Raw genomic sequence first — 72,089 nt, forward strand, 5'->3', positions numbered from 1 at the left:
AGAGGGACTCAGAATGTGGTAGTGGATGAATTGTCACATAGACCACATCTCAGTGCATTGATTGAAATATCAGAGGATTGGAGACATATGATAGTGGCAGAGTATGCTAGAGACCCGGTATACACTTGTAGATGATTTGATTATCTACAAGAGAAGGATATTTCTAGTCCCAGGATCGAAGGTGAAGCAATCTATATTGAGGGCTCTTCATGATTCACTTATAGTTGGTCACCTCGAGTACTTCAAGACATATAGACAGGTTTGGGAGTGGTTCACTTGGAAAGGGCTTAAGTTAGATGTTTTGCAGTATGTTCGTGAGTGCCCTGTTTGTCAACAGAACAAACAAGAGCACACCTTTCCAGCTGGGCTCCTACAGCCACTTCCCATTCCAGATCAGAAGTGGGAATGCATATCTATGGACTTCATTATGGGCTTGCCCAAGGCTCAAGGGCATGATTGCATCTACGTAGTAGTGGATAGACTGACGAAGTATGCACACTTCTTTCCCATCACTACTACTTACACAGCAGTACAGGTAGCTAAGGTCTTCTTTAGAGAGGTCTTCAGATTGCATGGGATACCTCGCAGCATAGTGAGTGACAGGGACAGTATATTTTTGAGTCACTTTTGGCAGGAGGTATTCAGACTTTGTGGCACTGAGCTTACACCTAGCACTAGTTATCACCCACAGACGGATGGATAGACGGATATAGTGAACAAGTGGGTGGAAGGTTATTTGAGGAATTACGTGGTTGGTCAGCAGAGGGCATGGGTGAGATGGATTCATTTGTGTGAGTATTGTTAAAATACCACATTCCACATGTCGATTCAGATGACACCTTTCAGAGCTCTATATGGGTATGATGCGCCTAACTTCATTGATTTGCTGATGACTGATGTTAGAGTTCCACATGCCGGGGATTTGCTTCAAGAGAGAAAGGACATTGTTGATGCTCTCAAGGATAATATGGCCAGGGCATAGAATCAGTACAAGCAGTACGCAGATCAGAAGCGGATTGAGAGGATTTTTGAGGTTGGTGATATGGTTTACCTCATGCTTCAGCCCTACAGACAGTCTACTCTTAAGAAGAGTGGGTCAGAAAAGCTTAAGCCGCGCTATTATGGGCTTTTCAGGATTATCAAGCAGGTAGGAGAGTTGGCTTATGAGCTTGAGCTTCCAGCAGATAGCAGATAGCAGGGTGCACAATGTGTTCCATGTGTCGCGCCTCAAGAAGGCATTAGGACAGCATGTTGTGCCTTCCACAGTGCTACCACCCTTGGATGATGAGGGGAAGTTGATATTGGTGCCAGAGTCTATTTTGGATAGTAGGGAGAAACAGCTCCGCAGGAGAGTTATCAGGGAGTATTTGGTGAAGTGGAGAGATCTTCCTATTGAGGATGCCACTTGGGAGACTGAAGCCATTCTGCAGCATCCTTCATTGAGATTGCTTGAGGCCAAGCAATTTTAGGAAGGGCGGACTGTCATGTCCCCTCTTTAGTATGACATGACACTTTACGTGGATTTGCCTATTCCAGACTCTCGTAGGCAGATGGTTGTGATGAGAGGGTCATTTTGGCATTTATTTGGTGATTGGATGGCTAATTATGCTCTTGGAGACATTATATTTATTATTACTTTTTATTTGGGGCCAAAATGTTATTGAGGTGCACTTTTTATTTTATGAAGTAACTTTTTATCTAAAAAGTGCAATGAGGCTTCTAGAAGATTCTATTATGGATACTTCTAGAAAGTCATGGATACTTCTAGAAAGACTAAGAGGCTTCTAGAAGATTCTATTATGGATACTTCTAGAAAGTTATGGATACTTCTAGAAAGACTAAGAGGCTTCTAGAAGATTCTATTATGTGTATAAATAGACCCCATGGGTCTCTCATTTGGCATGGAAGTCTATTTTCTCTAGTGCATCTACTTAAGCATTTGTGGAGCTTGAAGGTCTGCAAATATCATTGATCTTTGGGAACGATAACTCCCTTAGATTAGCATAACTGAGGAAGTGAAATATCTTCTGAAGGGTTGCGTTATTGGAGATGGTACTCAGCCATTTCATGTTGGATTTAAATTGAAGGTTGATTTGAGGGCTTTTATTTGGTGAATAAGGGTTTTGAATTCATCCCAGCTCAAAATTTGGTACTGCAACCGCACAGTACGACCCAGGTACGGCCTGCAGCAGGGACAGTACGGTAGTGACAGTAGGGCATTCTTGGGACAGTCCAGTCCTCCTTTCATCAGCATTTCATAATCAGAGTTCAAGGAGCGATTTCTAGGTTCCATTGCATGATTTTTGTTGTCAATTTTTATGATAGAAGTGCACAGTTGTAATAGTCATATATGTATTCAGAAAACAATCCATTATAATCAGACATTGCTATCTTGTAGTTGGATTGTTATAGTAGAGAAGGTTCATTGCAAGGTCATTGTTCATGTGTGATAGTTTATACATTCTCTAGTCATAAATTCAATGCTCATGTGTAAGAGTTTGTAACAGTCATACATTTTTAGAAAATTAGTCTACTGAACAATGCAATCAGAATTTGGGAAATTCATGATATATTAGCATTGAAGTCCTTGCATGAATATTTAGAGTTTCATTATTGTTTATTGTGTTACATTTCAATATTGGTATTGTTATCTCAATTGTACTTGATTCTCAAAACAACTATCATATTGAAACACTACATCGCAAATAAAACAATTCAGTGCATGCCAAGTGTTTGACAAATTGTCTCAGTTCAGATTTGGGGTTTATTAGTGGCCTTTATAGTAAGGGTCATTACAGTTTGGAAGTTTAATTTCCCTCCATTTCTCTCATTTTTGACGTGTTTTATTTTATCAACTTGGTTTATCAACTTTGTCATCATCAGGTTTACACTTCATCAAGTGGGTATTTCTAAAATTGCCACCATATTTTCACCCATCTTCTGAGCTTTCTAACCATGTAATTTTTTTTCAATTTGAACAACAATAACATTATTATTGAATTTCTTTTACCAGTGTCTCCATAGTTCTCACAGACATAGGTGCACCATTTTTTGAATAACTTTTGATATACTTATCCAAATTTAAAAAACTTTATATATTATTGTAGTTGTAGCGTCCTAAAATTGCGACACTTGCAATTTCGACTGCATTTGGGTCTTCACAATGGCGACGCAACACTGAACCTGAATGGAGACCTCGAAACCTATTTATGACACCAAAAACTACATTTTTCAGCACCCTGGCCTGATCCTCCTTGCACCCTGCTATCCCTGGAGGTGGGACCATGGCGCCCAGTGCCCTGGTCCCTGAACCTATTTTGGGCCCAGTCTCTTTTGGGCCTCGGGTCTTTAAGTTTGCAAATTGGAAAATAAGGTTGCTATGTAGGCCCAAGGTCAGAAAAATCAGTCTATTAACCCTAATTGACAAGTATATAAACTACATTTCCTCTCCCATTTTGGGGAGGAAGGACATATGTGTACAAGACGCGGAAACGATATTCAAACATTCAAGCATTCAAGCATTCAAGCATTCCTTCAAGCAATTGATCATTCTAAGTCTCCATTCAAGGCTAAGTGTTGCATTCAAGACAAGGATTCAACCATTGAAGAGGAGATCACATGCCACATACAACATACAACATACAACAACATTTACACCTTCGCATGTAAGAATACAAACATTCTTACAACAAGGTACTAGTACTTGTTTACATTACAATCATTTACATTTACAGCATTCTCATTTCTTGGTTAATTCCAAAACTGGGGTTTGACCTAAGGGCAAACCCCTAATCCCTAACCCCCCAATCGTCCTCTCTTTTCTATGTGTAGGTTGCAGGTACGCGGCTGTAATTGAAGATTTGGAATCCTTGTGCAGAGACGAACAGATCCCCCTTCGTTTCGTGGATTTTTTGAAGGACCGTGTGCACGTTGGGCGCCATCGTCCTATCAACTTTTGCTCAAATTTGCAAGACAGCATCGTCTCGACATTTTACTGCTAATTCCAGGTCCGCAGCTTCATCCTATATTCCTATCTCTGTTTATAAGTGAATCTTTCTCACTTTACATGCATTCCTAGCTCAATCCTTCTATCTACATTCTTTACAAAAGAGGGTAGCCTTGCTGTCTTAACCCTTGAAACTCATTTAGAATCCAATCTTGCATTGTGTAGGATTGGATCTTGTGGGTTTCAACCCCTCTTTTGAATGTAAAGTCTCCCCTAAGTGAAAACCGTCAACCCTAGTGACCTCCTTTCTTTCTCCTTGGAGTGGTGGGGGGAACACTTAGGGTTCGATCACGATTTTCCGCTTTACAGTAGTGCACTTGATTCTTTACAAAAAAAAAAATTAAATTGTATTTTCAATCTGTTTAGTGCAACTTATGCTTCACGCACGAACATATACCTAATTTTCAGGATGTGCTCAATTGGAAAAATCATTAAAAAAATTACTCAACAAAAAATTACAAAAAAATACACATCTTCTAGTGCTCACTCTTAACTATCTTTCTCCCAAAGGATTTGTCAAAATACTAAATATAACTATGACTTTTTTTATGTGCATGTCAGACACTATGTTATGTTTTTCAAAAAAAAATCAGGGTCAGTTTTTCGTGCGCGAATGATTTGACCCCCTTAATCTTATCCAATTTTGAAAAAGTTTAGTAGTTTGGAAACTAGATTTAGAGTACTACAATATTTGTTCTTTGAATATCTTCATATCTTGAGTGGATGACTTTCAAATTTTGCCTCGAAGTTTAGGTTCCCCTGATTTCAGAAATAAAGTGTCCACTTATACCCCCCTTTTTGACCTCCATCTTTGTGCACTTACCCGCAAGAAGGGAAAAACCTAGGTTACAAGTTTGGAAAAATTTCTCGACTTGCACATAGGCAAACTTGCAAGTCAAGAAAAATTCCCCAACCTGCACTTAGACGTACAGGTCAGGGAAAATTCCCTACCCTGCACATAGACTTGCAGGTCGAGAAAAATTCCCCGACCTGCACATAGGCAAACTTGCAAGTCAGGAAAAATTCCCCGACTTGCACATGACCAGACTTGCAGGTCAAGAAAAATTTCCCGACCTACACTTAGACCTACAGGTCACGAAAAATTCCCCAACCTGCACATGAGCAGACTTACAGGTTGGGAAAAATTCCTCGACCTGCACATAGACCTGTAGGTTGGGAAAAATTCCTCGACCTGCACATAGGCAGACTTGCAGGTCGGGTTTTAAAACCCGACCTGCATTACTTGGTAGACCAAAACTGCACTTCGGGCTTTAAAACCCGATGTGTAGGAACACACGAGAAACACTGCATTTTGGGTTTTAAAACCCGAAGTGCAGACAAAAGATAAAATAAAAGATGAAGGCAAAAACATGAAAATGACAAAAACGAAGATGCAAACCGGCACGACTTATGAGGAAAGTCAATCGACCTTGGAGGACGTAGGCTACGAAATGGACAAGTTTCATAGGGGTTGGACCATGATTAAGGTTAGCCGAAATCAGTGACAATAATTGGCTCTGATTGGGGAACAACCTTCACTAATGAAGGTTGTAGAATCTAGGACTCCAAGTGCTTGTATCCATTAGGCTATAGAGTCAAGCAACAAAGACACAAACTATAAGACTAACGCAAAGCAACCAATTGAAAACAAGACCTAAACTTATGCAACTGCACTTATTGAAAAAGGAAACTAACCCAACCTAAACTAACTAGCCATGGAAACCTTCCTAAATGAAACCATTCATAGGTTCACCAAAGTAGTTGCCTTTCTTTAGAAACTTGCATTTCCTTTCATGATCATTAGAAGCCACAACCAATAGAAGCACAAACAATTGTACCAGGACTTGATACAACACTCCTTGGAAAAGATGAAAAAATTCACTTTCCTCTTGAAATGAGTCATATGTACCGTTGCTCCAAAGTAGATTTTTGAAACCAGACTGCTCTTGCTTAGCTGAAAATGCTTGTTTGGCTTCTTTCTCAAGTATATCCTCAAGCTCATGTACAAGAGGGACCTTTGGCTTTCCATTAGCCTCCAACCAAGGAAGATGTCTAATTGGCCATCCTCTTGATCGTACAAAGACTGGATCATTCTTACTAGAGCTACAACTTGAACAATTGGTTTTTCAACCATAACAACCTCATGTTGAATAGAATGATCTTCTTCATGTGATTTAGAAGAAAACATGATTGCATTGTAATCCTTAGTAATTTGTTCACAAACTTCTAATTGGAGAGAATCGTCAACAAGACTTGAAAAAAACTCTTCTATAGTGCTCATGAAAAGATCTTCATCAAGTTATGGGGTAGGTCTCTTATGCAAGATACGTCCAAGTTCATGACCTTGGAGCATGAAAGCATTCATTTCAACTTGAATGGGATCGTCATGCATATTCACCTTTTCACATCTCATGATGTGATTGTCCTCCTCCATGGTACCTATCATGGTCTTTTCTTTTTATTCAATAGCTTTCTGGAACTACATAAACCATATTTGAGAGTCGTCAACTATGTCTAGTTCCTCCTCTTGGAATAGACCAGCAAGATCACTTTGTTCAGATTCAGGTTCGTCCACTACTGCATTTGTTGGTAGTGCCTCAAGTGCAAGTCCTTTTGGTGGCGAAGGAAGCTTGTCTTGATTTCTAGCTACATAACTAAGAGCAATATTTGGATATGGCCTCCCAGGAGTGTCTTCATAAGGGGAAGAAAATACACCTTAAGATATTTTCCTTTTGAGGGCAACCAACTCATTAGCCAACCTTTGCACCTTGGGATCTGTTCTCTTGGTAGACCATGATCCCAAAGAAGAGTTTTATTTGGACCCATTTGGCTCTATCTTTATCTTACCTGCAAGGATAATATCATCTTCAACCTCCACCGCTAAGGTTTGTGCAGCTGCAAGGTCTCTTGGAACTGCTCTTCTCAATAAGAAACTCACTTCAAGTGACTGAGCATTGATGAAGAAGCACTTCAAATTTGCAGCAGTAGGTTGAGAAGCAACCAGGATGCAGTTATGCAGCTTGTTAAATTTAGCAACAAATTCATGCATGGGCTCTTGCAGTTCCTTCTTTATTTGAGTCAATTGCACCAAGAGCGCATGCTCATCTTCTGCAGGTTTAAACCTTGCCTAAAACCTTATTTTGAGGCTAGCCCAATCTATGATAGAATTATTTGGAAAATGGTAAAACCAACTAGCAGGTACACTTTGTAAGGTTTCAATAAATAACCTTACAGATATATCTTCATGTTCAACTCCCAAAACACCACATGCAATATAAAATGCAACGATATGTTCATCAGAATGCTGAGCACCATCACCTAAAAACTTGGGAAATTTCTTCCGCAAACCATCACGAAGAACATGTAAGGGTAGAGTCAGGTTCAACGAACCAAAAGGACCTTGAGATACCATTTTACATATCCTTGGTGAAAGTTTGATAAATTATAAGAAAAGGAATTACAATGAATAGGATATTGGTATACTTCAACCAAAAGCATGAGGCTTTTGGATGTGTATCGTACCCCTAGCAGAGTTGCCAAAAAACTGTTGGGTGAATATTTTGTCACTAGCATACCAATGACAAAATATATAATTCACACACAACTATGTTGAGAAATTAATCCCTCCTCTGAGCAAGGGGAGGTTCCCTTTGAAATTTCTTCTCTAATTAACAAGACACTAAAATTTGTGGGTAAGTTTCGGGCATATAACTCTCTTTTTTCAGAGTTTATGTATTTTCCCTCCACTTGTTACGATTCCCTATATGATACATAAAATACATAAACTCAAAAAAAGAGAGTTATATGCCTGAAACTTACCCATGAATTTTAGTTTCTTGTTAATTAGAGAAGAAATTTCAAAGGGAACCTCCCCTTGAGCTGAGAGGAGGGATTAATTTCTCAACATAGCTATGTGTGAATTATATATTTTGTCATTGGTACGCTAGTGACAAAATATTCACCCAACATATCCATCAGTCTTTCAATTCAATCAAGTTTCGTGCGAACAACCTTGGAATTCTTTCAAGAAGATCGAAGACCATTGAGTTCACTATGAGTTCGTCATGTATCATGCCCTTAGGGACTACTCGCTCCCAAGCTTCCCTCTACATGTATTACATGACCAAAAATTCCCATAGGTTTACCAAGTCTTCTATCAATCAATCTTCTTGTACTTATTGTGTTACCACTTATTCAATGTCACTTTCATTTACACGTACTTGTTGTTGGAATGATTGACCCATTAAATGTGTACATATCACTTGCCATCATATTGATCTTCGAGTTTGTATCAACAATGATGCCAAAACATATACTTTTGAATGAGGTAGTTTTCTAGAACAACAAAATAGTAGAGTAACAACAAATAAATATTTAACACAACATATGGCAAAATGATGTTTCTTTATTATTATGTGTAATTCCATACATCAACAACATGAACTATTCCCCAGACAATAACAACATAAATAGTGTCAAATGGTTGGTTAAGATTGTCAACCGTCAGCAACCAACCCAACTCTTGGGAGCTAATTACACTGCCCTTATTAACAAAACATAACAAGTCACATGTATTTATAAAAGACATATTTGTCATGTACACTAATAACATATTTGTGGTTGTAACGTTTTGGGTCTTTGATCTCTAGAGTGGATGATATTTGGATTTCTTAATGTTAATGAATGATTTTATTCTATCTTTGGTGTGCTTGCACGTTCTATGTTTACCAGGCTAAGGGTGTTGTGATGTATCCTTCCCCTTTCTTTTGTGAACCTTGGGTGAAAGAGAAATCATAACATGTTGATTCTCATTGAATAAGATGAAATGTTGATGCCATTTCATGACATGACAAGGCATAAAAGAATCAATCATAAAATCATGCTTGCATGAATATTGTTGCAACTTATTGTTCCATATTTCTTAGATCTAAATAAATTTGCTAATAATACTTGATCTCAATAATGTTAAATGTTATAGGATGCTTAGGATATGACATGAGATGAAAATGAATTAGAAAGATGCTCTTATATAGGGTTCCCAAGGTATTTCATAAATTAGGTCGACCTCCAACGATCATATAAAAAATATTGAGACCGAGAATTAATTGGTAGGAACCAATAAACCAAAACATTTAAAAATGGGCTCAAACTGAGGGGACTATGTCGCCTAGAACCCTAGTCCACCCAAAAAGGGGTGAATCAAAGGTAGGCTTAGTATACACAGATTTAAGACAAAGACCCAAATCACCACATGACATCAGTTTTGTAAACAAAAGATAGAAATATGCTTGGAAAAGAGTTAGGAGGAGACACACTAAGGAAAGGGCACAAAAAAAGGAGTGTAAAATTGTAAAAGGTTACAATTTATGACACTACAATTCCCAAATATCTAATTGTTATTGAAACTCAACTTCATAAACTTGAAATACATAAAGGACAAGTGGCCAAAATTAGAGCTAGATTACAATGAATTAAGGAAATGAATAAAGAAACAAAATACTTCTTCATTTCCTAAATTGCATACATAAGAATAAATTTATTGGAGTTGTATAAGATGATTCCATTCAAGCTTTTACAAATCCAAAAAATATCAAAGACTTGTTCTTATAATTTTTACAAAAACCTCTTTAGGAGGATTCACATTAGCAAGATGTTCAATCTACTTTGGGGGATATTATCCCTAGAAAGGTGGATGTTGAATATAGTATTCTAGATCTCTCTAAAGAGGATTTGGAACATGTTGTTTTTTCAATGGCTCCTAACAAAAGTGTTGGGATGGATGGATTTTGTATTTAATTCTAGCGAATCATGTGGCAACATATTAAGGAAGACTTTTACCTTGTTTATTTAGAAGCTTTGAGACAAACTTTCTTAGGTCCTAAAATCAACAAAGGCCTAATTAAACTTCTTCCCAAAGACAAAAATGAAAATTCTATCTCTAGATGGCATCCAATCACTTTATTGGATACTTATTAAATTATTGCTAAAGATTTATCTTCAAGAATTTAACTAGTGATTAAAGAGATAGTTAGAATTGAACAAACTAGGTTTCTTGGTGGACAATTCATTCTTGATAATGCAATTATTTCTTGGGAAACTTGTGAATGAGCTCTACAAATAGATTAGAATGTTTTACTTGTGAAGCTTGATTTTGATAAGGCATATGATAGAATGAGGTGGAGGTTTATCATTTAAATGTTGCAAGGGTTGGGATTTGGTCCCAAAATTTGAAAATATGTTCAAATATTTTTTCAAGATGCTAATGGTCATTTAGTAATAAAAAATTATCTAACTGTTTCCTTCCTCTTACAACATTCTATCATACAAGGCTACCCGTTATCTCCATTTCTCCATGCGCCTATTGCTAATGCCCTTGGGTTATTTACTTTTAAATTTTTATCAAATGAATTTAATTAAGGGCATTCACATTTGAAACAATGAAACTATTATTAATTCCAATCCTGTTGATGGCAATTTAGTTTTCATCAAAAATTCTAAAACTTAAATTAATAATGTTCCAAAAGTTTTAAATTTGTATCACTTAGTTTCAAGATCAAAATTATCTCATCACAATATTGAATTTCTCATGATTAATTCCGATCCAGCTCCCACTAGATACCTAAAGAAAGAAAATAATTAAACATGGTTAGATTACTAGATATTTTGACATTGCATTTTTCTTGGGGGTCTCTCTTTCTGATATGTGTAATTGGTTCTTAGCTAAATTTAAATTTTAGATTTTTAGCTGGGAGAACAAATTCCTATCTCGTGTTGGCAAAATTCAAGTGGTTAATCATATTTTTGTAGCTTCTCATGTGTACAATTCCTCTTGTTGGATTCCCTTGGAAAAAAGGTTACGATGATTTAAACAAAATAGTTCAACAATTATTGTGGTCTAATTGAGAATAAAAGTCAAGTTTCAAAGTCTCCTCTTGGTTACATTACATACAACCTATATTTAGAGGTTGGTTAGGGTTGTTGGATACTAAGATTCAAGGAGCCTATTTATTAGCAAAATAAATAGTTAGAGTTGTGAGTAGGGAGAAGCTATGAAAAATATTGGTCCACCATCATATTTCTCATGCTGCTAGTAACGATAAATGACATGTAGTTGGATGGTTTGATAAATTTTTGATGGTTTATTTCTTTCATGTGATCACTTCATCTCTTTTATAGTCTATTTGGAAGGATTGACAATAAGTTTTTGATTTTTTAACTTGGAATGTATCTCTTCAACATGGTTTTAGTTTCACCTCTTCCTCCATTTGGTGGAATAAACAAGTTCAGTATTATGGGTAACCTCTTGTAATCAGTTTTACAAAATAAGCTCTCTACTTTATTAGGAAAGGAGTGCAACAACATAGTGATATTTGGGATTTCAACTCATTGGACTAGGTTGATTGGCTCAATATCAAAAAAATTTCTATTTAAAAAAGAGTTCAAAAGGATTCTTTACTTTTATAAAGTATTTGATTTTGAACCTTCTTATGAAATTATGTACTCCCCCTCAATATAGTGTTTCCAAAGATTGGGTTTGGTTTGGGAAAATTCCTTCTTTTTTTTGGTATTTTGTTGAAGAAGATTTATTTGTTGCTTGTGCCCAATTTGAAGTTGAATCATAGACTTAAAATCAAATGGGGTGTCAAATTTAAAGAAATGAGGTGGAGGAGTTTAAGCACACAAATATGGAGGTCAAGAGTTGAGGCTAATACTCAACTCCTAGCTTGGAAGATCTAACACTTTAAACTACCTAATGGGGATAAGTTAAAATTTATTATAAAGATCTAGTCAATTAAGTGTCCTTTTTGTCGACATACTAAAAGCATAAAACATACCTTTTGTGGTTGCTTTTGGGCTAAAATGAAATGGAAGACAATATTTGACTATTTTCCTACTATTTTTTATTATGCTTTGACCCAAAAAGTTGTTTTGGGTATTGGTATGTATAAGAATGTGATTATTTATTCTATATGACAAACTATTTTGCTACATATTTGGAAAAGTAGATGTTTAACTATGTTTTCTAGTCACATTTTTCATCAAAAAGTTTAAATGTTGCAATTTTTTAGTAACATTATGTTACAACAGGCCTCTTTGTGTTTCTAACTAAAGGATGCTACTTACAATAAGATTTTGGAAGAAATTAAGTACTCACTTCTTCATTTAAATGAAAAGGATGTTAGTTGTTCCAAACAACTTCAAAAGTGCTAAACTTCAAATGTAACTCTGTTTCAAACTTCATTGTTCAATATTTGTTTCATTATATAGTCTTTTTTATAAACATATTTGAATTTATAGTTTTGTTCTATTTCTTATTCCAATAATCTTACTATAGTCACATAAATTTGTCCATTTTAATTAAATGAATATTTGCTATTTATTTGATTAAAAATCCACTAGCCATCAGTTAATTAAATTAATATTTAATTAATTCATCTTCAAAATATTCTCCTATTAATTAAATAAATTTATTTTGATTAATTCAAATTCACAATCAATTAAATGAATAAATCCTATTTATTCAATTTAATCCCCTTTTTCCTCTTTTAAATAAATTAAATAAAATATTTATTTAAATCATTAAATCCCCCCACTTGCATTCTCCTAAAAATGCAACTTGCACCTATTTATTGAAATAAACGAATTTTATTTTAATAAAATCCTATTTTCTCTCACCCACCAAACCCACTTGCAATCCTAACCCCCTTCTAGATTCTTCTAACCCCTTCCTAATTAGCCTAATCCATCCCCTAAATATTGTCACATTCCTAAGCAACTTGGAGTCACTTCTCAAAGACTCCAAAGTCTTTGAAAATCATTAATTGCTTTGTGTGTTCAACAATTTAACCTCTAAAGTCTTCCAAATCACTAATGGCTCTTACATGACCATTTATGGTTAAATCCACTTGCACCCATGGTTAGAGACTTTGACCCCTAAATCAACTCTCATGTAACCCATGTGTCTCCTCAAGCATTTATTTCTTTGACCATGGTTATCCTCACTAGCTCTTGCACAAGAGTTTATCCTTTGGATAAAAGCATTATTGTTTGGATAATGAATTTATTCACTCAACCCAACCTTAACCTTAAGTAACTCCCAAGTTAACTCTTAAGTCATGTCAAGCATTAAATGCTTCTTCCCTCTCCTCTCAACCCATCTCATGTTGACACTTGTCATCCTAGGATTGGGTTGAAAGTCCTCACATGGATTTGATATCATTCAATCCCGACCCTTGTTGAGATTACTCAATCTCAACCATCCATTGCTCCATTTTTCCTATAAATAGAGCCCATTTCTTCATAATCTAGATCCTGAAGTGAATTTTAGAGAAAGAGCATTTAGCATAAATAACATATATTGTCATTTTGGACTAAAATAAATCTTAGTTCATTTCATAGCATGTCTAATTAGTTTATTTTACATTTGCATATCATAGCTAAACATTTCAATCTTGAATCTCCATAAGGCATCCATAGTGCAAAAAGCTGCTGAGAGCTACACTAATTTGGAACTTGGACAGGAGAGGAACAAGGGAGGAGGAGCTACAAGCATGGTAGAAGGCATTTGGAGATGCCTTCTTGTATTTATATTCATTGTTAAATGCTTTACTTTGTTTTTAGTGTCTCTCTTGGTATGCTTGCTTAGACTTGTTTTTGGTTGATTAACTGACATTTATCTTTGTTTCTTGTATTTTTGTGTGTCATACGACCACATGTTTTAGTCCAAACATAACCGCTTTTTGTAGAGCATCACTTACTATTATTTTTTATTGTAATTCAGCTTTGATCAACATGAAGGAAAGTTGGGGAAACAAAGAGAAGGAACAACAAGAACGTAGGGCAGGAACAACAAGAATAGAGAGCAAGAACAAAAATAATGGAGAGCAGGAACAACAACAGTGAGTAGAAGATCAGGAACACAAACACAAAATAGCAGAGTAGGAATAGAGGGCCCGCATCAGATCTGAGGGTTTTAGAGAGTTGGGTCAGTGTAACTTTTGTGGAGATCTGAGGGCAGGACCTTGTCATGACATTATGGGGCTCCACATTTGAGGCAGCAATTATAGGCACAGTGGGTCCTAGTCCCTTTTTGTTTCTTTTTAGCGGATATCAGGTAATCACTTGTATGTTCCCTTGTCTGCTTATCTTTTACTTTTTTATTGTGGTTATGGCGGGTCAATTATTTTATTACCTATTTGTCTGCATGAAAGATTCATGCTTTTACATTCAAAACATTTAAAAAATGCAATACGTGTTATAACATGGTTCAACTTTAAAATATTTTTAAAAATACATTGACCTGGATAACCCAACATCACATGGCAGATAAAACAATGATATCACATGAATGTTGTTTTCCTCATTTGCCAAGGTTAGCAAATTTGACAACATGTTACTTTGAACCCGTAAATGCTTCCCAAAATCTGGTAACTAGCCCTCTATTCAAAAGAACCTATCATGGAGGTTTCAACAACATTGGTAGCCAAAATATTCAACTAGCAAAAGAGGAGACAAGCTCCTTTTCTCAAAAGAGCTTTTTCGAATCTTGGAATCATTTATTCGCAAAATATCAAATAGATGGTAGGGATACAAGCAAGAAGTTGATTTTTGTGAATGAAAAACAAAATAGGGGAATATTAAGGCGTAGACATTTTTGAAAGTTGGGACAGTCACAAAGAAGAAATCTTGTCATGATATTACCAAAAACAAAAAAATATGACACAAAAGTGACTAGTAAAATGCCATATTTGGTGGAAAAGGAGTCCTAATAGAGAAATGATAAAGATAAAACATACTGAAGTTCTCTCAACTTTTGGATCCTCTAAAAATATGGAAGGTAATATCAAGACAATGACAACAGATAAAGAGGAAAAAGATGAGTGGTTTATAGACAATAAAGAGATCTACAGTCCCACCACTATGCCTTTGTTATGGTCTTTCCGAATTGTATGCAAATGAGCTTTTGATTATGAATTAAGTAAATTGATGATATAGAAGCAAAAGGAAAACATGAAGAAAACAAACTACAACAAGTTGTAGAAACCAATGAGAATCTCGACAAAGAAAACAAGTTGCTCAAAGAGCAACTAAGAAACTTACAAGTTAGCATGGAGAGGACAAGCATAGTTGAACATTATAAAGGTAGAGTTAGAACAAGTTAAAGTAGCAGGAAAAAAGAAAGCAGAAACACTGAATGGAAGTAGCATAATGCAATTGGAAAATATCCAAACAATAATTTCAATCTTGGAGGAAAGGGAGACCAAGATATGAGACCAATTGGAAGAGGCCAAATTTTGGGTGCAAGTTATAAATGGGCTCTCAACAGATTAAAAGGAGATCATTGAAAAACAGATCAAGAGGCAAATGAAAGAGGAAAAAGACAAGCAAGACAAAGCTATGAACATCATCATTAAATGTTTGAAAGACTTTGGTGAGAAGGAGATGACTGATATTTTAACAAGAGACTTTTTCAAAGACCAATTGAAATGGGTAGGTTGTATCGAACAAGAAAACATGTTTGGAAAGAGGATAGAAGGAGGAAGGAATAGGCACATTAGAGTTGCCTTGAGAAGCATGGTAGACAAGAATGTGATTCTAAAGAATAGAGGGATGCATAAAGGTACACATATTTAGTTTGATAAAGATTTGACTCTTTCCCAATAAGATGAAACAAGGAAGGAGTGAGAAAAGGTGAAAACAGCAAGAGTAGCAGGAAAGTGGGCATGACTGAAAAATGGAAAGGTTCAAATCAATGAGTGTCTTCCAAACAACAAATAGGAATTCAGGGCCCCTCTGGAATATCTCTCCACATGGTAAGTGGGAACTGCAGATGCTTTTCGCAGAGGAGAGGACTGGGCCTAGGGCCCATAGCTGAGGGGAAGGACATTATCATTCTCACATAAACACATGAACACAATGGTTGTAGAGTGCTGGACTTTGTGGGATTCAATAAAATTTCAGTTTGGAATGAAGGGATGGAAACTGGTAAAGGACATGGAGGGATCACAATTTTAATTAGAGAAACATGGGATGGAGTAGTAAAAGTTGAGAAAGAAGACCCAAATAAACAATATATATGGATGAAAATAGTCAATAATGAGGTTACAATCAAAGTGGCAGCATGTTACTTTGCTCCAAAAAGTTCCTGAATTTACAAGAAGAAAAAACTAGATAGTGAAGACCCTTTTGTAGTGTTAGCAAAGGACATTTTTGAATTCAACACTTTGGGTGATATAGTTCTTTTAGGGGACTTCAATGCTAGGACTGCCAATAATCACTCTATTCAGTTGGGTAGAGAAGAAAGGGAGAACAACAACCCTTTATGGTTGGAAGAAAATGAGGATCAATCTCTAAGGAGGACTTCACAAGATGGTAATGGGAATATCTCGCATTTTGGGGTGGAGCTGTTGGGTCTATGTAGTCTGTATGGTATGGTTATCTAGAATGGTATGAAACATTGGCCAAATTTCGGAGGTATCACCTGCAAAACTTACAATGGACAAAGTGTGGTCGATTATGGTATTTTCTCGCAATTCTCTATCCATAGGTTGCTAGAGTTTAATATTGGGTTTTGCCCTATTGAGTTGAATTTAGACCATTTGCCTCTTCTTATCAATATTCCCATCCATACTAATAACCAGCAGATTGGGTAGAACATACACAAGCATAGAAAGGTGTAGATGCAAGGTAAAATCCTTGTGAATCATAAAAATCAAGAGCTTTTTATTGCAACTCTTAAACAACTTCAAACCAAAAAGTACAAAATAACTCACAGAGAAATCAACAAAGAAAAGGAGTACATTAGCAACAATGAATTGATCCCAATAATTCATAAGGCACTAAAGATGTGCAAAGATCTCAACCTAAGAAGGGTGTCTTAAACTCTTTTCTAGTTAATCCTTGGTTTGATGAAGTGTGCAAGGTGGCAAGATAATATTTCAAAGATAATGAATCAAGCAAAGAAGGCAAACTAAAGTATAAGAATTTGATAAAATTGAAAAAAGAAAACTATGTGATAGCTAGAAGGAAGGAGTTAATTTTAATGGGTAAGCACAATCCCAAAGGCTTTTGGAGGGAGCTAAATCAAGAGAGAAAACAAGTTGAAAACAACAACATTGATGCTCATTAGTTATCCTAGCTAAGCTCCTCTATAAGTGCTCTCACGATAGAGACAAATCTCCTTTAATTAGTGAATCAAAAGAGCTCTTCTCGGACGGAGATGTCAAGCATGATATTAGGAACTTTGCAAGTGGTAATGCACAAGACATTGATGGATTGGAAGCTGATTTTTTTAAATGGGGAATTGAGCTCCTTGCTCCTCACATCAAGAATATTTTTAACAAAGTCACTCAATGCGGCTTCTCGATTAAATGGACAACAAGTGTTGTGATTCCTCAACGCAAAAGTGGAGACATTAATAATCCCTCTAACTATCGTTCAATTATGATCAATCCACTTCTTGGGAGAATTTTCAAGAGCATGATTGAGCGTAGAATCAACAATTGGCCAGAAAAAGAAGGAAAAAGAGCAAAAGGGCGGTCATATTTTAGACCAAAGCATTCCACCATTGACCATTGCATTACTCTTAGACATTTTATTGAGAAAGTTTGGGACTCCCAAGAGAAAGAGGCATTTTGTTGCTTTGTTGATTTCAAGAGGGCCTTTGACACTGTACCTAGGGACAAACTGTGGACAAGAATGGAGGAACTCAAGCTTCCTAATGAGCTTAGAGATGTTGTGCATAAAATTTATGATCAAGCTAGAGCTAAAATAAGAACAAAAGAAGGAATGTCTGAATGCTTTAGCAGTGATATTGGAGTAAAACAGGGTTGTCCTCTTTCCCCAACCTTATTTGGCTTATATATTGATAAACTTGAAGAGTGGCTAAACAAGACTTCTGGGGAAGGCATCCAACTTGCAAGGTATGTTGTGAAGTTGCTTCTTTACGCAGATGATCTCATCCTAATTGCTAAAACTGCAAATGACTTGAAGGATCATTTGAAGGCACTTGAATGTTTTTGCCTAGAAGTCGGAATGCAAGTTAATACCAACAAGACTAAAGTAATGATCTTCTCTTTGAAAAGAAAAAGACAACAAATCTCCTTTATGTTTGAAGGCTTCCCTTTGGAAATAGTAGATGAATACAAATACTTGGGAATTGATTTCCATAATAAGCTTAGCTGGGAGACTTATAGATCAAAAAGGATTCAAGGAGGTTGGAAGGCCTCTTACCTCCTCCAAAATAGATGTAGGAAGGTGAAATTATGGGACTGGAAAACCATGAAAACTCTCATTGGTTTGTTGGTTACACCGGTTGTTCTCTATGGTTGTGAAATTTGGGGAAGTAGCATGTCAAACCACAAATTGAGACAACTTGAAAGAATCCAAAAATACTTAATCATCAACAATCTCAAGGTCAAATCAACAATCCCCTATGAGATTCTTCTTGTTGAAGCAGGAATGTTCCCTCTAGAAGCCTCAACTATAGTTCGTTTGATAAGTTATTTAAAAAAAGTTAAAAATGTGGATGAGCAATGTTGGCCCAAAATGGTGGTCGGAGAGGAATTAAAATAGAGGAAGAAAACTTGGATGAAGCAGAATATTAAATGGACCAGTAAGTGGGACATCAATCTGAACAATTGCCCAAATAATAATGAGGAGATTAAAAGGTTCATGTTTGAAAAATTTAGAACAACCATGTGGACAAAGCAGGTTGGTCGAAAAAAAACCACATTATATCAAAGAGTTTAACCCGTTGGGTGAACATGTGAATAAAGACTATCTAAGGGTGCTAATTAAAGGAAAGACTAGATTGCTTGTCGCTCAGATCAAAACTGGGTCCCACCATCTAAGATGCGAGATGGGCAGATAGATGGTTCCAAAGGAGGATTGGGAGGAAAGAATTTGTCTTTTTTGCAATAAAGGTGTAGTCCAAACTGAATGGCACTTCATCTTTGAGTGTGTGACTTATGAGGATATTTGTATGCAGTACGAGGAAATTTTGAAGAGGTCCAGTCTGAAAAAGATTTTCGAAGAGGCAAAACTTCACAAGACTGTTGGCTTATTGATCAAGATCCACAAAAGAAAGACTGACAAGGAAAATAACTTAAAAATTACTAATACTGCTACTCTAGGTCCCATAGACTAATGATCTTGTGGACGTCATTAAAACTCACTCATTCATTCATTCATCACTATTTAAAAAAAAACAAATAAAAACAAACAAACAAACAAAAACTACTTTGACTTTGAAAGAGTTTTTAAAAAATGGAGGCCGCTACCGTGCAACGAGGTCGTCTCCCTAACAGCAACGAAACCCAACAGGTTTAGAGATAGATTCCCTTCTAATCGCGGACAGCTCACTAGCTGGAGGAAAAATAATTTCCATATCCATATTTCTTCATATTCGAACTCTAGCAAAAATGGCGTCCTACGGAATGTCGTCTCAGGCACTATACCCTCTTCCTGGAAACCCACCTCCGAGACTCATTTCTCCCCCAGTTGCAGTCTCCTCATTCCGACCCGAGGTGGACAAAAATTCCACTTGGGTTTGTGCAAGGATTCCGATTTCTGGCCTTCCTTATACATATCATCAACATAATTCATTGTCACTTCGCGACTTCCACTGTACTGCTAGAAATTTTGCTCCGCTTCAAGAAAATTATAAAGTTAAATCTGCGAATCCCTGCAATCCGACATTAACAAGGGCTTCAATGGACAGTAAGAAAGCAGAGACAATTGGGCATTCTCAGGCAGAACCCCAATCCATGAAGGTTCTATTTGTCGAGATGGGTGTTGGTTATGATCAGCACGGGTAGGTCTTTAATTCTCCATTTCGTGTAGTTCTTTTATGTACAGCGTGTGTGTGTGTGTGAGTGTATAGGATGGTCATTTGTGTGTATTTTATATTCTTATTTGATAAAGAGATCGTAGTTACTAAGTTTTAAAACAAATGCTCTTAAGTTACATCGACTGTCTTGCTATAAGATTCCATGTACCAGGTTATGGTTGTAAATGTCGATACAATTTTCCCTAAAAGGCAATTCAGAAGTAAAAGTATTTCAACTCCTCCTTTATTTAAGTTAGCTACAGTAAGGATGCTCTGTAAACAAGCTGGTCTTTAGACTGGCATACGTACAGGTCACAAATACTGAAGTTTTCTCGTCTTTAATTTTGTAGTTGCTCCTAATGCTGACCGTGATTTTGATTTGGAATTTTACTTTCAGGTTGTCCACGTTTGTCAATGTCAAATCTTCATAGATATACAATTTGTGTAACAATTGACAAATCTTCATAGATATCCTAATTGTGTAACAATTGACAAATCTTCATAAATATCCTAATTGTGTAACAATTTTCCTTATAGAGATGAATATTGCACACGTATTTTGATTTTCTGTTAACGAGTATATTATTTCATGATTAGATATCCACTTTATTTGTATCTCAGAAATTACAATATTTAACAATTAGATTCCATATTGGATTAAGGCCTCTTTGAAGATTAGAATATACTGAATATTTGTTTTCAAAGAAGCTTTTAAATTCTTAACAGGAATTTGTTTCTGTCGATAAAGAATGAATCTTTAAATGCTTACAATTATGTATGTTATTTTTCTCTCTGATTATGAAAGATGTTTGTATTTTCCTTTCTTGGGGGCTGTACTATATATTTTCTAGGTGAAGTTTAGTATAAGCATTGTAACAGTTATGTGCAGACAAGATATTACTGCAGCAGCTATGCGTGCATGCAGAGATGCAATCAGCTCTAACTCAATCCCAGCATTTCGGACAGGTATGTCTGGCAAATTTAGCCTCTCTAAATACATCAGATTATCTGTATTCTTAATATCACAAGAAAGATGTCCTAGATTTAGAAATTTAGATGTTAAGATTATAATGCATGTTCATGCTCCCACATATTCATGCAAACCAGACAAATAACTTGCATATGATTTTAAACATTGATATCCACGAGCTTTAGTTTGACTACGGTTCTTAGCTATGATTACAATAGCTAAAGATGCACATCACACTTTGAACTTTAGAAATGTTTTTTCGGCCACTTTAACAACCAACAAATGGACAGTGAGATACTGTACTAAAAAAGTACACTATAGTGATCTTTTACAGACAACATTCGCCAGTTCTGTTTAAAGCATTCCAACACTTCATTATCATGCTAATGTAGAACATTTTTTGTGGCAGACAACACTGTGCAGTAGCATCTCCAACATTTTCAGGAAGAAAGGAGTGATCTGATTCTGCATCTCAAATTTTGCAGCAGCAGTAGGAATCTTTCATAGTGTTTTTAATACTTGTTAGTGAGTGTAAATTGGGTCATCATCAACATAGCTAGCATATCACTCTTTCTAGGTTGACCATTTACACTTGTTAAGTCTTCACTAAAGGACTTTTTTGTTTTTGTTTCACTTCATGTGGTTGAGACATGTGTACTCACCTCTTGTGACACCTATCTCATGCACACTTAACACATGCTCTCACATTTGTTATATGAATGGACATGTGTTGTACATTTGGAGGGATAGTTAGATGTTTAGTTTTATCTTCTTACCTTCTCTTCTTTGCCTTTATATGCAAGGCACTCATTGTACATTTGGAGGGATAGTTAGATGTTTAGTTTTATCTTCTTACCTTCTCTTCGTTGCCTTTATATGCAAGGCACTCATTGTCCATTTTACATTCTCATTTTTTATTTGATATACATGCTTTTTGTGTGCATCATTTACTTGTGGAAGATAACATTTTTTTTCCTTTCAGATCTTGGTTGCTCAACATATATTAGAGCCATGGATAGCAAGCTCCTTTCCAAATTTCGATGAATGCAGCACTTAGCCCTATCAATAGAGTGTCCTGGAGCCAAATAAACATCGCCATTTAGTAACTTTTATATTTTGCAATCTTTTTTACTCTTGTATCCTATGATACTATACAGATCCGTATTTGTACAAAAGTTTTTGTAAAAAAGAAGGAAAAATAGTAGAGAGGGCTTGCTTCAGTTGCCCTAAGCCAAACTTTGGGCAATTTTTTTTTTTGGGTCAAACTTTTGTGAGATTTCAAGTTTTTTTGCCTGTTTTATGGCCACAATATCCCCTGCAGCTCTAGTTTTTGGTGATAAGGTTACTTGTGACTGCAGGGGTTTGGAATGCTTGTGAGTTGTGGGTGTTGTAGGTTTTATCACAAGTAACTTTCACTACTACCAACTTGACTTGGCCCACCCACACGATTGCTGAACTCCAATATCTTGCGACTCATTCTCTAGAATTAGCCGCTTCTTGGGAAGCAATTTGCAACATCAGGAGAAAGAAAAAAATGATCGCACCCAATTTCTTTTTTAAAAGAAAAAGTGTTTGGTAAACTTTTTAACATGGTCGGTGACGCTAGCACGACACACCCTGTGGCTCCATGTGAAACACTTTTGGCCCGTGTTGATGGTGTTTTGATGCACTATCGAACACAGAATAAAGTATTGAATACTCTATCCTCTTTGATTAAAGACTCTCAAATGCTGAAGATTCACATAAGAATCACTTGAGATGACTACAAGGTTCTTTTATGTTAGGTCTTGACTTGTTGGATAGATTCAATTGTGTATGATGTAATTTTGCTGGTATCACAAGGCGGACTTATGTTGAATGCTCGAATGCTCGAATGATCAAATGAAGTTGGAACGCGGGATTTCACTTGGTTAAAAAAAAAGGAAGAGGATAAGGGTTTAGGAGGCTATTCTAACTCTAAGAATGTAAGAGCAATGAACAACCTTTGATAAAATTCAACTAATTCTTGCTTCAACATGCAGTGAACATCTCCACAAGGCTAGTGTGATCTTCTAAGGATAGCTTTATGATTTTCAAATCATCACCACAAGCATAGGCACCATCAAGTTGACGCATATCAATGAAGGAATGATAATTGAAGTTAAGCTTGGCTAAATAGATTCTAGTTGACTACACAGGGCACTTTACCATCAGCAAGGTGTTAGTAGTATGGATGTACAAATTTCACCATTGATCACATACAAAGTCTTCCATTTGTCTAAAAAACATGAAAATAAAATGAGAAGTAGAGATCATGCAAATTGTTGAATCAACATATCAATTTCACCGTATCTTCAATGAAGTTTACATGCATTTTATAACAATGTCTTGGCAACAACCTTTGCCTTCTCTTCCCACTCTACTCTACTTACTTACAATCTAATGTCTATTTGCTATTATTCTATTCACCTTAGAAATGAAGAAGTGAGGCCTTTTATAGTACTCTCATTACAATTCAGTGGGTTGGATCAATTTGAGGTCAATGGCCAAGATTGAAAGAGAGAAAGCCTATTGCAAAGCATTAAATGCTCGACCAATGATAAATTTACAATTGACAGGACACATGTCCTTCTTTAAAAATTCAACCAATAGGTGATGAGGGTAGGTACATTGAACTTTTTGCCCATGTGGTAGTAATCTCCTTCGTAGGATGAGTCAGGTTCATTGAATTTGGACGCCTTATCTTGAAATGATGTGATTGGTTAAATGATGACCAGGCGCCACTTCATCTCGCTCTTTGTAACTCATCACAGGTGTGTGAATGAATGAGGCATATCTCTTGATACTCAACATGTCCAATCTCCTGATGTGTTGATGACTTTGCTCAAGTTGATCTTCTAACTTTGATTAACTCTTCTAAAACTACTTTTTGTCTTGCTCACTTGCATTCTTGAGCTTTCATTTGGCTATACTGACAATGATTCTTGGATTTCTGAAGGAAATTCAAGATTGTGAAAATTTCATCCTTTAGTGCTCGATGCTGATTGCTATCCTTTGCCTTGATGTTACTTTTCCATCACTTCTCATGATGACTGCTTGCATCAGACCCTATCATTGCCTTGGACACCTTGTTCTTGGCTAGGACGCCTTGAGTCTTCTTGTATTCCTCTTGATATGTATGACTCATATCCTTGCCTTGTAGATACTTGAAGTGCAATGTCCTTCCTGATGAGAGCTCGCCTTGCTCCTACCATGCTCTATCTGTGAGAGATGTCTAAATTAGTTTCATAAAATGATATGACAATAATGTTTGTAAGTAGAATCAATCACTTAGACTAAAATTTATGCCTTTCAAATTCTCAAAGATGATCCAAATGTGTCAAATTAAAACATTTCAAACAAAACCCTCATGTAGATGGTGAATAAGGCGCTGGCTCAGTCTCATAATGAGGTCTGATATCATACAAGGACTATGAGATAAACCTCATTTCAGACTTGTAATCACTTCAAAATAGACTGATTATATTAATCCAATTGCTCTTTTGGCCAAAAATCGCCTTTCTTCAAATGAATATGCTCTTTCATCAATCGTTGGATCCGACTGTGTTTGCTGATAAAAATTCAATAGTCTCCTTCACATTCAATGCTGATGCTGCTCTGTATGCCGCCTAGTATATTGTCTTTATCCTGTGAATCGCTGGGTCAAAAATCAGACGCCAAAGGTAGACTCGCTGTTCATTGTGCAATTCGAGCTTGAGCTGGATGGTGATCAAACACCAATGCCCTTGCTATTCGAACCTAAATTGCTTTTCCAGTTTCGCTGTCTAAGTAATGCACTGATTTGGAATTATCTGGTCACAAACATGAATCGCTAGAATGTGATGAGGAATGCACACGATTTAGATGTATACAATGTAACCTTTCCCAGCTTGTGAAATCGCTGATCAAAGGTGAATCGCTGATCAAAGGTGAATCGCTGCCTATTAATTCACTGTCAAACTATATCGCTGGCCTTTCTGGCAGATTCGCTGATCAAATGCAATTTACTGTGGCGTAATCAACTTGATGTGAAGACACCATATTTGTAAATGACTCTGTTATGGCAAGAATGAATTTGCTGTATGTGAGTCACAGAGTGTGAATCGTGGTGAATCAAATGTGATCACTGTAGAAACAATACTGAGTTCGAATTATTGATCGAATGTGATTGCTATGGCCAATTGTCTTAGGGTGAAGTCGCCACATGTAAGCAAACTTGCCATGCCTTGGTAACAATTCGAATATGAATAGCTGATCGAGACTTGCTAATCACCAACTGTTGATATCAATTTGGAAGTGTTGCTGAGTGTCTAAGATGGGTTCGCTGATGTCACAGACTGAAATCGCTCCGTAACTTGATCAAATCTGATCGCTTGATGTCTCCAATTGCTGTTTGAAATTCGATCATTGATAATCAGAGGCAAATCGACTACATATTGATCAAACAAAGTGATCAATTTGACGTTTATAGCAATTGATACATCATCACAACTTTGGGGTTTTTTCATTAAATGGATTTCGGTTGGGATGATAAGCAATTCAACCACCTTTATTGAATGTCTCTATCAAAATCGTGGCCCTTTGAATTCAATCGATAGATGCTCATATTTAGCATTCGCTTCAATCATTTAATGTTTCTTGGCTGATTGTCAACAAGATGCATCGAGTTTTGTTGACCTTGCCCAAATTTGCAAATTTCTTACAAAGGTAAGTGTTTGTCATTAAATATATTGCAATCAACGATTTGCAACTCGATATCCTGTTGATGTTTGTAGCTATGGTCGGACTCCTTCTATGGTCGACATAGCTAATATAGTTGTCTAATTGGCCTATTGGCCTCAGCAATTATAGGTCTGAGATTATCATTATATACATTTATCTCAAGCATAATTAAGATTTTAATTAGCAACTTGCTCTATTTGTAATCGGTCACCTTATAAGGCCGACCTCATGTAAATCTGCCACCCTTTGTGAAAGGTTATATTACTTGAGGGCCTACCTGTTGTGAGGTATTCAAATTTTTGACATTTAAAAAAAGTTGGGACAGGTTTATAGTCATGGGTGATTGATCGCTGCCCTGACTGATACAGTGTGTCTTTATCCATTTCAAACTTCTGTGATCAGAAAATTCAGTTTGCATAAGTATTTGAGGGTGATTTTAGGTTGTTCATTAATTGGCTAATGTGGAGCGAGTTTGGGGTGTAGTATGTTCCCTTTTCAGTCATAGGTGACCCAAAATATTCAGTTACAGACCTGTAACCTTGTTGGGACAGAGTTATATTGGTTGGTGCAGCGAAACAGAAGCATTGATTGGGGTGCATCAGCCCATCAACAGTGTTTCCTTGTGTTTCATTCAGTTCTGGGTGGTTATTGATATGTTTGGAGGTCATGTGAGGCATTCATAGTGCATTTGGTAGGTGTTCTGGATGTATTCTCATGTTGGTTCAGACCTGCAACAGGGACATCTCAGCCTTGCAGCTCTTTGATACAGACTTCCAACCTTGCTATTCTGTGTCCTATCATCAAATGATAAGGTACTTTAATGTGGGAATCATATGTAATACTTATTTGATGTATTGGTGTCTTTTGGGAATGTTGTTGTCGCACAGTTTATGAACAGCAGTGAATAAATGTTATCCTTTTATCTCAAAATTTGTGACAGCAGAGAGTTTTCATTATTGCATTTTTATTTGTTGGCTCTTATTTGAGGTATTCTTCAAGTGTGATTTTATAAAACTATCCATGTAATGCAATGAACTTTCCGTTTGAATATAAAACTGCCAAAGAATTCATATATGTGCCATAGTGCATATTTAAGGACATCTCAGATTTATGACATCAATTAACCATCGGTTACATGTTCATATTGCTAAGTTTATTTACAAGAAATTTTAAAAAAATCATTGGGTGTTCTTACAAGCCTTGACCAGTATTCAAAGTGTGTGCTTAGTGCCCCTAGCTCCCATGAACTTCAGGAAAAGTGTGTGCAAAGTGGCAAGGATTTATATTTCATATGTGAATTTGATATTCCCCACTAAAGGAAATGTGCCCTAATGGAACAAATAGGTTACTGACAAACTGATGCATGACACATTTTATTCTCTTTTAAAGGGAATTTACTACTTAATCTTTCTAATGCCAACTCTAGGATAATGACAGTCCAAATAAAATATTATTCTCCAATAGTTACTTAGTATAGAATTCTTTGCTACTTCTTTATTTGATCAAACTATTTTAAATCCTTCTGGCAATCTTCATTTTGCAGACATATCTAGAAGCGTTCAGTGTTCTTGAAACACCATTCCTTTCAGGTGTATTGTGTAGTAGACAAAATGAAAAAAGTTACTCCAATCTGTCCAAAAAATTGTTTTGAGCAATGCAATTGCTTCTGGCTTACAGGTGCTGTTCCAGGCGTCAATTTTGATCAGATGAAGTTGAAAATAAAACTAGGTGTTCCTCAGTCCACACAGGGATCTCTTGACATTGAGAGAGTGAAATCTGTCTTTCCATAGTAAGTATTTTCTATTCTTCTCCCTCAGCTTCCCTAATACAAAAAATAGACATTTTTTTTCTATTTCTCACATATTTGTAACAACTTTGCACAGGAAGCAAGCTTGAGTTTCCAGAAATGAGCATAACTCAAACACACTTTGCAGAATAGCCATCTGATAGGCTAATAGATACATCAATAGCCCAAGCAATATGTGGAAGTACATACAAAAAAATGATTAGTTATGTTTCTATTGTGGATTCTGGGGTTAGGTTTCCACCAGATCCCAATGATTTTGTTTTGTTTCTACTTTGCTTCATTTAATATGCTTTGTACCTTGTCTCAGATTATTGCCTACATTGGGGTACTTGCTCTGTAAGTAGAACAGTATTTGGCTACAAGTTAGGGGTTTTGGTTCTTCCAGTTTATAAATTATTAAGAGTAGATAGGTTATTTTAAACACGGAAAGATCCAGTTAGAATAATAGTTCAACACCTCCGTATTTAGTTCTTTCAACAGAGAGAATATGGTTCTCTTCTATAGACAATCTTGCTTATTTCCATTTCAAATGTGCATGGAGTCATAGCACTATAAATATGCTCAATATGAAAATTGATGTTTGTTGTGCTGCGCACACACTCCCCGTCTCTGACAGGGACCCCCTCTCCTTCTGCCTGCTTTGCTAGCATGAGAGAAAACTTATAGGTGTGTAGAGAATCAGGGATTGAAGTCCCAGCATGAAAGGAGCAAAGTGAATAGAGGGGAAGAAGATCATACAAGGGCCAAACCTGATCCATGAGGAGACATAGAATCGAGCAAAATATAGGCCAGCCCACACTTGGAACTAAATTCTGAAAATTTCCCTCAAAGTTCGGTGTTTGCCTTAAAATTTGCAATAAGACTTTAATCTAAAAATCCTTTCTTTCACTGAAATTCTGACCAGCATTCTTCAAAGTTTGGCTTTTGCATTCAAAGTAGAATTAGGCACTTTTCCAAAAAGTATTCCTACCACCAAGGTTCTGACCGAACTTTCATCATTCACTCACCGAGTTCAGTGGTAGCAGGCAAAATCAGATTAGGTGTTATTCCAAAAAATGTTCCTAAACTCGAACTTTGAACTGGGTTTCACTTTGCCACTCCTAGGTCCGAGTTTGGGGTGATGATTTCAGGTCTGAGTCAAAGGTCTGAGGTAGAATTTGCAGTAAACCATCCCAAGATCTGAATTTTTCTGATTTCCACCATGCAAAAGGGGCCAAACTTGGTCGAAAGGGACTCTGAGAGACCCTAAGAATGCAGCAATGCCTAAGTTTTAAGGGGCAAGTTCGGTGGTTGAGTGCTAAATAAGATTAGAACTTGTTCCTAAAACTTTTCCTAACCCCAAACTTTTGCCCGAATTTCACCCATTACCTCACAAGGTTCGGTATTTGCACTATGATTTGGAATAACTGTTAATCCTAAAATGTTTCCTAATACTGAGGTTATCCTGAGTTTGCAGGTTAAGGTCAAATTCAAGCTTTCAAACTAGTATTCTCCATGGCACTTCAAGTTCAGTCTTGGGTAAAGCAATCTAAATCATAACTAAGGGAGTAACTAGGTCTTTTCATAAGCACAAAGGTTGTAGATCAAGATTCAGTGTTTTGAGCTCAAAAATCAGAATTTGACCTTATTGCTAAAATCATTCCTACTACCGAGGTTTAGACCGAGTTTTTATTTTGCAGTCAAAAGGGGACAAGGGCTTATTCCTAAAAGGTGTCCTAATGCCGAGGTTTTGACCAAACTTCCACCCTTCATGCTCTAAAGTGTGGTGATAGCATAACAAATAGGAATTAGCCTTATTCCTAAATGGCTTTCTAATGCCGATGTTTAGCCCGAAGTTTTTACAAGCCTTCCCAAATTCGGTATGAGCATTCAAAAGTGGATTAATCCTTAATCCTAAAATCTTTCCTTGCACTGAAATTTCCCCATAACTTAAGTTCCAATCAAAACTCGGTGATGGCACTAAAATTAGGATTAAGTTAGTATTCCTAAAATGTTTCCTAGCCCCATATTTTGGTCTTTAATCCTAAAATGTTTCCTAGCCACATGTTTTGGACCGAATTTTCAGGCACTAATCCTAGATGCCTTCCTAAAGCCGGTATTCTAACCAAGGATCCTCAAATTTCGTACATGCACTCAAAACTAGATTAATGGTAATCCAAAAAGTCTTCCACAGCTTGAGGTTAGGACAAGATTTGTAGAACAGCAAGGTGCAAATCAAGTGGTCAAAGCATGTAAGGATAAGATCTAGTTCAATGAACTACCAAGTGAAAGTCTCGAGTTACCTTGCCATATAAATGAAGATCCTTTGAGAAATGAGTGAAGGAATGAGTGATGATGTGTGTTCAAGTGAAGAATGAATGCGATAGTGAGGATTGAGTATCACAAAAATGTGGTTGATCCTTAAACTTGTTTGTCCATGTAGGATAGGTGATACCAAAGGGAGTCGGAGAGATGAAAGGATCAAGGGGATAGAGACCGCCAATGATACCAAAGGATGAAGAATCCAGCGTGCAAGATGAAGATATGACCATCCGAGGGAACCAAGGATCCGAGCAATTCAGATGGCACTGCCCAAGGATGTCTGAAGGTTACTAGGATAAAAGGGTGAATTCAAGGTCAAAAACCTGAAGATGTTAATGAAGAACCTGCTATAGAGCCTAAGACAGAGCACGAGGATGGAATACCAGTACCATAGTGCGGAAAACTAGATGATGTCATTTCTAGAACCTTGGAAGACAGTGACAAGTTACAAAAATGCTACAAGAGACATCCAGAAATGAAGAATGAACAACTAGGTCTGAGTTGGAAACTGATTTATTGTAAAAAAGGGGATTATTATATTGTAAAATGACAACTTTTGGGACCCATTTAATGCAATTCAAAGGAGGCCGAAAGTTAGTTGTTCACCCAACTACCAAGTTTGTCTTTTTGTGCCTTGAGCCCTGTGAACTTTTGATTTCTAGTGGGATTAATTGAAGGCATATGGAAAGCTGTTGAAAAGTGGTTGAAAGTTGTTGGAGCCATTAACTATAAGCTGTTAGGGTTTCTAAAGGGCAAATTTGGGCCATTGAATGGATTGAATCTTGGCTTTTGATTCGGAATGTAAAATCTATAAAAGGCCGGTGCCTCTCTCATTGTAAGGGGTTAGAATTTTAGAGAACTAGAAGGTTAGAATTGGTAGGATTTAGTAGAAGTTAGAATTAGGAGTAGAGGACTTGCTGAGCAGAAATTGTTGTAATGGCAATTGAAGCAAATGAATAAAACATTGAAATATGGTGTTCCGTCAATTGTCTTTTCTTGTTTGTATGATTTCTTATCATTAAGATAGGTTAGTGATTTTAATGGTGAAGTGTGAGGGTATTCGATTGATTTTAGGTTCATACCATTGGAGGCTTGCTGACTGTAAGTCTTTGTGCATGGTTATTTTTGAGAAGCACACAGGAAACACTGAGAGGGAGGGGTGAATTAGTGTTTCAAATTTTTAGACAAACTTACAGACTAACACCAAAAGATACACAAAAAGATTAATAACACAAGAACACAAGATTTCTCGTGGAAAACCCTTTTGGGTGAAAAACCACGACATCAAAGGATTTTTATTATCTTCAAATGGGCACCAACCCAAATTATAGAGCAATAGTCAAAAGAGAGCTCCAACTCTCCTCACAACACCAATTGTGAATAATAGAGGCTCCAACCCCTCAAATATTCATCGATCTATCTCTCAAAGAACTCAGGAAAACTTGACTTCAAGACTTTTTTAGAACACAACATCAAGTCGTCAACCCTGAGTCACAACCCACAATCATTTTAATAAAACCATCATTAACATCAAAAACTCCTAGCATCTAAACACCTTCACTACTGTCTGTTGATGTGTTTTTCAGGCACATGCAAACACAGAATGAAATACCCAGAAGTATCTTATCCTCTCTTGAACAAAGTCTCTCAAATGCTGAAGATTAGCTCAAGGATCACTTGAGATAACTCCAAGGTTTTGTTATGTCAGGTCACGACGTGTGGATAAGCTCGTTGGTTTGATGTGATTATGCTGGAATCACAAGGGGACTTACGTTGAATTGTTGAATGCTTGAATCGTTGGAACTTAGATCTTAACTACTTGCTTGAATTGAAAAAAAGGACAAAAGTTTAAGGGTTGAGAAATTCTATCTTAAAGCCTAGAATGCAAGAATATGGGTGAATGATTAGATAGAATCCTACTGGGTGAGGTCTCACCATCAAATTGAACAATTTGACACAAGCTTAGTGCAATCTTCTAAGGGATAATTCAAAGATATTCAAATCATTATCATCAAACATTGATTACCATTCAAAGCTAATGCATAAACAATGGACGCATAACAATTTGAAGTTAAGGTCATATCACTCCAGTTGACCATGCAAGGCACCCTTACAATCAGCAAGAGACTAGTGGTATGGACTAACGGATTCCACACAAATGCATTCAACAATTTCTTCCACTCAATCTAATCAACATGAAAACAAATTGACAAGTAAAGACCATGCAAGTTGTTTAAGTAACAAATCAAATTCACCATAACTTCAATGAAATCAATTTCTCTTTACAACAAGGTTTGGCAACAATCTTTGCCTTCTCCTAATCTAAATCCTATTCTAATTGCTATCTACTATTCACTATTCTCGACTACTAACTATCAACCTTTACAATTGAAGAGCTTGAGCCTTTTATAATGCTCTAAATACAATTTAGTGGCTCAGATCAATTTGAGATCAATGGTCAAGATTTTACAATGAAAACCCTAACTAGGGTTTGTTACAACAAAATCTATTCTAGCCAATGAAATAATTACAACATTTTGACACGTCACCTCTGAAATATTCAACCAATAGATAATAGGGGTAGGTGCCTCGAAGTTTGTACCATCATAGACAAGTTAGGTACATCACATCTAGACATGTTGATGTGGAACTTCTCTGATTGGTGTAGTGACTGGGATGCCACCTCAATTTGCTCTCGTAGACTTGACTCATCATCATGAATGGATATCATTATCTAGCTTCAGCGGTGATGATGATGATCTTCTAACTTTGATTAACTCTTCGGAAACTATCCTTTTGAATGTCTCAATCATGGAAGTGCAAGGAATAGATTTTTACTTCCTCTTAGTTTTGAAGTATTGATGTTGCCTTGGAACGAACTCTTGATGGCACAACTGCTTCTTCGCTTTGGAATTTCTTCCTTGTGACTCCCTTCATATTGTTGGTGTTGTGGATCATGTCCTTGTGTAAGTGAATGCTTCTTGTGTAATCAACTTCTTGTGCTTGTTTATGAAGTTTTTCCCTTGATGTTGCATGGTGGTGTAGATCTTACAATCTTCCTCCTTTTGCTTCGCAATCAACATCCTTTATATTTTTTGTATTTGCTGATGGAGTTTTCCCCTTGAGGACATCTTCTTGACCTTGACATTGAAATTTCCTCCTTAGAACACTTGTTTTGATCTTCGTCCAATGTGATCCCCTTTATTTCTTTCTTCATCTCTTGCAAAACAAACAAATGAGCATCAAACACACATGATATATAGCCTCTATAACCTCTTAATTTGATATAATTTTTGATTTTATGTAATTTGCAGGTTTGATAAGAGAATTTAGAGAAAATCTGCTCTCATGAAGGAGCACTTGAAGTTGAGGTCGCTCCTAGAGAAGAGCACTTGAAGTAGATTTTTCTCTAAGGAAGGGGCAAATGAAGTTCGCTCCAACCTTGATGCTCATGAAGTTCGCTCCAACCTTGATGCTCATGAAGTTTGCTCCAACCTTGATGTTCATGAAGTTTGCTCCAACCTTGATGCTCATGAAGTGATCTTCAAACTTGTGATCGAACTTGCTTTCACTCGTTTCCCTTCATTCTATGGGTTCTAACATTGAGTCTTTCAACCATGAAAAACTAACCTTAGGGAAGGCCTTTATAGGAATTTCACTCTGGGAGAAGAGCACATGAAGTTTGCTCGAAGATGGGTTCACATGAAGTAACCCTCTAACTTGTCCTTCATTATCTCAAATTCAAAATTGTTCTCTTCAAGCATGTTAAGGCATCAAATCAGCTCAAGGGAATGATCTATAGACATTTTTTCATCTTATCTTGGGTAAATGAAGCAAATTCGCTCCAAGGTTCATGCACATGAAGTTTGCTCTAAATTGCATGCACATGAAGTTCGCTCTTGATCCCATGCACATGAAGTTCGCTCCAATTGCCTTGCACATGAAGTTCGTCTTAAATCTCACCTTTCATCATCATCTTATCTCAAAATCACTCTTTCTAAACATCAAATCAGCTCAAGTTAGTGGTCTTGTAAGAAATCTTGCGAATTCGCCCTCAATTAGGAGCGCATGAAGTAAAGTTCTCTCCATTACCTTTGCACATGAAGTTCACTCTTGGAAGCCAGCATATGAAGTTCGCTCTTGGAGGCTAGCACATGAAGTTCACTCTCCAAGGCAAGCACATGAAGTGAATTTCAAACTAAATTAAACTTTTCTTCAATCACTTCATTGTTTCATCAACTCAATCCTTAGGTTTTTTATTCATGCATTCATGGAAACATGTTAAACTTCACCTCATGAAGGTCTAAAGGGAAAATTCGCTCGTATTAAAGAGTACATGAAGTAAACTTTGCTCTAAAGAAGGAGCACTTGAGGTGATCTTAAAATCAAAATCATGCTCTCTATCTTCACTCAAATGCTCTAACTTGCACTCAAACAAGGCTTCTAAGGTAAATTCACTCCAAAGGTGGTGCTCATGAAGTTCGCTCTTGAGGCTATGCACATGAAGTAGCTTGAAAACACACTTTTGAGTTGAAGTTCGCTCCTATACACTATAAGACCTCAAAACTCACTTCGAATATGACTTCTTCTTTGACTTGAGGCAAGAAGAGTGAAATTCGCTCTAGAAGAGGAGCACTTGTAACTATTACTAGCAATCCCTCTTGACTCCTTGTTTGAACTCATGATGGGCTTTACTCCTCATGTGATCTAGACATTACTGGAGGCTCACAAACTCACTCATTTCACACCTCACACAAGGCTATCCACCTGACTCTTGGCCTCTTAACTAACTATACCCCTCTAATGCAAAGGCTAATAGCTAAGGATTTTAACACTATCCTAGAAAGCAGAAAAAAGTGGGGGTCCCCATTTGCAATAGGGCGATGTGCGAATACCTAACAACACCGTCCAAACAAAACATCAGTACAATACACAACATCAAGGATATAGCTCAACGTACCCACACAGACAATAGATATACAACATAGATATTATGAGAAAATATCAACTTAGGAACTCGATGCATACGTGTGAAGAGTTGTTTTTTTTCAAACAACACCACAAAACTTCACTTCTCACAATAGCCCATTTAACTTCAATGCACAATGCACACAATAATACTTTTCTGTGCCTCACAGTTGCTACAACACCACCCCAAAATCTTGACTGGCTCGTACGTATTTTTTTAAAAACCAGCCACAACATTTCTTCAAAAAGCGACTGTTAGTCTCTAAAAGATTTACGACAACTCTACAAAACATTGAACACCAGTTGTCATTTTTTATAACATCCTTAGTCAATTAGTGAGAACTGATCAGAGATATGTTCCATGGACCAGCACTGCCCTAGTTGATCAAGGAAAGATCCAATGGAATCATGAAATGTGAAGTGTTGTCTTTTCAGGAGGCGGAGGTTCTAAGTCCCTTTCTCTTCCTTGAACCCCGAAATCCTAGAATTCCCAAGCTCTAAGTCCCTTTCTCTTTTTTGAGACTTGGCCCAGAGTCCCAGACACTCTCTCCTTGCAGCTGGGCCCAACATCCGACCTCTAGTGACATCAACACTTCTAGATGGCGTGATCAACAGTCAAGGCTCTCAATGCTCTATTGAATTCTGTGACTTGTCTACTTTCATTTATGGAGCTACAGGGGCACATTTAATGTTTTTGTAGGATTGCCATCAAGTGGAGTCCAAGGCCATGCTTATTTATAGTTACTTGATGGCCTTCATGTTAGGTCTGCATGCTCTGACTTTGGAGTTTCAATCAATCCACCTTCTAGAAGTACTTTTCTTCTAGGGCTTGCCTTGTCAGGGTATGGCCAGGTTGCTTGCATACACATTATGTTAGGTCTGCACACTTCCCTACCTTCCCTGACTGACATTCCTCTGCACACACAAGGGTCAAGGCTTCCCTTTCTTGACCATTTGTCTCTTCTCTGTAACCAGTTTTCTATATATAGGCTGTTAAGTCTAACTGTAAAGGGTTCTCTCCTTGCTGGCTTGAGCTATTCTTATGCTTTTTCTCTTCTCTTGAAGACTTGTATATTTCTTGCATTTCCGCAATTGTAAGTTTGGCCATTGGCCTTAGAATGAATTGAAATTATCATTCTTGCTTCCCTTCAACTTATGCATGTTGTGTATGTTTCCTTACCTTCATTATAAGTGTATGTTTTGTGGCTTTCTCTCATGTATATGCCGTGTTAACTTGTTTCTGAGTGTGACTTGCGGGAAACCTTCTCCCCTTTGACATTTAGCAAATTCTAACCTTCATACATGCGTTTGGGGTCATTCATGCAATTGAAGTTTGTGCATCTCCAAGGTATTTCAATTGATATTTTGTGTCATTTCGGGTGGGGAGAGGAACATCTCTTATCTTGGTGCATCACCTCCTTTCATTTTAGCATTTCCTTCTTCTCTTTTCCTTTGCAATTTGTTAGGATAGGTTCGGAAGTAGAAATTAGAGTGTTGAGTTGGTTCAACCCCTGCACTTGGATTGAGAAGGAAGCCGACCTTCTCTGGAGATTCAACTCCATTGCACAATGTCCCACACTTTGGGGTTGTTTCCATGTTTCACAGGGTTGTTAAGTTGATAGCTTAGTAAGGGTGCAAACTTTTGTGACAACAACACCACTCACACCCGAAAAATGCACCATCATGTTTTTTTAAAACAACGCATCGCCACCACATCACTTACACTTAGTCGATACATAAAAAATAACTACGTTGAGAACTTTATAAACCTTTAGGTGAGACAATATCTATATTGCACAGAATTAATGAATGCGATTCTAATCCTACCGAACCTTCAATAATTTTTATTAAGGCACGACTCAGCAAAAAATAATGCCCTCATAATTCACGGGAGCTCCACCTTCACATCAAGTTCTATTGAAATAAGCAACGTCTATTTTAAAAAAGCACAACTCTTCCCCAATAAAAAGTCTTTAGCCAAACCTAAGAAGAAAAATGCCTAGAATAATTATACAATTCTTCTTTTTCAGCGATACTATAGACGCAACCAAGTGGTAATTCCTGCCACACACCTAGGAATCTTTGCTAGAGAAAAAACGTATTTCAACCAATACAAATATTGTAAAACAGCCTTTATTATGCACAACACTTTAAGCCATAATGTCTTTTACAAAAAGTATTCAAAGGCATGATCTCTGCAGAAATTAATTACGAACTCAGCTCAAAAATAAATTCTCAATGCAAACAGATTCAGACATGATGCCAACACAAATAAAGATTCACGTCCACTCCACGATACATACCAAAAAAAAGCTTTGGTTCGAAAAATTTAAAATATAGCCACTGTGATAATGATTCCATATCTTGCAAATGAAGGCTCCATACATTAAGAGTTTGACCCTCGACATCAAGGCAACAAATATGATTCCTTTGACCCAACCAGCAATACGTGGTCTGACTAAAACATAAAGTCCCCAAAGAATGTTCAACCCATGACATGGCATAAAGTCTGATTTGTCACAACTGGAAGACAAGTAAGCAGCTGACAAGAACCAAATAGGCACACAGCTAGCTGAAGCAAGCATACAAGCACCTCAAGTTGCTCAACTAGGCACACAACGAGCTCAACTAACCGGGCACACAGGGAGCTCAACCAAAATTCACAACCAGCAACTTTAGCATACTTAGCAGGCCACATTAATGAAAAATATTCAAACAAACTCCCCCATTGCACGCAGGGAGCTCAACCAAGCACGCAGGGAGCTCAACCAACCAGGCACACATGGAGCTCAATCAAAATTCACAACCAACAACTTTAGCATACTCAACAAGCCTTAGACATCAATGACAAATACTCCAACAATTTTGAGCCTTCTATTGTTGTTAGTTCAATTGTGAATGTTCATCTAAGTTGTGCCAGAATTGGGTACTTAATGAATGTTCGTGGTCTGAAAATCCTTTTATTCCCTTTGGATATTGCACTATTTCTATGGAGTTGTGAGTTTATCTTTGGCTAAGCAAGAGCTAGTTTTGTGTGAAGTCTATCTATCCACAACACCAACCATTACCATGATTGTCCCTAGGTTCTCTTAACCCTATCCCTTTTGCTCTTTGGTTCTCTTAACCCTATCCCTTTTGCTCTTTATTTTCCCCAGTTTGAGAAGTGAAGCATCAACCATATAGCCATACTAGATGTAGACCAGCTTGTCAAGCATAAGTCCCCTTTGTGATTACTAGCAAATCACGTTAGCCTTGAGTTATGCAGAGCTTAGTCAGGACCTGATGTTAGGAACCTTGGTGTTACTTTGTTGGGACAGTCTGAAGGTATACAAAGTTTGAAGGTATACAAAGTTTCCTTATCCAAGAGAGAGTAGGATGTACTCGATGCATTTTGTTCTGTGTTGATCGATGTACGACATTTCCCCATCAACAAATCCTAGATGTCTTGACTCCTTCCTCCTCACCTTGGTGATTGATCTTCCTCGCCTTGCTGAAGTTTCCCTCTTCCTTGCCTATGATACATTTTTTGTCACAATTCCAGGACAAAGGGGGAATTGTAAGGGTATGATGGATTAGCACCCTTACTTCTTAACTTGTTATTTCCTTCTTTCAAGGCTTTGAGCGGAATTGTCATGAAGGAAATAAATTTCACTTATGTTCTTGATTTGATCTTTCTTCCATGTTGTTGGAGTATGTTGATATGTTTTTTAGGCACATGCGAACACAAAATAAAATACCCAAAAGTATCTTATCCTCTCTTGAACAAAGTTACTCAAATGCTAAAGATTAGCTTAAGGATCATTTGAAACAACTCCAAGGTTCATAAATGTCGGGTCACGACATGTGGATAAGCTCAATAGTTTGATGTGATTATGCTGGAATCACAAGGGGACTTACGTTGAATTGAATGCTTGAATTGCTGGAACTTGATCATTTGATGTTACAATCTTGTGATGCTTTTTATCCTAAACTAGCTTGAGTTTGAAGAAAAGGGGCAAAAGAAATAGGGTTGAGGAATTCTATCCTAAAGCCAAGAACACAAGGAGATGGGTGAGTGATTAGATGGAATCCTACTAGGCAAGGTCTCACCGTCAATTTGAATGATAGGACTATTGAAAAGGAGATGCTTGAGAGTGAGAATAGGAGACTCAAGGAGGACATTGAAGAGATGGATTACCAAAGGTGTGAGGATCCTACTTTTGTCTCACCTGTTCCTATTGATCGTGGATCCCCTTTCAACCATGAGGTGATGAGGAATACATATCAGAAGGTTGGAAAATGGATTGAAGATGTTTGTTAGGGGTCAATAACACATGTTAGTAGGGATGATAGTTATATTTGTGTTTATGTTTATGTTGAGTCGCCGAGAGGTTCCCGTCGGGTAGTTGGGAGTTGGTGACGGTTGGGAACTTGGCCAGCCGTCGAGTCTATATATTGTTTGGATGGAACCTCTGCAAGGGGGATATTGTATGGAGATATTGTGGATAATTCAATAAAGATATCACTCTTCTGGTCTAGTTGTTTATCATTATTACTTATGCTTTGATATATGAATGTTCTGTTACATGAATAGTTGGTATGTGTGGAAATACTGTGTTATCTGTGAGTTTTACCAATCTTACATTAAGGACTAAACATTTTGGTGCCGTTGCCTGAACGAACCTAGAGATAATTATGGCGGCAGGCGGAAGGAATTGATGGGCCGGCCATTCAACCAGCAATTAATTGTCGTGGACAACGACACACACGAAGAAAGTACCACGAAAGAGACTCGAGAGGATTAGTTGACAGTAGACTTGGTAGAGTTGTGGAACGTGTTAGTCACGCATTACATGCAAAGAGAGGCTCGAGAGAGAGCCGTCTCGAAAGGCACGGTACGTGGTGAACTCACCGTTAGCACTCCCGTCTTTGACCTGCTCGGAAGTATTCTAAGGTTATTCGCTAGAAATCTGATTGCACTTCAAGACCAAAGGGAGGAAATTACACGAGAACTCTGTCGGCAACAAGTACTCCGAAGGTACAAGGAGCGGAGCCGTAGGGAGGAAGAGGAGAGGGAGGCTAGTCGACTGCCGTACCTCTAGCACTTGATGCCCCTACGGCCAAACAAGGATAAACATACCACTGCCATCGAAGGAGTAGACGAGGGAACTGTACGGAGATCTCTCTGCATAAAAGAACAGGTCGAACGGAGACGACGGCTAAGGGAGGTTGCTGACTCGAAGAGCACGAAGAAACGCAGTAGAAGTCGGAGTGAGTCGGAGTCGTAGTCGACAGAGACAAAGGCTGTGTATGTGGAAGGAGTTGGCCGGGGTCGCTAGGAACCTGCCACTTCCAGACGTAGCAGAGGAAGATCTCGTCGACCAGGCCCCACACTCGATGTCAAGTGAAGAAGACTCCAGAGCCGAGTCGTAGAGCAACCCGTCAGAATATTCGGAACAAGGAGAGGAGGTGGGACGGGACCTGCACAAAGAGATCACCACTAAGCAACATTATCTAGCATTAGGAATTTGTCCTTGTCTGAGGGAATCAAAGTAGGAGGGTCAGATCTAGAAACCCCAGGAAGGAGGGATTATAGGAGCGAAGGTGACCAAGGCCCTGCGGATAGGGGTCCAACTAGACCAAGTGCGTACGGTACTTCCCAGACACATAATACCTTTCCGGCATATAGTCGCTTCCAAGCGCTACATAAAACCCTCCAGACAAGAACAATGGCACACACCTCGAAGAAACAAGAACTCCCAAAATTCATGGGCGACGAGTCGGAGGATCCCGTACGACATTGTAAGACATGCATGACCATTTGGGAGGCAAATGTCCAGGACGACCAGGATTACTGGTTGAAGGCATTTCCAGCCACCCTGCGGGGAATAGCGATTGATTGGTATACAGACTTGGATGCCCAGTATAAAACGTCCTGGAACAGTCTGAAGAAGGTTTTCCAAGAGGAGTTCAAACTCCTACGAGATGACAATGAAATTGTGGCGGAGATTTACAACACCAAGCAAGGAAAAAGTGAAAGTGTGTGGGCATATAACAGAAGGCCGAGGGAACTACTCATCATTATCCAAGTAATGGGTCCTTTAGTGCCGAGATAACTTCATCATTATCATCAGGATTATTCCTGGTCCAATCATATACATCCTTTCCCAAACTAACTTCCAAAAGGACAGTAGGGGATCCCGGTTGGTCATCATTCTCATCAGGAGGTGCAGATGTTGCTGTGGCATGAAATTCCTGAGTATTCTCTGGTATTATCATTGTGTTGGAACATTGCTGAGTCTCCTTATTTTGTTTTGTTACTTCAATCACTTCGATTGATGAGGCACTGGGAGGGGGTGAAGGAATGATAAGTGGAGTGATAGTCTTCTGTTTCTTCTTCACCTCCTCAATCTTCTTCCCTCTAGCCTTGACTTCTCTAGGCATGTTCTTCCTTCTCTTGGGAGCTTGACTCTCTTCGTCTGCATGAATCCTGACATCACTGATAGTCCTCTGATCATCCTCGGAAGTAGACTCTTCTGGCTTCATCCTTTCATAAGTGAAGGGAACACCCATGTCAACTAATCTGTTCATCTGCATATCTACCCATGTGCGGGAGAAATTCAAGACCTCTCTCATCAATACATTTAGGTCAATCTCTTCTGACTTTGACCAATTTGGCAATAGGATTGCCTTCTTCATTTCATTCTCATAATGCGGGTGCGTATGATCTCTATCATCTAATACCTGATTAGGAATGAGGAAAAGTCTACACTTCCTCATGATCCACTGACATTCTGGACCACATTCTTCTCTTCACTGCTTGTTCGTCCATTAAGTTAGCCCAATAATCTTCTATGTCAACCTTATGAGTGAACTTCTCTCCTTTGATCCTTCCGACCTTCTTGTTTGGATCGAATCTTTCTCTTTTCTTATATGTTGCAAATCTGTAGAATGCAATCTCCTCACCTGCAGTGCTGGCAGCTATGGCGGATTGGCAGACCTCTGACGTCTTCCCAATTGAAATAGGGAATGTCGTTCCTGTCCTGTGCTTCTCTCTCTGGATAACATCAAACTCTAGAAGTTGTCTTACCACTTCCAACAATATCATTTTGTCAGTCGGATACCTAGGAAGTCTGTAGGGTTCAGATTGAAACCCATGAATCCTGAGGTATGTGAAAGTGGGAAACTGTATATACCACGATCCATATTTTTCTATTAACTCTGTTGCCTCCTTGGACAATCTTCTGTGGATTCCGCCCTGCAGCATCCGTGTGTTGTACATAGTGAATGCATCATTCACTCTCTTGTAGTCTTCAATTCTGTGCATACTCAACTGGGGGTAGCATTCATAACTCTTAAACTGTCCTTGCCCATTCCCGACTTCACCTTTGCATATTAGTCCTCTGTACGAAACAAATCGTGCAAGCAGGTACACCAGGTAAGAAGTCATGGCGAATGACTTGGACCGCTCTACATTCCTCAACTAAAAATCCAGATTGTCGCTTATGATCTTGGACCAATTCACCAGTGTTCCTCTAAGACAATCTTGGATGAAGTAGAACATCCATCCATGAAATATTGCTCCCTGCGGCATTCCCATCACTCTATTGAGTAGGAATATCAAATCACTATATTCCTCCTTAAAATCTTTTGACGTGTATTTTGTACACAATCATACACAGAATAAAATACCCAAAGGCATCTTATCCTCTCTTGAATAAAGTCGCTAACTGCTGAAGATATCGCAAGAAGGATCAGTTAGGATGACTCCAATGTTCTTTTTAGTAGGGTCTCTACGTGTGGATAAGCACCAGTGGTCGTTGTGATTGCTGTGTCATCAAGGGGCCTTACGTCGCCGAAGAATTTCCTAAACTAAACAAGCTTTCAAAAAAATATCAAAAGAGTAGGGTTTGCAAGAGGTCTAATCTAGTCTAACCCTAAGAATGACTTAATGCGGACGAGACTTGGTGAGATTCTACCAACTTCAATATTGCCATAAATTAACAACTCAATTGAAATTGATGCGATCTTCTAAGGTAACAAATGATTTTTCAATACATCAAAGATCAAGGACACTACCACGAAGGGTACATATCCAAGATACAACAACGATTGAAGGTTTAAGCGATTCAAATATTTCCAGTCGACCACGCAAGGCGTTCCTACAATCAGCAAGAAGCTAGTGGTTTGGAAAGAGAATCCTACCAAAGATCAAGTCCAACACTTTGTCTTTCGAATTAACACACTACTTTGATTGAGAATGATTCAAGAAAATGAACAACCATGAAGATAACCAGGAGAATTGCAATAAAACACCATAACTTCAATATTCTATTGATCTCAAAGCCATCATGTACAACAATTGTTTGAATTCCTTTCTCAAAACTCAATCTTTCTACAAAAGTAAATTGCTTCTAAACTCTAATCTCTCTAATTCTCTAATACATCAATAATTTCTAACTCTCTGATTCATTACAAAAATGAAAAGAAATGAGGGTATAAATAGCATCCTCAATTACAATGAATGGTCCAGATTGAAAGAAGATCAATGGCCAAGATTATGACACCTAAACCCTAATTAGGGTTTATTACAAATAGCCTCCTTTTTATTGAACAATATTAAATGCATAGCCAAATATTAAATTTGGCACAAAAATCTAGGAGACATAGACCAATGACAATTAAGGTGCCATGTCATCTATAACAACCTCTCATCTAGAATCTTATTCCCTTTCCAATGCTCCTTTTTAGCATATGCAATGAATCTTGATACGATTCCTTCGATCTCAGCAATTGGAATCTCGGGAAGATTCCTCATTCTTTCTTCTAAGTGGATGACCTAATCAAATGCTTTGAGAAGAGAAGCGTCCCATCCAGGTTCAAGTTCTTTAGTCTTCTCAATCAGGAGCATGGTAGCAAACATCTGGTCCCGTTGCTCATCTGTAATAACATTAGCATCTTTGCAAAAGATGACCTTAATTCTATCCTCCAATTCCTGCAAATCCACATCTGTCTCAACTTCGATCCTCCTGCCAAGAATGGTACGTAGTACCTCAAATACTCTGTCCTGGATCGGATGGATAACCTCCTCAACATGGCTACATCTAGTACTGATGTCCTCGAAGAGAACTTCCTTCATCTGGAGTAAGGTTGACCACTGAAGTAAACTGTGAGGTCCTCCATCCATGATCCTTTTCCTGCGCTAAGACCTTCCTTGATGTTTGTCTGATTACTTGCAAGACAGGAATGATAACATCTTTGGTATGAGCAAAAGCGGCTACTGTTATCATCAAATTGTGGATGATCTCAAGAACCTGGATAGCTCGGTGAATGGTCTGCATCATCTTTGTTGCAAATTCTACGGCAACTGTATGAGATTTGTCAATCCAAGTGCTCATAAGCTGGACCAAACTCCTGAATCTCTCTGCCTCACCAATTGATTGAAGGGGAAGTGCCTGCACAGGAGATCTCGCTGGATCCTGTCGTCCTAAAGGCCGATTGAGATGGCTGAAATATGTTCTCCATGCACCTCTCTCTCTCTCAAGCTTTCTATTCTTTTCCATTTCTTCTCTAAGCTTGTCTTTCAATGCCTCAAATGAATCGGTGGCATCATCCATTGTCTGTTCAGTTGTGGATGGACCTAGCTCAAATGTCTCTACATCATATTCTTCTGCGAGGATCTCACCTTCATATTTGTCCACTGCCGGTGTAGCTATCTGCAATTTTTTGGATCCAGTCTCATCTCTAATCATCTTGGACATCTTGGTAGCCTTCATCTTTTCTGTCACTTCTTGGGAATGTCCAACAAGGCTCTCTAAATCAATCACATTGTCCTCGTCCTCGATCACAATTACTTTCGTTAATCTTTCCTTTAACCAATCTGGGATGGCAGATCTTGTCTCTTTAACCTGTATTTCCTTAAGCAATTCTTCTTCTCTGGGAGGAGATGTTACTTCATTATCTTCTCTATCTTCATGCAACTCATTGTCTTGGAGAGATCCACCTGGTGCCTATCCTTCTTTATCATTCTGTACCATTGACTCCATAGACTCCTCTATCTCAAATGTCCTCTTCTCTTGTCGAAAAGATCTACCGGATGAACGATCTCGGTTGGCCTCTTGCTTCTTCTTGGAAGATTCTCTTTTTTCAGGTCTCTATTTCCTCTTCGAGCCTCTTGGATGGAGATTGCCTTCACTTGCACTTCGAAGGTTACCTTCACTTGTATTTCTGGGATTAGGATTGCCTTCGCTTACACTGGCTCCACCTTCAGCTAGTCTCTCCTCCAAGGTGAAAGTCATAGCTATGCCCTGTTCTCTCAACTTCTGATGCTGCACATCAACCCATCTGCGAGTACAAGACAAGACTGGAGCCATCAAAGCATCTAGATCCACAACCTCGGGCTCATTCCAATCTAACCTCACTGTTTTGCTTTCTCAATCATAGGATGATTGGAGATGTCTGCCACTGTCCTGAGCTTGGTCGGCCACTCTGTAAATCTTGCATTTTCTGATGAAATCCAAAGGCAATCTAGAATGCACCTTTCTTTTCACTTCAAGATCGTCTAAGAGATTCATCATAAAATCTTCTATCTGAAACTCATGCTTATATTTCCTACCGATTGTCTCCTCTATATATCCATGTGGATCAAAGCTCTCTCTCAAGGCAAAGAATGAAAATGAATACAAAGCTAACTCCTTCTCTGCGTCATCCATGGCTAGAGCATTAGGACATACCTCAACTGAATTGCCTAAGATGATAGGTACAGGAACTCCATTTCCATGTCTGTGTCTGAATGCCTTCGCATAAGCTGCCAACTGTCTTGTTACCTCAAGTAACACTATTCTGTCTGTCGGATATCTCGGCAACATGTATGGAGGTGAAGGACATCCATGAACTCTGATATAAGTAAATTTCGGAAATTGGATGAACCAAGCACCGTACTTCTTTACTAGCTCTTGTGCATCCTGAGATAGTCTATTGTGAATCCCACCTTGCAACGTCCTTGTGATGTTCATCGTGAAGGTATCATTAACTAGCTTGTAGTTACTTCCTGGCGGATGATGCAAGTGAACATAGGAATCACAAACTCTGACCTCGCCGGGTCCTCTTCCAATCACTCCTCTGTGAGGTAGTCCTGCGTACTCAAAGCTCCTGATCAAGGCATATATGATGTATGAACTCATGTGGAAGGACTTGGTAGCCTTCAGTCTCCTTAACTGTACGTCCAAGCAATGGCTAATCATTCTAGCCCAATGAATTGTTCCTTTTCCCTGAACTATCACTTGGATGAAGTAGAACATCCACTTCTCAAAATAGAAGGCTTGAGGGGCTCCTGTGACTCGGTTGAGCATCGTTATCAAATCTCTGTACTCCTCCTGGAAATCGATCCTATGTGGTGTGTTCGGGATCTTGCTTAGGCGAGGATGACTCTTAAGTAGCCAATTCTTGTTGATAATGCTTAGGCAAGCATCTGGATCATCTTCGTACATGGACCTGGCTCCTTCTATGCTTTTGTAGACCATATCTCTGTGCTCCGGAAGATGGAAAGCCTCACTTATAGCTTCCTCTGAAAGATAAGCTAAAGTGTTTCCTTCCTTGGACACGATCGTTCTGGATTGAGGATCATAATGGCGAGCACACTCGATCATCAACTCATGGCATTGTACTGCTGGTGGGAAGCCGGCCGCCTTAATGATGCCACTTTCAATTATCCTCTTGGCGACAGGTGATGGCTTGCCAATATAAGGGACCTCCCGAAACTTCTTCGTACTGAAGTTGCCCAAGTTGGTATCTCCAATGTTGCTCCACTTAGACACGATCTTGGTTTCCAGTTCTTCGTTCCTTTGATCTTCCTTCATAAGAGCTGGACGACTGGTGGATGCTTCCGCTTTCGGGGTCGCCATTGTAACACCTACACAACATTTCATAATAAGTAATAGATTTTGCAAGGTATAACTATAGATTAGAGATTAAATTTAGGAAACTTCATGATAAGTCTTTGAGTTATCATTTCCTAAATACAATTGAGCTACTTGAAATTCAAAATTTCAAAATTCAAAATTTAAGGCCATGACGATCAACATTCAAAATAAGAGAAGAATTTGCCATACCTTACTTGAGAGCTAACTCTAAAATGCAAAATTAAGAAATTCGCCTAGGCAAAAATCGATGTTTGATGGTTTCAACGTGATCTCTCTCAAGCGAACGTCCTCCTTAGCAACCTCGCCACCTTTGGGGGTCTTCAATGTCTTGATGGCAAGTTCGCTCAACTCCAACCAAACTCGCACCCCTTTTGATGATGTTTCGCACCTTGTATCCTTGATGAATTTCGCACTCTTAAACACAATTCGCACACTTCTTTAATGATAATTTCGCGCTTCCTTGTCTTCTTGATATTTCGCATGCAAAGGATGTTAAATAATTTTTTGAAATGTAATAACTTACCCTTCCTTTATAGGCGCTCTCCTCTACAATTACCTCTAGGCCGACTTTGTTAAATAAGACAATTAAAAACAAATTTTAAATAAAATTAAGGGCCGACTTTGTAAAATAAAGCAAATAAAACCCAAGCGCCCCAATTTTTTATTTAAAATAATAATTAATTCATTTAATGCCTTCGTTTTTAATTAATTCGATTTTTTAAAGGCAACAAATAATTAATTTAAATGTTTTGCGCAATTTTTTTTAAATGCTAACTTAATTAAATATTTCAAATTTCATCGATCTTAGCATTTAATATAATTTGAAAAGTGTCATTAGCGCCAAAATTTGGGAGATGAAAAAAATACAAACCATATCGCTCTGGTCCCTGGAAGAGGGACAGGAGCGAATCAGCATTTTAGGCTTGATTCTCTTTCCTTTTACGTTCAAAACCACCTTCTCCACGTGGAAACTGGCATCTTCATTGGGTATCTCGAGCTTGATCGATTCAACTTTGTGGATAAATGCCTCTTAAGGTCAATATCGCCCTGGTCCCTTGGTGAGGGACAGGAGCGAACTTTGCTTTTCTCCTTGATCCTTATTTCTTTGATCACCAATCTTCATCACGAGGCAAGTAACAACGTTATCCCTTCATAGCACGCATAATTTACTTGTCTTTTACAAGGAACATTTGATGTTTGAATGATTTTCGCCCTGGTCCCTTAGTGAGGGACAGGAGCGAACTTTGTGTTCTAGCCCAAATTTGTCATCCTTTAACCTTAACTTCTTGTTCAACACCCTTTAAATGACATTTTCAGCCTTGTTGATCTTTGTTTTGAGGTGATCTTTGAAAAGAATGATTGATTTAGTGAATATCGCCCTGGTCCTTGCCTGAAGGACAGGAGCGATCCTTGGTGTCTTGGGCTCATCCTTGTTCCTATCAACTCGCAATTGCCTTCACAATGTAAAACAATGTCCTTTGATCCTTCTTGAACGTATGAAATGAAATTGATATTAAAAAATTAAGCTCATCTAGAGATTTCGCTCTGGCCCCTGACTGAGGGACAGGAGCGATCTTGGGCATATAGTGCAAATTCTTCATCTTTGGCGATCTTTGTAACTTCATTCTTTGTCGAGGCGTTCCAAACATCATTGCTTCCTTGTACCCTGACTTGGAGTGACTTTAAACTTGGAAGGGAGGCAACATAACCAATATTTCGCCCTGGTCCTTGGGTGAGGGACAGGAGCGAATTTACACTTGTAGGCTCAATCGTGCTTTGCTAACTTCCAAATTTGTCTTCAACGGACTCGTTGTGCCCCCTTTCACTTATCCTTGGCATGGCATTCGTTTTATCTTGTTGCGAAATTGGTCTAAGGAAGAAATCGCTCTGGTCCCTGACTGAGGGACAGGAGCGCCTAAGCAAATATGGGCCTCGCTTCGGTGTCTTGCAATCTTCAATTTGTCTTCAATGGGTTCGTTACACCTTCTTTACCTGCCTCAAACTTAAGACTTACTTGATCTTCGGCCAAATTTTGCCCTATAAGGAAATTCGCTTTGGTCCCTGGGAGAGGGACGGGAGCTACCATTAAAGTTCGCCCTGGTCCCTGGCTGAGGGACAGGAGCGATTTTGCTTCTGGGGTCCATTTTCCTCATGATGACATTTCCTAGTTATATTCAACTGATAAGATGTACTTCCGTGGTTCTCCTCAAATCGCGAAATTGTTGAAATCTTGCAAGGACAAGGCAATGTTGGATTTTAAGCTCCGGTCCTTCAGTGAGGGACAGGAGCGATTTTTGCACCTGACACATTTCCATGTTTGCGAATTTCTTCAAATTATATTCAACGGAAAGAACATGCCTCCCTTTATCTCTTCCAATCCAAAAATCGTCTTGATCCTGCAAGGACAGTAAAATTTTGAGAAACAAGCTCCGGTCCTTCAGTGAGGGACAAGAGCGATTTGTCCTAAAACTCCAAAAATTTGTCATTTTAAGCTTCAAAAATCTTCCAAATCTTTCAATTTGCGTTCAAACGCATCTCTTGGCGACCCTGCACAAGACAAATGAAATAAATTAACAATCAAGATGCATAAAACATCATTTTCGCCCTGGTCCCTGGCTGAGGGATAGGAGCGATTTTGCTTCCACAGGCCAAAATATCACGATTTCAAGGGTTTAATCACTTGACAAGGCAACAATAAGACCTTTCCAATACCCAGAATCAATTATTAAAATTTTCAAAACTTGGTCAAAAATCACCCGGGCAAAGATTCATAATCTCATCATCAACACTTAGGCAAAAATTGGACTTGCATTCAAAATTCCAACTGAAACTAGACCAACCTTCTAGACCTCTGACGAATTCACTTTATTCAAAAATTGCATCCTACGGGAGGAAGCTCAACAAGTCTTCAAAATTGACTGAACTCTGGCCTGAAAACATCAAAACGGAAACCCTAAGGCTTGACCCTAGTCCAGACACCTGACATACTAAACCAAAACCCTAAAAAGCAGAGAGAAAGGCGAGCAAAAACGAGCAAAAAGAGGGGGTCCCCATTTTAATGGGGTGATGTGTGAAATGGTCACAACAAAATCTATGCACATAAGTGTCTTGGGAGCCTTGGAATGATGATTCCTAGGTTCAATCATCCACTCTTTATTAATTAAACTCTTGCATACACCCATCTTCTTCGTGTATTTGTTTGCATAATCCTCCTTGGTCACATCCTTCATGTCTGTACTGCGTGGAATTCCGAACACCTCAGCAATGGCGTCCTTAGCAAGGTAGGTGATGACAACACCCTTGGGACTCTTGATCATTCTTGTGAGTGGATCGTAACATCGTGCACATTCTAGGATCAACTCACTGCACTGTATGGATTGTGGAAACCCAGCGGCATGGAAAATGCCACTCTTCATAATGTTCGCATATGCTGGAGAAGAAACTTGATCTCTGGATCCGAACATCCGATGTTGCATCTGGTCGACGTCCAGGAAATGCATGTTGGTATCAGTGATTTCCTTCCATTCGGATGAAATCTTGAACTCTGGATAAAATCCAGTCTCCAACGTCTTTAGCAGCTCTTTCCTTTCCTTGTATCCTGATTTTGACATCGCACCTATACGAAGCTGGAAGTTAGTCCTAGGATAAAAATAAATACTTGTAATAAAATTCCTGATTTTCTAGAGATTTAGCTAATTTAGAGCATGGAGTCAGGAAAATAATCCATACACCTAGTAAATTTTAGCAATTACGTTCAAAGTGTGACAACACTAAGGCATGGAAGCCTTCCATAAAATTCATTTATACCTCCTTATGCTTAGAAAATATGCAAGCAAAGAATGCAAAGGAGTATACCGGATAAGTGATGACTAAGGAGAGGTGTGAAAGGTTGTGTTTTCACACAATGAATGTCTGAAGACACCTTCCGCAGTCAACAATGGAGGTCAAAATTCTGAAGACATCCTGAAAATTCAGACTTTCAAAACATGTTGTAGTCTTCAAAATGTGCATGAAAGTCAATAAAAATCAGTTTTATTGATGAAAATAATCATTTTCTGGAATGCAAGTATGGCTGGTAAAAATTTAGTTTTCTGAGGACAAGTCTGAAAATCGAACACTTCAGACTTACCAGCACCTTGCAAAGTGGTTTAAATCCCTGAAAAATGATGAAAAATTGCTAAGGAAACAGCCCCAAGCAAATTCGCCAAAATTGGTTAGGTGGCTGGAAATGAAAATTTTTAAGGACCACTGCCTAACAATGGAGTTTCAGACCTGCAACAACGATAAAATGGTCTAAAAAGTGCACAGAAAACTCCATAAAATGCCTCCAAATGCTAAATGTTTAAGTTGGAATTGGCTGGGCAATAAAAACTTAAGTTTGAAAATTAATGGCAGCCATTAATGGAGGTCAAAATCCGAAGCAAACCTTAGATCTGAAGCGAATCAGCAGGCTGGAAGTGATGGCAGCCAACAATCATGCATGAAAATCATCAAAATATGGCACCAAAACACCTCCCAAGCAAAATCGATATTTTCCCAAGTCTGGCGCCCAAAATGGAATTCTGAAAATTTGATGTCAATGGTAGCTTAGATCTGCAGCAATGGAGGATGGCAACAATCTGGAAAAATCGCCCAAGTTGGGGTTGAATACCCCAAACACAAAAATTTGCCTTATTTAGCGAAATTTTCAAAATTCTGAAAATTGTTGTTAATGGCAACAATCTGCAGCAATGAAGGTCTGAACAACAACAAAAATGGTGGAGGAAAAATCACCCAAGTCCTCAAGATTTTGCCAACTTTTACCAAAATTGCTAAATTTGGAAAAAATCGCCAAACTTAGCAAAAATCGAAAATCTGAAACTGGTCTTTAATGGCAGCCAAGGAGGAATAAGTCAGCAAGCTGGAAAAAATGGAGGAAAATAAATCCTCAATCCCACGCTTCACAAAAATGCTTTGCTAAAAAATTCGCCCAACTTGGAGAAAAATCGCTCTCATGGAGACACCTGGCAGAAATAATAATAAAATAATGCTGAAGTTCCTCTCATATACTTGCTTTCACCTCCAACTTTCACCACACAAGCAATGTGGGATAAAAAACACTTGTATAAATACTTGCTTGGTGAAACTCTAACTTGCTTCTAGAAGGTTCAAACATTTAATAATTATTGCAAGTTATTAAATTTGCTTTTAAAATTTAAATAATCATTTAATAATTATTTAAAAGCAATCAAAATGGGGCTTATTTATTAAAATATTCCAATTTAAATCCAAAATAAAGCCTCCAGGGGAAAATCGCTATAGGTTGGGATTAAAAAAAATCCCTTCAAAAATCACTTAAGTGTCAAAATTCGCCCCATAGGGGAAATTCGACCCATGCTTGGATAAAAATCCATGCTCAAATTTATCAAAATGCACATAAAAAAACCTCCTAGGGGAAAATTGATATGAGTTTGGACAAAAATCTAGACAAAAATGCACTCATTTTGCAAAAACTCACCCCCCAGGGGAAATTCGATGGGTGTCAGGACAAAAATCCACATTCAAAACTCACTCAAAAATAGGACAAAAATCCACAATCAAAAATACCTTGGATGTGATCAATTTGCAGTAGGAAGGTCTACCCAGTGTTACGATGGAGGAAATCAACTCAGTCTTAGCTAGATTTGTCGAGCATGTAGCTAGAGAGAGGGATGCAGGCCAGAATCTTCTAGAAGATTCCCTACTTGTTGACTAGTTGCATCCTATTGAACCTCCTTTTTTGGGTTCCACTTTTGATGTAAACCCTAATTAGGGTAGCGTTGGCATGATCTTGGCCCTTGATTCTAAATGAATCTTGGCCATTCATTTAATTTGAGGCTCTATATAAACCCATTTGCCTCTCATTTTTAAGGAAGAGATTTTTGAGAATTGTCGTCTATGTGCTGCAAGTTTGAATACAAATCATTGAAGTTTGGTGGTTTTGTTTAGATTTTGTATGCATTTGTGGTTCTCATTGCCTCCAAATTTAGATTAGAATTTGTTTCAAGTATTTTAGATTGGATGAAAGACGCGTTGAATGCATTTGAATGAATTTCATTTAATCCATACCACTAGCTTCTTGTTGAGTGTAAGTTCGTCTTGTGTGGTCAATTGGAATTGGAATTGAACTTAACTTCAACTATTGCTTATCCATTGGTATGCATTGCCTTGATGGTAGTAATTTGAACATCTATAAATTTACCTCAGATTATTGCACTAAGTTTGCATTGAATTGTTCTTTGATGGTGAAACCTTGCCTAGTTGAATTTCATTAAATCATTCATAACATCTTGCATTCTAGGTTAGATAGTCTTATAATAGAATTTCCAAACCCTCATCCTTTTGCATTTTATATGAAAATTCTTTGTTAGATTAGATCGAGCTCAAATTGCAAAATCATTCAAAACCATTGGCACACCCATGTCCAGTCATGATAATTGTTGTCATTTTATGACACCCTTGGTCCATTAGTGAGAACCGATCAGAAATATGTTCTATGGACGACCGCTGCCTCAGTTGATCAAGGAGAAACAATGGAATCAGAATTCGAAGTGTTGCCTTGTCGAAAGTTCCTTGGCCCCCCTCTTCTTCTCTCTGGAACCCTGAGGTTCTGTGGTTTTGTGCCTTAGCCGTTTTCATTCCTACTCCGGAACTTCGGAACCCGGAGTTCCCTTCTTTCCCTTAGCTTCTTCGAAACTCTGGAACCCTGAGGTTCCGAAGTTCCCTTCCCTTCTAATCTTCCCAACTCCGGAACCCTGAGGTTCCAAAGTTCCCCCTCTTTCTTCCTCTTTCCCCCATTTCGGAACTTCGGAACCCCGAGGTTCTGAAGTCCCTTTGCCCAGTTCCCCGAAACTCTGGAACCCCGAGGTTCCGAAGTCCCTTTTCCCTTTCTCCTCTGCATTCCAGAACTCCGAAACCTTGAGGTTTCGAAGTTCCTTTCTTCTCTCACTCTCTAGTATGGAACTCCGGAACCCAGAGGTTCCGAAGTTCCTTCCTTAGCCTTTTGGAATTCTTCGGAACTCCGGAACCCTGAGGTTTCGAAGTTCCTTGCTGCTCTTCTTTCTCCTATCTCAGACCCCCGAGGTTCCGAGGTTCTTCCACTTTGGGAGTCCAAACTTCCGAAGTTCCCGAACTTCTTTCTGACTGGCGACACTTCCTGATGGTGTGATCGACACTCAAGGCCTTTAATGCTCCGATACTTTTGGTGACTTTTTGTGGAGCCACAAGGGTGTACTAGATGTTTTGGCAGGATTTCCATCAAGAGAGGTACGGGGGCCATGCTGGGTGACTTATGTCATGTTTGACTTTGGAAGGTCAGTTAATCTACCTTCATCAGAATTGCCTTTGGAGGTATGGCTAGGTTTCTTGCATGTACAAGCCAAGTGCATGCACTTCCCTGCACTCCCAGAGTGACATGCAGAGGTCATGATCACCATTGTAACCCAGATTTCTATATAAGGGTTGTTTAGCCTCATTGTAAAGGGTTCTCTCCCTGCTGCCTTGAGCTTTTTTTCTCTTCTCTTCTCTTCTCTTGAAGACTTGTAATTATTTTTGCATTTATGCAACTGTAAGACTGGCTTTTGGCGTTATGATTAATTGAAAATCACCGTTCTTGCCTTCTTTCTACCTATGTATGCTGTGTATGCTTTCTTACCTTCATCGTAGGTGTATGTCTTATGGCTTTTTCTCCATATACGCTGTGTTAACTGGTTTTTTGAGTGCGACTTGAGGGAATCCTTCTCCCCTCTTGGCATTCAGTGAATTCTAACCTTCATGTATGCATTGGGGTCACTCATACAACTGAAGATGTGCATCTTTAGGGTGCTTCAATTAATTACTGGTGTCATTTCGGTAGGGAGAGAAACAATCTCTTCTTGGTGCATCACCTCTCTTTGTTTTCAAGCAATTCTCTCTTCCCTTTTCCTCTGCAATTTGTTAGGATAGGCTTAGTAGTTAGTTTTGAAGTGTTGAGTTGGTTCAACACTTGCACCTAGATAGAGAAGGAAGTCGGCCTTCTTCGGAGATTCAACCCCCTTGCGCAAGGTCCCACACTTCGGGGTTGTTTCCATGTTTCACAAGGTTGCTAAGTTGATAGCTCAGCAAGGGTGCAAGCTTTTGTGACAACAATAACCTTGAATCTTTTAGAACAATTTTGTAAGTTACCAAGTGAAAACATCAAATCACATTAGCCTTTGAGTTACCCACATGTCAAGAACTGACCGTAGAAACCTTGGAATCATCTTAGTTGATCAAATATTTAGCATATGAGGTGATTTTATTCAAGAGAGGGTAAAATGCTTTGGTATTTTATTTTGTATTCATTTGTGCCTAAAAACACCATCAACATAACCCTAGTAGTGGAGTGTGGTATTAATCATAAAACAATGCCATCTACCCCAACTCTCGATCCCATTCTATACCCTGGTAGGCTATGATAAAGTTTTTCTAGCCAACAATGCCTTTTATAATTCCTCTGTTTGATGCTTTAACAATCATAGCCACTGAAAACTTGATTTGCTTTTCAAGAGTCGCTGTCATCTTGTTCACATTTGTTCTTTGATATGATATTTCTTGTAAACAAATATTCTTTAAGTAGGCCAAATTCACAAAAGCAATTGACAGTGACATACATACACCGATAAATTTTTGGTCCTTATACATAGGATATTCTAGTAGATAACTTATAGATTGGATCAAGAGATAAGGAATGTCTTATAAACAATATTTAATTTGAAACTAATCCATTATTCTCTCTTTGATGGTCAGTTGTTTAAGAGCACTTTGACAATCCTGGGATAGTAAATACTTTTAGTGACCATTTTTTTTCGGTTGGTAATAGATATAATTTTATTGATATATAAAGTATGTAATTACATGATTGAAGAAGAAGAATTTTTTTGTAAACCACCTGAGCTATACAGGCAAATACCAACCATATCTCCAAACATCAAGCACCCAAACCCAAACACTAAATTAGACATTAAATTGAATACTAGTTGGCATGATCAAAAAGAAGAGCCAACCCTTCTACAAGTGGGAGGACAAACAACACCATTACAAAGATTCGTCAACCCCAAATCTATAGATAATCTACAGTCAACACCAATGCCCGAGAACTCAAAACCGAGAAGTACGTTACATTCTTCTGGGCCAAATTTACATGTATTCATCTAATTACATTTCAGCCACATTTTAAAACTTGGGCCAAACATTGCATTTTAAAATTTGCCAAAAGAAAACAAAAACTTCACTAAACCTAGGTTTAGGGAACTCTCTGTGTGAAGCTGCTCGAACCCTCACCTGTGTTGCACACCTCAACTCCTTCCATCGCAGCTCTAGCGCGTTCCATCATTCTTTTCTGCTGCCGTGGCCTCCCCGAATCCAGTCCCTTCCTCTTGCCCTTCACCTTCACTTTCTGCACTACAGCTCCACAAGCACCATTTCCACAGGATTCCACTTCCCTCTCCCTCAGTTAAAGCTTTAGCGAGTCCCAACCAATTGCGGCTTTTGCATGACGCTCATCACTATCAACCCCAAAAGGCCAACGAATAAATGGTACCAACTCCCTCAATTCATGTATGCCATCGATGTCAAGACTTTCCCCAGCGTCAAAGTCCGCTTCAGGCATGGCCATTTCAAGCAATTCCATCAACCAACACAACCACTCATCCTCAATGCAACCCCTCAGAACCTGTGCCAGAACATCCTTCTTTTCTCCCAACTCTAACCCCCACGCCATCACCATGGTCACTACATCAACATTCATGCGGTATTTGTGCATGGTCTTCAGAAAGCACTCACCCAGAATGGTTTCTACTATCTATACAAAAGCCTTGTCTCCAAACTTGAAAATGCATTTGATCCTTTTAGTAGTGACATTGCGTACAAATGCCAACTGTTGCTTGGATGTGTAGAGCGTAAAAGTTGCTTCCATTCTCATCTACACCTTGACATCAACAACACCAAGACAAACCACAAATGGGCCCGATCACCTATAAATAATGCTCCCATTACCTTTTAATAATTATTTGGGAATCACCTTCTAGGTGTAAGTTTTGGATCCCCAATTTTATACCCCACCGAATGGCCAACATAGCCGCTTTAGCCTCAGCCACATTGTTCGTTCCCTTCGATAACTTTTGTGCTCCCATCACCAAGACATTCCCCAACCAGTCTCTGATTACGAATCCTGCCCCTGAGAATCTTGATTTCCTTTTGATGCTCCATCAAAGTTTGCTTTGTACCATCCTTGTTGAGAGCCACCCATTTCACTATACATCTCTGGATCCCAACCAGATTAACCCATCAAGGCTCATGAACGGGGCTTTTAGTGACCATTTTTAAGTTAGAGCCGATTCTATCAATTGTAGAGTCTCAACAACTATGTCTAAGAGTTGAGACATTTGACTGTGAAGACATGACTTCAAGTGCAATAATATCTGTTCATAACAAATTCAAGCATAATCCTTTTGACAATATTTGCTACTAGCATCTTTGACTTGGATGAATTTTTTAATAAATGCTTCATACACAATCACAAATTGCAACTACCACATATGCTAAGGATAAGCTTTTGGGTATGCTGAACAAGCATTTTGTTGATCTTTTCCTCAGCTCCCAAACAAGGATTTTTAACTTCACTCTGTTTGCAAGAGAGCATAGGAACTTTAGCTTTAACTTTAAATAAGAGGTAACTGACCTCTGATGGAAGATATTACCAAACTAAATCAGAGTCTGTGATTGCAAGGACTTTTCATAACATAGAATTAAAAAGGATTGCTTACTACTCATACAAAGTTGATAAAATGACTGCAAATTTAAATTTTATCATATTTCAAGTGTTCCGATTTTGAGTCTTGACCAAGTAGCAGATACACAGTGCCTAGGATGCAAGAAAGAATATTTTTCTTTTTGTTTTAATAAATCCCAATGAAGCATTCGGTCGTTGAGAATATATATGTGATAAGGATACAAATAGGATACTCGAGCTTATGTGGAGACATGTGATGCCTGCATTTGAAGAAGTGAGTTTGTGCGATATGGAAGCATAAGATGGACAAACAAATGACAGTTGTCTTAGTAGAGATCTTTTGCTTGCATATGTCGTCAACCTTCTGGGCATAGAACTTAAAGCCCTACAAATTCTTCTACAGTGTTTTATTACAGAATGTTTTTCTATTATAATTGGGATGGTTTTAGGACTTGACTAGCTTGGTTTAACAAATCGATTAAGGAGTGACTTATGTTTTAGTATGTTTACTATAATATTATTACTAATGATTTTTGGGCCAGCTGGCAACCTCCATGATGTAAATGTCTCTTATTTCTGCAGTGGCAATATTGTAAGTGTTGAGGTAGTAGATGGCGGGTTGTTGTGCTCGAGTGGAGTTTGCTTGGAATCCATGGGGGATAAAAATGACGACTGTTACATAGTTAATGCTGCAGTATATGTAGGCTATTAAATTTTGGTTTACACCACGTGACATGTACATGGCCCTGACTTCCCGACTTCACATTCAACAGGGTACTTGAGCTAAAGTCAAATAAAGAAAGCATTTAATTGCTGTACAATGGTTGTTTAACATGCGCCAGAAATACTTGAGAAAAATGCATTGCTTGTCCTGAATTCTTTGGCAATTTTTGTGAAATGGCAGATGGTTATGCTCATACATGTTCCAATAAGATTATTCCTACACTGGTAATCCAAATTCAAATTACATTCTATACCTGAACTTGGTATTAGTATAGGTTGATTCTTAAATGTGGTATTCAAGATAAGTGGAAATCTATTAACATCTTTGAATTTTATGTTCTGAATTTTTACTATATTTGAGATTGACAGTTGAAAGATAAGCTAGCTATATACTGATTGGAAAAATGTCCTATCTCTACCATTTCATATAAAGCCTTGTTATTTTTTACTCAGTATTGACAAGGCATTAAGTATGTATTACAGATTGGAAAGGACAAGATATAGGCCTAAAATACTATTTCTTGAAATGAGTTATTAACTATTTCAATAACATCATGCACTGTACTAACATGATCATACCATGGACATAATAATTTTATTTCATGGGTAATATAGATGTTAGATTCTTATCATGGGAAGATAGAAAAGAAGAAATAACTAGATTATTCATGAGAAACTAGCCCAGCAGTTCCCAGGTGGGATTTGAACCCAGGTAATCACTCCAACTTACCACTCAGCCACGCCTGAAATAGGTAACATCATAACTTGTCATCTGTATTTCACTTTGTGATGAACCATATGGCTCCAAGAAATATCCAAAGTTTTAAGAAGCACAGGGGGCTTGGATGAATGCTCTTATCTTTGCTTGATGCATAAAAAGCTGTGACTAAAGATGGAAATAAGGTGTTGAGTATAGAATCTCATCAAAATTGATAGATTTTATAAACCACCCTATTTTTTAATTGCTGCTTATATTTAATATTGAGCAAGGATTTGGAACTAAAGTGTTTTAGGCAGTAGTGTTTCTAGCCTGTCACAGTAGAGTTTTTCTTTATATTAATAGAAGCATTATGTCGACATTTAGGTAAAGGAGTAGTAATAGTGGGAGGGCCTTATCTGAGCTTTTATTTAAACAAGCTAGAGAAAAGATATGCTCTTATACTGGAAATACAAGCTTCATATGAGGCCAAACATTTTCCTGATAATAGTTGTTGAAAAGTAGTTTTTCAAATTTGGCCATGTAAGGTAGATTAGTAGGGGCTTAATAGCCTGGAAGGGAATCTAATCGAGATTAAGCACTAATTTTGTTCAAGGAAAAATTCAAAGAAATGAACATCACTTTTGATTTCTTGGTTTTATGGGTAAGATTTTTTGTCTACGTAACCTATGTTTGCCCTTTCGGGTAAACGGTTAAATGCAGAAAGTAAATGCACAGAACATAATGGAAATATATTAAATAACCAGCCTCTATATTAATTCTACAGTCCATGTACAATAAGTGCTTATAACATTACATCTGACACGACTAACTTGATCCTACTTCAAAGAAAAGGTACACAACATATAATACCCAAAGGGAAGCGACACAACTGTTGCGACTCCAACTACCTACTCGTCGGCTAACTAACTGACTGCCGTAACTCATTATTACCGATGACAACATAAACATAATATAACAACATAACATAATGATTATTCCCGGCAACATCATCCCCCCAAGAAAAGAAGTCGACTCTGACGACTTAATACAAAATAGAGATGAACGACAGGAACTACTGACGCCAGTTGGGCCCGGATCTTATACACTTGTTGCGTCCTCGCCTGAAAACCCTTTTCTGCTACCATCTGATGCTCAAGTGCGGAATTCACCAATATCGCTTCCTTTGCCATCACAATCCTCCTGTGTCTAACCCAAACTTGTCTGCAAAACACGTTTTTCAGTCTCAGCTTCCACCAACTGCTACTCAATTGATATTGTCTCCCTAGCCAATTTGTCTTCGATAGCCACCCGTGCTGCTCTCCCGACATCCAACTCCTGGGTACGCTAAACTAAGTCTCACGCGACTATTGCCTCCAACCTGGTGGTTAGCTCCTCCCGAGCCCTCTGAGCATCCACCAAGGCAACCTCACGTCCATCCGAGACATACTCCGAGTTCCTCAAAGCGTACCAGTCATGCCTGGAGGTGGCCACAATCCGTTGGCACAAATGCTAGGAGACACCTCAAATCCTCCATCACACTCCCCAAAGGCTAAAAACTGAACTGAATAACTCCCTGGTGTCATACAACTGCGCGGACCTGCAATGCCTTCCCTCGAACTCTGTTTGTTCGCAACCTCCAAATCTGTCTCCCTCTATGGCTCATGGCTTCCCGCCAATGCTTAGCATCAGGCTTCTTTCTCACCGTACGGAACAACCCACACTTACCATGACTTCTCAGATGCCCTTCGCCCAACTCGAAAAAGTGTATTGTAGCTCAAAAAATAAACTAGGGGTCTGGGGGCAACGCCCCCAGCGGGGTCGAGGGCAGCACCCCTCGTGGGGTCCTGGGGCAGCACCCCAGGTGCCAACACCAATTTACAACCCTCAGAACCATACGAAAGTCCATGGCACACAACATTTTTGTGATATTTTAAGATGCCAAAAACCCCCCTTTTCCACTCTGAATTTTCAGTGTCCTGGCTTCAAACTCCAGCGAATCATTTTAAATCTGGTCGTCGTCGTTTTTTTTTTTTTTTTGCACTGTAATGTCCCCGATGGCACCCCGGCCATACAACCTCCTTGTACGGTCAACAACAGCATTGGCACCTTCGATCATGCGACCACCTTCCCAATCGTGCGGCTTACACCCCTCCACCGTACGGCGGACCATGATGATGGAACGACTGTGTGGGGGTTTATGCTGGGTGTGCGGTTGACCACCGCACAATGGCATCCACCTTCGGTGGCATCCACCGTCGGTGTCCACCGTACGATGTTACCACCGCTGGTGGCCCACCGCACAGTGGTCGCTGTCGGTGTTACCACCACACGGTGGTTGCCGTCGGTGTTGCCACTGCCGGGGTGGCCCACCGCACGGTGGTCACCGTTGGTGTTACCACCGCACGGTGGTCACCGCCGTACGTTGGTCCGTTCCTTTTATATATATATATATATATATATATATATATATATATATATATATATATATATATATATATATATATATATATATATATATATATATTTTAAATATAATTTTTGACTGTACGATTGCTGTCGTACGACCGTACGATTTTTTCATTTTTTAAATAAATTTTTGACCGTACGGTCGCCTGTCATATGACCGTACATTTTTTTTCTTTTTTCTTATCTCCTAATTTAGTTGTCTTAGAGAGTCGTCTGCTCGGGTCCCCTGTCTCTGGGATTGCCCTTCATCCTTCTCGGTTTTCCTCGCCCGAGAGTCGCCTGCTGTGGTCCTGTGCCTCTTGAGTCGCTTGCCTGGCCTTTCAAGTCCCCTTCCATCCTCTCGGGTGTCCGTCCGGGCTCTCGGGTGTTCGTCCGGCCTCTCAGGTTCCCTGCGCGCTTCGCGTGGTAGGGTTTCAATTTGGGCCCGTTGGTGGCCAATCTATTTTCAATAGCCATCTGAAGACCTGGAACCACAATTTCTACAGGGACCACGGTCTCCTTCCCGTACATAAGAAGAAGGATAATAAAGATTTTGAAGACTGCGGTCTTCCACACAGGGTTCCAATCGTTGCCAACACTCTTCGGATTATTTACGTCACCAGGGTTTGGGGCGTCTCCCTTCCAATATTTTGTAGTTCGGTAGGTACACCTTTGTTGGTGGCTCTGGTTCCTCTACTTCGAGCTTGTAGCTTTGGAACATTTCGTAATCCTCCATTTGCCAGTGGAAGAGCCCGTTAAGTGAGCATACCTCATCTTCAGAACATCCCTCCAATTCGAGCACCCCTTCATTGTTCGGCTCCATCGCGTTCTTGCCCTTGCTTTCATTGGGACCCCCTTCCCCTTTATTAGAGTCCTCTGAGTCCGAGTTCGAAGAGGTGAGCTCTTCGCCAACATCTTGGGTGTGTAGGTCAATGGTGTATTTCCGCCCTCCCTTCTCCATGGAAAGTGTATTTTTCTTCCAGTTGTGGTTTACCCTCGCGTTGATCAATCACGCTCTCCCCAGGATGGCGTCATAGCCTTTCTTCTTCGAGGGAATAGCTACGAAATCTAACAAGAATGGTTGCGTACCAATTGTCACTTGCTGGGCCATCAACAGGCCGAGTGGCTTAATGCCATGTTGGTCCGCTCCCACCAGGTTGAATGTGGGTGGCCACAAGGTGGGCTTCCCCAGTCGCTTCCATGTTTCTTCTGGTAGTAAATTCACCCCAGATCCCCCGTCTACAATGGTGTCCTTCAAAATGGTCCCACGGATACCCATTTCTACCACCGCTGGGTGTCTACCATTGCTCAAGGCTAGTAACATCGGGTCAGTCGAAGGGCTGACGGAAACCTCCACCTGTGGTGTACTCTTCGAAGCGGTGGCGGGAACCCCTACCTGTGGTGCACTTGACGATACGGTGGCGGGAACCCCTACCTGTGGTGCACTTGACAATGCGGTGCTTTGCACATTGGTGAGGATGGCAGTCCTCAATTGTGGCGTAGAGTCTAGAAGGTCTTTTACCTTTATCGGCACCTCTATCTGCAAGATTTGCCCAATGATGTTATTTTCCGCTTCCGTACGGGATGATGTACTCGCCACCTCGTTGTCCCGTCGTTCGGTCGTCATCTCACGTTCAATATTGGCCTTTGCCTCCCGTAATCTCTCCTTCTTCGTACAGGGGTCGGGATAAGTGGCTTTTTTCGTCTGGGAGCGGGTGATCACCAGTACTTCTTTCTCACTAGTCTTCTTAGCCTTCTCAATGTTGAGGAGATTAACCCCTGCCTGCGAGCAATTTGCATCCTCATGGTCGCCTGACCCACACCAACGACAGAGGTGCTGAGGGGTGGCTTCCTTCGTGCAATCACGGGCGAAGTGCCCCCACTGATTACAGGCCCTACATTGGATAATTGGCTGGCCTTTGGCATCATACTGGGTACGGCTTCCGTTATTGTTATTGTTGCTATTCCTTCCGCCGCCACGTCTGTTGTCCCGGTATCCTCCAGATGATGCCGTTGTGTTAGTATGTTGGCCGGTACCCGCTAGTGCGGATGTTGTGGCCTACTCCGTGAACAACACCTGGTTCATTTGCGTACTTCGGGTTTTCATGTTGTATGGGCACTCCTTGGTGGAGTGTCCCATCACTTGGCAAATCTCGCAGAATGCCTTCTTTTGGCAAGTACCCTTTGTGTGCCTTTCCTCTTTGCACTCAGTGCACCATATGTCCCCCCTTCGTTCCGACCAGTGCTTCTCATTATTTTGAATTCTTTTCTCATTCGCTCCATGTCTTTCTGGAGCGCTTGCACCCGTTTGCCAGCCTCGTCGTCGCTGCTGCTTTCCTGTGAAGAGTCATCATCCTCGGATGAGGATTTATTACTTTTCTTCTTCTTTGATGTTTTGTGTTCGCTCTCCAGGTCCATCGCCCTATTATAAGCATTGTCATATGACGTCGGGGGTTCAATTTTCATCTTTCTCCGTAGGGAAGATTTCAACCCTTCAACGAACCATCGTTTCTTCAATCCATCTGCGGGTTGGCTTTCCATTTTACCCAAGAGTTCTTTCAGCCTCCGACTGTATGCCCGTACTGTCTCCCTGGTACCTTGTTTGGTACTGTATATCTCCGTTACAATTTCATTGTCATCACGGAGCAACCGAAACTCCCTCGTGAATTCCTTTTGTAGATTGGCCCACGTGGCCACTTTTTGCTTGTCCACATCAGAGTACCAATCTATGGCAACTCCTCGTAACGTGGCTGGGAACTGTTGTACCCAGTCATCCTGGTCTGTTACTCCGTTGGCGGACTGTTGTGACCATTTCACACATCGCCCCATCGCAAATGGGGACCCCCTCTTTTTGCTTGTTTTTCGTTCGTTTTTGCTTTCGTTTTTAGGATTTTGTTAGTCAGTCAGTTGTCTGGATTTAGGGTCAAGCCTTAGGGTTTTAATTTTGTCTTTTCAGACCAGAATCCAGTCGTTTTTGAGAGCTTTTTGAGCTTCCTTTTCTAGGATGCTAATTTTGAATGCAATGAATTCGCCAGAATGGTCTAATTTTCAATTGGAATGTTGATGCAGAGCTTTAATTTGTCTAAGTGTTGAAGTAGAAATGTGAATTTTTGTCTGATTGAATATTTTTGACCAAATTTTGACTTTTTCGATTTTGATCCTAGGCATTGGAAATGATTTGTTTTCGCCTTGTGAAGTGTTTAAATGTGTAAAATCATGATATTTTGGCTTGTGGGAGCAAAATCGCTCCTGTCCCTCAGTGAAGGACCGGAGCTCGTTTTCGAATATCTTACTATTCCTGCAGAGTCCAGATGAATTACGAATTGGAAGTGATGAAGAAAGGCGAGATCTTTCCATTGAATATAAATTGAAGATTTTCATGAGCACAGAAATGCCTCCAGGGGAAAATTCGCTCCTGTCCCTCAGTGAAGGACCGGAGCTACAAATCAAATTTTGCTTTGTCCTTGTGAGATTTCGACGACTTGATGATTTGAAGAGGTCCAAAGGGAGATGTTTTACCAGATGAATATAATTTGAGATGCAAATATGAAGAAAAATGACCCAGAATGTTCAAATTGCTCCTGTCCCTCAGGAAGGGACCAGGGCGAAGTACCTTATAGCTCCCGTCCCTCTCCCAGGGACCAGAGCGATATTCTTCATTGGGCAAAATCCAGGCAAAGATCAAGACAAGTTTACGTTCAATGGCAAGGAAGAGCGTGAGATGAACTCATTGAATACAAATTGAAGATTTTAAAACGTCCACAAGGGTCCTAAAATGCCTACTTCGCTCCTGTCCCTCAGGAAGGGACCAGAGCGATTTTTGTTATAAACGATTTTCTTGCCAAGTTGCAGACGATATCAAGGCATGGATGAATGGAGTAGAGCATGACAAATCCGTTGAATATAATTTTGGAAGCTGACAAAGTGAAATGAAGGCCACAAGAGCAACTTCGCTCCTGTCCCTCTCCAAGGGACCAGGGCGATACAGTGGTTATGTTGCTTCTTATTCAAGTTTAGAATCGCCCAAGTCAAGACGAAAGGTGGCAAGAACATTTCAAGACATCTTCATCGAGCACAAAGCATTCAAAGTCGTCACGTTGAGAGGATTTGCACTCTAAGACCCAGTTCGCTCCTGTCCCTCAGGAAGGGACCAGAGCGATATTAGGTATATTGACCAACTCATGCAAGAATCACGTGAGGTCAAGGTTTTGCACGATCATAGAAGGTCCATGGTGTCTTTTGAAGGTGATACACGAAGATTTCAAACGTAAAATGATCATCAAATTGAACATAGAGACCATATCGCTCCTGTCCCTCTCCAAGGGACCAGGGCGATTTACTTAAGACTCTTCATTTTGCTTCAAGTTCATGCCAAGTCAAGGCTTCATAAGGTTGTAGAAGGTTCAAGACGTCTTTTGAAGATGACATGCAAAAGTTTTGAACGTCCAAACGTTATCAATCAAGCTAAGGAGTCCATATCGCTCCTGTCCTTTGGACAAGGACCAAAGCGATTTTCTACAAAGCACCCATACTCCTTCAAGATCAAGGCAAGGCGAGGATGGACGAGGTAAAGGACGGTATTTGGAAGACATCACAACGAAGGTTGAAGTTCAAAGTTGCTAAGATTATGAAGAAAGACATGGATCGCTCCTATCCCTCTCCAAGGGACAAGGGCGATGATCCTTGTAACATTCAGACACCTCATGAAAGCAAGTGGGACGTGCGTGGAATGGACAAGCAATGATGTTATTCGCCTTGCGATGGAAGTTCGAGGATCAAAGATGCAAGATGAACGTGAAAACATGGAGATCGCTCCTGTCCCTCTCCAAGGGACAAGGACGATGAACATCCAAAGGCACTCATGAACGCATACATGACGATCTAACTCAAAGGACCCAACAAAATGATTGATATTGAACGTGGAAAGGAAGGAGATGAACGTTGAAAACGCAAGAATTATGACAAAATCATGGATCGCTCTTGTCCCTCTCCAAGGGACCAGGGCGATGAGGTACGTCCACTTCATTTTCATAATTTTGGCGCCAAATAAACATTTCAAATTTTCCTTAAATGCTAAAATCGATGAGTTTTGAAGATCCTATTAAATTAGCATTTAATATGGCGTTAGTCATTTATTAATTATTTTGCCTTTATTAAAAATCGAAATTTACAAATTAAAAAACGAAAGGCATTTAATTAATTATTAATTAATCATTAAAAATCGAATAAGAGCGCTCATACATGGAGGTCGGCCTTGTTATTTAATTAAAAATCATTTAAAAATCGTTTGAAATTGTTATATTTTACCAAGTCGGCCTAAGGGGATGAATTGTGAGGTAAGCGCTATATAAGGGGGGTAAAACTATCATTGTTACATCATTGTTTTGTGATTCAAAGTGCGAGTTTGCATCCCAGACGAAGGTAGTGCGAAGTGTGTTTGAATTGGTGCGAATTTCCATTCAATCCAAAGGTGGCGCTAATACATCCAAGGTGGTGCAATAGATCTTCATTTGAGCGAATTTGCTAAGAGTTGAAGACCACGTCAAAGCCAAGATTTGAAGATCACGTTGAAGACAAAGGTGGCGAAGTTGATTTCTTGAGGAGATAACGTTGAAGATCATTTATACCTCAATTTTGCCTAGGCGAATTTTTGTCTTTTTGCATTCTAGAGTTAGCTCTCTATTGAGGTATGGCGATTTGATTTTATTGTTTTATTTGTTCATCGTCATATTCTAAATTTTGAAATTTTGAATTTTGAATTTCTTAGCTCAATCGTTATTTTAGGAAATGATAACTCTAGAGATTTATCATGACGTTTCCTAAAATTTATTCTCTCTAATCTATGTTATTCATTGCAAAATCAAGTTCTTATAATGAAATGTTGTGTAGGTATGGCGACCCTGAAGGCGGGAGCATCCACCAGCCGCTCAGCTCTCATGAAAGAAGATCAGAAGATCGAAGAAGTGGAGACCAAGATCGTGTCGAAGTGGAGCAACATTGGAGATACAAACTTGGGGAACTTTAGCACGAAGAAGTTTCGAGAGGTCCCTTACATTGGCAAGCCATCACCTGTCGCCCGGAGAATAATAGAGAGTGGCATCATTAAGGCGGCCGGCTTTCCTCCAGCTATTCAGTGCCACGAGTTGATGATCGAGTGTGCCCGTCACTACAATCCACAGTCCAGGACGATCGTGTCCAATGAGGGAAACACTTTGGCGTACCTTTCAGAGGAAGCTATAAGTGAAGCTTTCCATCTTCCAGAGCACAGGGACATGATATACAAGAGCATAGAAGGAGCCAGATCAATATACGATGATGATCCAGATGCTTGCCTAAGCATAATCAACAAGAACTGGCTACTCAAGAGTCGTCCCCGTCTAAGCAAGATTCCGAACACACTGCACAGGATTGATTTCCAGGAGGAGTACAGAGATTTGATTACTATGCTCAACCGAGTTACAGGAGCACCTCATGCCTTCTATTTTGAGAAGTGGATGTTTTACTTCATCCAGGTGATTGTTCAAGGAAAGGGTACGATACATTGGGCTAGGATGATTAGCCATTGCTTAGACGTACAGCTGAGGAGACTCAGGGCTACTAAGTCCTTCCACATGAGTTCATATGTCATCTATGCTTTGATCAGGAGTGTTGAGTACGCAGGACTGCCTCACAGAAGAGTGATTGGAAGAGGACCTGGCGAGGTCAGAGCTTGTGATTCCTATGCCTACTTGCACCATTCGCCAGGGAAAAACTACAAGTTAGTTAATGATACCTTCACGATGAACATCACAAGGACGTTGCAAGGTGGGATTCACAACAGATTATCTCAGGATGCCCAGGAATTCATCAAGAGGTACGGTGCTTGGTTCATTCAGTTTCCCAAGTTCACTTACATTAGAGTGCATGGATGTCCTTTACCTCCATACATGTTGCCGAGATATCCGACAGACAGAATTGTGTTACTTGAAGTAACAAGGCAGTTGGCAGCATATGTGAAGGCATTCAGACACAAACATCAGAATGGAGTCCAAGTACCTATTATTTTGGGTAATTCAGTTGAGGTATGTCCTAATGTCTTAGCCATGGATGACGCAGAGAAGGAATTAGCCTTGTATTCTTTTTCATCTTTTGCTTGGAGAGAAAGCTTCGATCCACATGGACATTTAGAAGAGACGGTCGGTAGAAGATTTAGACATGAGCATCAAATTGAAGATTTTATGATGAACATCCTAGATGATCTTGAAGTGAAACGAAAATTGCATTCTAGATTGCCTTTGGATTTCATCAGGAAATGCAGGATTTACAGAGTAGCCGACCAAGCTCAGGACAATGGCAGGCATATCCAGTCTTCCTATGATAGAGAAAGCAAAACAATAAGGTTGGATTGGAATGAGCCCGAGGTCGTGGATTTAGATGCTTCGATGGCACCAGTCTTGTCTTGTACTCGCAGATGGGTAGACGTTCAGCATCAGAAGTTGAGAGAACAAGGCATAGCTATGTCTTTTACTTTGGAAGAGAAACCAGCCGAAGGTGGAGCTAGTGTGAGTGAAGGCAATCCTAATCCTAGGAATTCAGGTGAAGGTAACCTTCGATGTGCCAGTGAGGGCAATCTCCATCCAAGAGGTTCGAAGAGAAAAGAAAGGTCAGAAAAGAAAGAGCCTTCCAAGAAAAAGCAAGGGGCCAACAAAGATCGAGCACCAGGTACTTCTTCTAGATCAGAGAATAGAACAATTCAAGTGGAAGAATCCATGGAGTCTATGGTACAGAACGACAGGCAGGAGGAAGGACAGGCACAACAGGGTTCGTCAGACGGATCTCTCCAAGACTATGAGTTAGAAGAAGATAATGAAATGACATCTCCTCCCAGAGAAAAAGAAATAGTACATAAAGAGATTCAAGTTCAAGAGACAAGATCAAATATCCCAGATTGGTTGAAGGAAAGATTGACTAAGGTGATCGTAGTAGAGGACGAGGACAATGCAATTGATTTAGAGAGCCTTGTTGGACGTTCACATGAAGTAACAGAGAAGAAGAAGGCTACAAGGATGTCCAAGATGATTCGAGATGAGACTGGATCTAGAAAACTGCAGATAGCTACACCGGCAGCAGACAAATATGAGGGTGAGATCCTAGCAGAGGATTATGATATACAGACTATTGAGTTAGGACCATCCACAGCAGAGCAGACAATGGATGATGCCACCGACACATTTGAGGCATTGAAGGACAAGCTTAGAGAAGAAGTGGAAAAGAATAGAAAGCTTGAGAGAGAGGTCAGTGCATGGAGGACGTATTTCAGTCACATCAATGAACCTTTGGGACGTCAGGATCCAGTTAGATCACCAGTGCAAGCATTGCCACTTCAATCAATCAATGAAGCAGAAAGATTCAGGAACATGGTCCAGCGTACATGTAGTTGGATGGATAGATCTCATACAGTGGCCATAGAGTTTGTTACAAGGATGATGAAGATCATTCATCAAGCTATCCAAGTTCTTGAGATAATCCTCAGATTGATGATAACAGTAGCTGCATTTGCCCATACCAAGGACGTTATTATTCCTGTCTTGAAGGTTATAAGACACACATCCAGGAGAATTTTAGCGCAGGAGAAGATCTTGGAGGGTGATTCTCACAGTTTGTTTCAGTGGTCAACCTTACTCCATATGAAGAATGTTCTCTTCGAGGACATCAGTGTTAGATGTGGCCAAGTTGAGGAGGTGATCAATCCGATCCAGGACAGAGTATTTGAGGTACTTCGTACCATCCTTGGCAGAAGGATCGAGGTCGAGACAGATGTGGATATGCAGGAATTTGAGGATAGAATCAAGATCATCTTTTGCAAGGACGCAGATGTTACAGATGAGCAGTATGATCAGATGTTTGCCACCATGCTCCTGATTGATAGAACGAAGGAACTTGAACCTACATGGGACGCAGCTCTTCTAGATGCATTCGATCAGGTCATCCACTTAGAAGAGAGTATGAAGAATCTTCCCGAGATTCCAATCACAGAAATCGAAGGAATCATGACAAAATTCATTGCATATGCCAAGAAAGAAAATTGGAAAGGGAATAAGATTCTAGATGAAAGGTTGTTACAGATGACATGACATCTTATTTCTCATTGGTTGATACCTCTTAGGTTTTTGTGCCGAATTTAATATTTGGCTATGTATTTAATATTGTTCAGAAAAAAGGAGGTCATTTGTAACAAACCCTAATTAGGGTTTAGGTGTCATGATCTTGTCCGTTGATTTACTTTCAATCTGGACCTTTCATTGTAACTGGGGATGCTATTTATACCCCCATTTTTCATTTCATTTGGTAATAGTTAATAGTCAAATAGTGAAATAGTGCAAGAGTTAAGAGAGATTAGAGTTAGAAGCAATTTTATTTTGTAGCAAGATTGAGTCTTGAAGAGAGAAATTCAAGCAATTGTTGTACATGATGACTTGGAAATCAATAAAATATTGAAGTTATGGTGTTTTGTTGCAAATTTCTTGAGTTATCTTCATGGTTGTTTGATATACTTGAATCGCGCTCAATCGAAGTAGTTTGTTAATTTGAAAGACAAAGTGTGAGATTTGATATTTGGTAGGATTCGTAATCCAAACCACTAGCTTCTTGCTGATTGTAGGAACGCCTTGCGTGGTCGACTGGAGAAAACTTTGAGTCCCTTAATCTTCAATCATTATTGTGTCTTGGATATGTACCTTCGTGGTAGTGTCTTTGACCTTTGATATATTGAATATCATTATATTACCTTAGAAGATCGCACTAATTTCAATTGAGTTGTTATCTTATGGCAAAATTGAAGTTGGTTGAATCTTGCCAAGTCTCGTCCATACTGAGTCATTCATAGGGTTAGGCTAGATTAGACCTCTTTTAAACTCTACTCCTTAGCTATTTTTTTTGAAAATTCCTTTAGTTTAGTAAAATTTTCGAGCTTTTGGAATGCGTAAGACCCCTTGGAGGAAACAGCAAATCACATCATACCACTAAAAAAGCTTGTCCACATGTAGAGACCCTACTAAAAGAACCTTGGAGTCTACCTAACTGATCCTTTATGCAGATCTTCAGCAGTTAGAGACTATTTTCTCAAGAGAGGATAAGATGCCTATTGGTATTTTATTCTGTGTATGATTGTGTATAAAATACACGTCAACACGGACCAAATGGTTTCACATGTACGGCAGTGCCGTAAGGGGTCTTCCTTGCCCTCCCCTATGAACTTTGGCAATTTTTGTTTACTTGCCATCCCATGGTTGGGTCTCGCTCCTCTAATTCCTTGTGTGCTTGTACCTGGCGATCCTCCGCCTCCTGCAACTGAACCTCCACTTGTGGGTCCTCCGGAAAAAGTTGCTGACACCGAACCAAACAAATTGCCTCCCGTACGATACCCTTGTGCTCCCTCGGCACCTTCGGTCGTACCGTCACCTTCCGTTGTCTCCCTCCGGTTGGTTGTCTCCCTCCGGTTGTCCTCTGAAATGGACAAATTCTTTAGCAAGTCTCTGGTAGCGTCGATCAGGTTTAGACTTCGCCTTGTTTGTTCCACCAACTCTTCGCAGCTTCTTACCCTACGGTGGTATTCTGGCGAACTGTAGAGTTCTCCTTCGGCACCCTCCGTGACTCCTTCTGGCAGCCCTACAACAGTGTAGACAGTGTAGTTCTCTCCATCTATCTCTACCTCCGCAACCTCCGTGACACCTCCTGGGTTCCCTTCGGGCAACCCCTCGGCCGGTCATCCCTCGGCAAGCTGCCTTAGCCTACGCCTTCGTTCTATCTGCTGTCTGAGATTCAATGCGGTTTGTGCCACTTCCCATTCGTCACTCTGTATTTTTTTATTTTTGTCCTTATTTAGTCTATTGGGCATAAGTCACTTCCATACACAGCAACCACACGCCATGTACACAAATTTTTTTATTTTTT

At 39.2% G+C, this 72,089-nt stretch overlaps 1 protein-coding gene across 2 annotated transcripts; it reads left to right on the forward strand.

Annotated features, from left to right (window-relative positions):
- The first annotated feature begins 19,306 nt into the window (after positions 1-19,306).
- Positions 19,307-58,347, forward strand: LOC131035323 (uncharacterized). 2 transcript variants are annotated; one of them, XM_059208018.1, is made up of 4 exons: positions 19,307-19,820; positions 20,725-20,801; positions 27,223-27,334; positions 27,429-27,829. In XM_059208018.1, coding segments are annotated over exons 1-4 (582 nt in total). In that variant the 5' UTR covers positions 19,307-19,428; the 3' UTR covers positions 27,430-27,829. The 2 variants fall into 2 exon arrangements, with proteins under 2 accessions (XP_059064001.1, XP_059064000.1); XM_059208017.1 differs by lacking the exon at positions 27,429-27,829 and adding an exon at positions 57,872-58,347 and having other exon boundaries at positions 19,310-19,820.
- Positions 58,348-72,089: the final 13,742 nt, after the last annotated feature.

Source organism: Cryptomeria japonica, chromosome 7 (assembly GCF_030272615.1).
Source record: "Cryptomeria japonica chromosome 7, Sugi_1.0, whole genome shotgun sequence".
Classification (NCBI taxonomy): Eukaryota; Viridiplantae; Streptophyta; class Pinopsida; order Cupressales; family Cupressaceae; genus Cryptomeria; species Cryptomeria japonica.

Excerpts from the sequence above, each read along its gene's own strand:
- LOC131035323 (XM_059208017.1), top strand. The coding sequence starts at position 19,429 with ATGGCGTCCTACGGAATGTCGTCTCAGGCACTATACCCTCTTCCTGGA. Across the intron at positions 19,821-20,724 it reads GTTGGTTATGATCAGCACGG|ACAAGATATTACTGCAGCAG; the intron begins GTAGGTCTTTAA and ends AGTTATGTGCAG. Across the intron at positions 20,802-27,222 it reads AATCCCAGCATTTCGGACAG|GTGCTGTTCCAGGCGTCAAT; the intron begins GTATGTCTGGCA and ends TCTGGCTTACAG.